Source organism: Lynx rufus, unplaced genomic scaffold (genome assembly GCF_022079265.1).
Source record: "Lynx rufus isolate CCGP_SWC_20201006 ecotype Redwood Valley unplaced genomic scaffold, mLynRuf1.p SCAF_2, whole genome shotgun sequence".
NCBI classification, from domain to species: domain Eukaryota; kingdom Metazoa; phylum Chordata; class Mammalia; order Carnivora; family Felidae; genus Lynx; species Lynx rufus.
The window spans coordinates 147,967,165-148,039,253 of NW_025814834.1; positions in this window are offsets into that span (position 1 = coordinate 147,967,165).

Consider the following 72,089-nt stretch of genomic DNA (forward strand, 5'->3'; position numbering starts at 1 on the left):
TGTAAGGCATAATACAGTTATTTTCATGATGATGATTTTGAATAAATAATGGGTTAAATTATGATCAGTGCATTTGGTTTGATAACACAGATAATTGATATATTTTTCTAAATCCTTTCAAAAAGGCTTAAGTAATAGTAATTTTCATGTATTGAGCATTGATTGGGACAAACATTGATCTAAAGGCTTTTGTAGGCATCATCTCATTAAATCTTCAGAGCAACACTATGAAGAGTTACCATTGTTTTTCCCATCTTACAGATGAGGAAACTGAGGCAAAAGACATTAACTTGCTGAAGCTAAAGGCAGAAGTAGACTCAGCCTCAGCCCCCATGTTTAACCATTATACCATACCTCCCTAATTAAAATAAATAACCATTGCCACTTAAAGTCAAAATCTTAGTTGTCTGGGAATTTTTCTTACATGGATTCCTGATGACGCACTATAAAAGAGACATTCATGCATATGTCTAAATAGCTTTCATTACAATGAGGTTTCAATTTTCTTCATAAAGTCTTTTCTGAGACTTTAAGTGATAGATAAGAATGTTTTTACAGTTAAAGCTTTGAGTATTTTCTGTAGGTGGAGGTTTACATACAGTGTGAAGGGAGCTTCAAGGTTGACAACTTGCTGTCCAGATACTTAGGAGAATGTTGATTCTGTCCCAGAATTTTAGATTTACAAAATCATTAAGCCTTGTTTATGTTATTCTTTTGCTTCGCAAAAATATTTTTTTAACAGACAGTACAAAGGTAAACTTTAGCTTTGCTCCTGTCAGAATTATCTAATTTCTAATTAGGGGAGCCTGATTTAGTAAGATTTTCCTAAGTAGTTTGGATAAGCCTTGGATGACTGACTTTAAGTAAGTGATGTAGCTTTTTTTTTTTTTAACTAGTTAATCATTTGTTGCTTTCATAATTGATCAGTCCAGCATTTCTCATACAGCTGGGTAATTAGGCATTTGTTACAGATACTGTGGGACTGAGATGAGGGATGAGAAAGGAGAGCCCAGAAGAAGAGAGGCAAGCCCTGTAGTTCCCCAGTGAAGGGTTGTGAAGGGGCAGGGCGGTTCCAGTCAGCACACCTGGAGGCCTGCCCATGACAATGTTCATCACCAGACCCAGGGTCTTGCTCACTACCTCTGCTAAATATTGGAGCTTGTCCACACATTTGCACCAGTGGTTTGGTGAAGTCAGTGCTATACTAGCAGCCAGTGCAATTGCATTTCTCCACAGCCTTTTAAAAAATGTTTTTAAATGTATACAGGACCATTGGAAATCACTGAAAAGTAGGGAGGAGACAGCCATCTGAAAATGTATGGGACACCATATTATTTTGAGATGATGAAGGGCACCATAGAGTAGAATATTCTGGAGGTCTCTAACAGTTTATCAGTTAAGTTCAATGACATGCTTGGAAGTTATCCAAGAACAGGCAAACAAAATGACAATCTTAGCTACCAAGTAGTTGGTTTAACCTGAGTTATTTTAACCGAGATATCTGTTAGTCATTTTCATGAATTTAAATAAAAAATATTTCCAGAAAGTGAGTATGCTCTGGGTTTTCCAACTGTCTCCACATCCGTGGAGTATACCAAATTCAAAAGGCAATGATTTTATGGAGAGCCTGGTGTGGCAGCTTGGAGAATTTATTTTGAACAGACAAAAGGCGGCCTAGCCCTCACACGTATAAACATGTGCTCCCATAACCCATTTCTTTTAAAAAGTAATGAATTACCTCCCCTGTTTTCCTGAACTTCAGCCTTTTTCCAAAGGGCTTTGCAGAAAAGTGCATTGATGTGGAACAACCAGGTAAGAGGAGACAGGCTGTTCAACCCATGTTATTAAAGAAATTGGTTCACCTTTTTGATTCTGTGTCATTGTAGTTTCAACCATTCATTTGTTCAATAAGCAGTTTGGTATGTTCTGGGAAATAATGAATATTGATCATAAAATCGATCACTTATTAAGAAACAGACTAAGGGAAATTGTTTATCCAATCAATTGTAATTTTTGATTTGTTATTTATATTTTCCAATTTCGTCCACCCCTCCCCGAGGCTCTCCCGCTCTCAGGAACACCAAGGGAAAGGCATATAGACACTGGCTAGAACTTTGGAAAGAGTACAGAACCCAATACATTCACCGTAGATCACGTTGGCTGAAATAGCCCATAATAAAAGAGAATGTGATTGAGAACTGCAGACACACTGCCTCTTGCACCTGTGGCTATTGGGATGAAACTTTATATAGTAATCCGACTTGCTAAAAAGGGTGTGTGCTTGCTGCTCATGATGTGTAAGCTCGCTGGGTCGTGCTTTGGGAGACAAAACAGTTGCACACAATTAAGATGTTTGCACAAGCTAACAAAGATTTTGAGCGAGCCTGGAAAAAGAGGTCGATTACTTAGGATATATACAGTTTTTGTTTTACTGGAAGCATTCCTTTTTTTTTTTTTTAATGTTTTTGGTACAATAGAAATGAAATGCATCACTCTAGAATTTTCTGAAGATTTAACACTGAAAATGTGTCCGTTTGAGGCAGGTTTGAAGTCACAAAATGATGTGATGTATAGACAGATCTTCCAGGGATATAGGGAGAGGAAGAAGGCACATGTTTCCTTCGAGATCCTGGGAAAAGGGACCACTGTCTTCTTGTGCAAAATATTGACACGTACTTGGCTGAATCCTTGGGGAGAGATTGAGTGAGTCCTGCAATGAAACAGCCAACCTGATCACCATTCTCGATGTCCTTGTTAAAACAAGGAGTGAATCTGGTTACTACCTCAGAGTATATGTTTCTAGATTCATTTTTCACTTACGTGGAAAACCAGAATATGAAACCAGTGTATAAGCAAATCTCATTCCTGGTGGAAGTGATTCCAACTTTTTGCCCTTTTCCCCACAGTGCATCTAAGGTAGAGAAAATGAACTGCATCCCCAAGTGGCTAATTAACTTTCTCTGGGATTTGTGAGCACCAGGCAAATACTCTGCTCATGCTCATACTTCATCTGAAATGTGATTTTGAATATCCCTTTAGCTGGCTGCAGACACTGATGAAAATTGCCTCTCTTTATCTCTCTCTTTTTTCCACCCTGTTTTCCAACCCCTTCAAGATCAGAGACCTTCATTCATTCATAGCATGTGGTAGTGGGTCCAAATTCCAGCTGAAGTTTCAAGAGGAAATGTTTACTGCTTATCTTAATGACTACAAAACCTGGGAGTCCTTTGTTAAAGACCAAAAGAATGGTCAATTTTACTAGTTGGGCATCCTTCTTGCATTTGTTTTTAGACTTGACTCATCTTTTGTCTTCGCCTGCTTTTACCTATTATCTTCAAAGTTTTCCTGTGTGAAGTAGTTTTCAATTTAGTTTGTTCAAATGCCTTTTCATTGTGAACCTACATTCACTATAGGAGCAAGGACTACTACTAATGCAATGTGATAATAATCTTATGAACATTGTATCACAGTGAGTTCTTGTGACCATCTCTTCAAAATGATTTCTTTTATTAAACTGTATTATGTCTTTTTATTTCCTTCTTTTTGTTTTCCTACCTCAAGGTCTATACTCCAGCCTTCCCTTGCATGCATCCAGGCTCGTGTTTTCAGCCGTAACCTCTCCCTTGGGCTCTGGCACTGTGTTTCTAACTCTTTATTTTCAGATTTTTGTTAAAGCCACAGCCCTCCTCCTGGGCATCCTAGTTGCACTAGTACTTCTGTAACTATATAAAGAAAATTTCCTTCCCCAGGACTTTGCTTGGGGATGGCCCAGTTGATCCATGTTTATAAGAAGTGCTTGGAAAAGTATGTTGAGATGGGTGGTGAGTACCTCACAGGGCTGCATGGGTAGCGATATGGCAGCTGAGCTCCTTTCTGAGGTGGACAGTCTCTGTTGGGATCTGAGCTCTGAGCTTTTCTAAGCATGGCCTAGGGGTGCTGGGCTATGCAACATCTGGAGTAGCAGCCAGGTCAGAACTGTGTTGCTTTGTGTAATAAAGGGCTGATACATTTTAAATTCTCAAGGGAAAAATTTGGAAGTGGGAGATAGGTGCTAACAAGGCTAGATGCTATGTGGGAGCTTGAAGACAGAGAGGCAAAAAACTTTTTTTTTTTTTGTTATAAATCTTGCGGCAGGCATGGGTGAAAAAGCTTGGGGGGGAAGGTATGTATCTGTTTGGGGATTTTGAAGCAAACAGCTACCTTGCTGTGAAATGTAAGGAAAGTCTCCACCGCTGTTCTCTTCATAAAATTGTCAGTGAAGGCTCCATTATGTACTAGTAGGTTGTTTTTGTTTTTTGTTTTTTGTTTTGCGACTGAATTCTTTGGAGACTTTCCATGGATGCTGAGTCCTGTGGTTGGGTTGCAGAGGGTTTAAAAATGAGGCACTGCTGGGGGGGTGAAGTGAGTGGGGATAGAGGAGCAGCTACTCATACTTACTACAGTCTTCTCTCCCCTGTGACTGCACACGGTTACCCGGCCTTGGTAGTGTCATACCACAATTATTTCCTCTCACCTGGAAATATGTGCTGAGGTTGTATCAACTGGGCTTCTTCTCTACCAGTATAAATTTCATGAAACTGTAGTTATCTTAAAACACAATCCGATCACGTTAGAAAACGGGTGGAGTTTCATCGGTTTCATCATGAAAAACCTGTGGCTCCACTTTGAGTGCAGTTCTGATTGGCCTCAGCCAGACAGCACATTTTTCCTTCATTTTGAAGCCACTTTTTTGAAGTGTGTTTGTTTATTGAGAAAGAGGGGAAGAGAGAATCTCAAGCAAGGTCCGTACTGTCAGCACGGAGCCCAACACAGGGCTCAAATTCACGAACCATGAAATCATGACCCGAGCTGAAACCAAGAGTCAGACACCTAACTGACTGAGCCACCCAGGTGCCCCTGGAAGTTTTTATGTATGTCATATTTGCTATAATTTCCCCAACTCCCTGTTATCTGACATCCAGCCTGCATCACACTTAATTGGTTATATGCTTCTGAAGCCAATGGAGTCTACACTCCTAGAAATTAAGACCAGAAGGATTGAAGTTAGATGTGAATTTGAATCCAGTTCAACTACTTGCTCTGTGATCTTGGGCAAGCTCTGGGAGCATCCTGAACCTTTAGTTCTCTCATAGGTAAAATGGGAATAAGATTATTTTACTGTGAGGTTGTGGTGATTGTATGAAATTCTATTAGCACAGAGTAAGCCCTTAAAATGATAGTAATTAATTTTTATGTCATTCCTCTACACTGAAACCTTCACAATTTCTTATTGTTTTCTAAGTAAAGAAACCAAACTTATCCTAGCCTCTGGACCCTAATGCTTTGACCCTGCTGTGTCTTTTCTAGTCTCACTTCTCATTATACTCCTGTGCACACTGTATCCATCGACTTACTCGCTGTTCTTCGAATAGGCTCCATTTATTCCTGTTTCTGTGGCTTTGGTCTTGCCTTCCCCATCTATTTATATTGTTTCTTTTCAGATCTTCACCTGTCATAAACCTACTTACTTTTCAACACTCAGTTGAAATATTCCTTCATGAAGACTTCCTTCTTCCCTATGGATGGAAGTCTCCCTGCCCATTGCCAAAACCCAGTGATTATCTCAAGACAAAGGTCACACCTGCCTTACACCTTGAGAATTTAGTTTCTGGATTGTCAGCTCTTTGAAGCATGGACCATATTTGCTTCATCCTTGTAGTCATCATGACACCAGGAAGTCTGCAGTTCTCCGTCTCATTCCCCAAAAAAGGTTCCTGAGTGCCTGATCTGTGTGGGACTCCAGATGTATACCTGGTGCTCAGCACAAATATATTGAATGTAGGAATACATCAGTGAAGAAATGTGTTAGTAAATGGATGGTAAGCCAGTGAAATTTGTGATATCCTAACTCTCTTGATGCATTTTAGCAATGGAATCAGACCAGTCATCTAAACACTTAAGGTATTCTATTTCTTAAAAACTGCAAAAGGAGTTCTTTGGAAGTTTATGTTCTTTTAACCCACCTTGGCCTCTAATCTTAGTCTATTATCATTTTTGCTCCTAGTTGCTATTTTTAGTTTACCTCTCTTGCAAGGTCCCAAAGAATAGAACTTTTATGAGTCAGATTCTTTCTGTTTATTACTTTCATTCCAAATCTTTCTCTTTCTTCTTTTCTGACTGGCTCTCACCCTGGCTTAGTGTTGGTAAATTTCTCTCCACTGTCTGTTTTTAGGTGGTAATCTTAATTTATTAGTTTACTAAATAAGAGGAAAATTATAACTCTCTAAAGAGATGCATTTGTATGTATTATTCAAAGTATGTAGAGTTGTGTATATAACTTTTCAAAGGGTATTATATGCACTCACTTTTCTTTTGCTTATCCCTTTAAGTTTTAATTTCCCAGTAGATACTCCAGCACCGTTGATCTGTGTCAGGCTTTCTGGGAAATAAAGAAAGAGGACAACCCCAGTGTCCTTGGGTGTTGCATGGGCATAAGAATAGGCACTCACTCTAGTGGTTGAGCATTGGAGACCTGAGTCACAGAGACCTGAAACATCCTTTGGGAAACTGTCCCAGCAGGTTACAAGCAACTCTAGCAGTGTGCCATTCTTGTGTAGCACTTTCAAGTACTCTTTGCTGCTCCCTCCCTCTGCTTCCACTTTCCTTTTTTCCCACTACATTTATGAATGGCTTTTCTCCCTACTCTCATTCTGTTATCTTGTGGCATCTACATCCCTATGACTTCTGATATTTCATAGCTTCAGTTTACTGCCCTTGTGTCTTTCAGAGTGTGTGACACATTAATTCCTCTCTATAGGTCTTTCCACATGACACCTTCAAATCTCCCATGGTGAAGATATGATTGACTAGTGTTCAGTATATAATGACCCCATTGGTTAGAATTCTGCACAGAGTCACTGAATGGATTTCCTTTAAATCTGTTCCTCAAGTGACTGGCTTTGGAACAGGTGCCTGGTAAAAACATTTAGAATATTCCTGGTACAAACATTTAGAATGAAGTTTTCAGGAATGGAGGCCTCAAAAGCAGAGTAACCCATGAATGAGTAACTAGATATGGCTTCTTTATTCAGAAGATCATGAGTCTATAGGTTTTCATTCTTTACCAATTTTTTTTAATCTAGAAAATATTTTAAATTATTTGTTTATGGATAAACATAAGACAAGGTATATTGGAGATTTTGATTCTCCTATGAAGTTTCTCGCTATAGGTAATACTGTCTGATGATGTCTGGATATCAAAGAATCGTAGTGCTGAAAGGGGTCTCAAACCATCTAGTCCAGCAGTTCTCAAATCTGTTGATAGGAGAGCTACTTAACAATCTTAAAAATTATTGGGGCTCCTGGGTGGCTCAGTTGGTTAAGCGTCTGACTTCGGCTCAGGTCATGATCTCAGTGTTCCTGAGTTCAAGCCCCGTGTCGGACTCTGTGTGCTGACAGCCCAGAGTCTGGAGCCTGCTTTGGATTCTGTGTCTCCCTCTCTCTCTCTGCCCCTCCCCAGCTTGTGCTCACGCTGTCTCTCTCTCTCTCTCAGAAATAATAAATGAATATACTTCAAAAAAATTAGTGAGGGTCCCAAAGAGCTTTGTTTATGTGAGTTGTATCTATCATTTATTGTATTAAATATTAAAGTAAAATGCTCATTACTACATTAAGAATACATTATAAATAAAGATTTTTGTGAGAAACAATACATTTTTATTAGTAAAAAGGGTGGCATTGTTTTACTTATATTTGTGACTCTCTTTAAGATCTGGTTTAATGGAAGATAGATTCTCATGCCTGCTTCTTCATTTAATCTGTTATATTACATGTATTAAAAGATAAACTGAGGCACATTAAAATTTTCAGGAGTTTATTTGAGCAAAAATCAATTCACATTGGCCAGCACCAAACTGAAAGTGATTAGGAGCACTCCATTGACAAGAGCTAGGGGCAAGATTTTTAATAGGGAAGATGCAGAAACAAAGAAATTACTTGACTGGCTATAGCTTCAGGAATGGCCTTATTTGGGAAAGCCAAGTTGGCTCTTTGTGATTAGTTGTTCTTGTTTCCTTTTCTTAGATTCAGATGCCTGGACTATGGCTTTGGTTTTGATCTGCTTATGTAGGTTATCAAGGCATGAGCACCACCTCAGTCTCATGACCGCCTCATGTGCTTTTGGAAAACCACACTGAACACTTATGAGCAAATGAGAGTAAAATAGGCAGATTACATCTTAGTATTATTATGAAAAGTTTTTTTTTTTTTTTTTTTTTTTTTTTTTTTTTTTTTTTATCTCACAAACACTCTGAAAGGATTTCCGAGCCCTCTTGGGTCCTGGGACATTTTGAAAACAATGAAAGAAACTCATAGAGGAGAAAACAAGGGTTCAGATACTGGAACTGACTTGTCCAGGGCTGCACAGTAAGTCAATAGCAGAGCTGGGGTTAGAACTCAGCTATCCTCTTTCTTCATTCTATCCAGATTCAAGTCCCAAAGAACCAACTTTGCCCAAATTGTGATCCAACGAGTTGATATAATGCCAGGTCTCCACCTATTTCCTACTGTGGAATCTTGGCTTCAGATAGTTAGCTAGGCTCTAGGAGATGAAGAGGGGTGGTTACATACCACCAGAAGGGGCACAAGCATTAGAACACAGGATCCAGGAGAAACCCATCCTCTCATTAGCCTGTGCGTGCTACAGTTTCATTCAGAAGCCTTACCTACCAAAGGTTTATTATAGAAAAGTAAACAAATCAGGACTTAAGACATGACTGGTTCACACTTGTTCCTTCTCAGCATTTCTCAGGTTAGATCAGACGCGGCAATTCCAGAAGCACCATTCTCCATTATTGCCTTTAATTTCCCCATGGCTCACGACTAACATTGTCCGTTCCTTTGTTGTGCTCTTGGCAGAAAGCCATTCCCTCATGGTTAGACTTAATTGGAATCCACACCAAAGGGGGATGGGACAGGCTGCCAAGTTGTGCCACTTCCCTGAGCCAGTTCTTTGGGGAATATCTGTGTTTAGTTGATATAATGATGTAATACAAGGTTTATTGCATGGTACATGGTATTAAAGGAAGAATAAAATTAAAAAAAATTTTAAGATTAATTTTAAGGAAGCAAAAAAGATGTGTTTTTTACTCAAATTTTCACTTGAATATATATGTATATAATGTATGTATGTATGTGACTGTGTATATATGTGCATTATATGTATATGTACACATATATACACACGTGTGTATTTCAATCTCAAGTTAATGGTCTTTAGGTAATTATAGTAGTAAACACTCTCAGAGCAGGTGCATGTCCTTTTAGAGAAACATCTGAAAAAGATTGAAATTGTTCAGTTTTAAACTTAGAATTTAAATCATGAGCTTACTATTGACAACCTGTAAGTATATGCATTTTAACCCATAGGAACCTTCTGATTATCTGAATAAATGATTAATTTTTAGAAGTTTTCAGATTTAAGAATAAAATGCTATCTGTGTTTCAAGCGGGTTGTTTCCCTTTTGAATGAAGAATTTCCATGTTTTGCAATCTTTATGCCTCCTGTCTTGGAATGTAAGTGTCCAGGTACATTTTCATCTCTAACTATTCATATTGTTGAGATTGAAGCTAATTAATCCCTGTGCCATGAGGTGGGATTACACTCTCTCCCAAGGGGAGTTGGAGGAAATGACTGGCCAGCATTCTGTTATTCCATTTTCTCTGTTCTCTGATTTTGCAGAGTATTCTAATCTTCTCCAGATGAGTGCAATCGCAGTCCTTTTTGCTTGACAGCCAAAGACAAAACACCAAGCTGTCCAGAAGATCGAGTGCCATTTTATTCCTCTGTCGACATTCCTGATGAGACAGGCAACACATCAGGAAATTCTCCCAAGAAGACTTTCTGAGCTTTCATAATATTAGAACTGACATTTTTTAACTGAACTAATACCATAAACTTTTTCTTTCCATGAAAATCTTAATAAGCTGTCCTTACCAAAACAATTATATAGGAACAATGTTTTGCCCACTACCCATCAACCAAACTCAGAATATTTTCTGACCTTTGGGATTTATTTTTCAAAGTTTTTAGAGGATTTTGGAAGTTCTTTATGTAACTCTTCAAATCTCATTCTCTCAGCCTTGTTTCCTCCAGGTAATAATAACCTGCATTTTTAGTTAACCATTCCTTTGTTTTTTCTATTTGACATTTTTTAATGTTATGAAAATGGGCTTATTCTCTATGCATTTTTCTGCAGTTTAGTCCTTTCTTGATGTGTTAGGAGATTGAGATTCAGCCATTATTTGAGACTCATTCATTACTGTAACTACTTAATTTTTTTAAACCAAAGAGAATTAGAACTATCTAAGTTAAGTGGTCATTTCTCTGTCACCTTTTTTTTTTTAGAAGATCTTATCAAGTTTTTAGCCGCTTGGTCACTTATTCCTGTCAAGTTGTACATGCTGTGGTTTATTTTTATTTTATAAAAGCCAACACTACTTACCCATGATTAGTTGAGAGGCTTTCAGAGGCCGTCGCTATCAACCACAAGCAAAAAAATCTCTAAAATGCCATGTGTACTTATGATTCAAGTATGTTTTCTGTGACAGGTTAGTTTAAAAATTGGGTAAGTGTCTTCTAAAGTATTTACAAAAAGGGAAGAATGTGAAAGAACAAACAATAGCGTTTATAGTCTTATATATACTAGCAAGAGAAAAGATATTTTTATACATTGGAGGCCTAAAATGTCCCAGTTCCAATGAATCGGCCCTTGACAGTTATGAATGGTGGACTAGTTGCATTAAAGCAATGAGGGAGCTAATAGCGGGGTTGAAAACTGGGTTTGAATAAATCATCAACCGAATGCATAACGGCACTAGGAGAACAGGCCAGACCCGGTGCAGCCATGTACTCCCTTGCTGCCTGGAGACCATGAATCTTGGGTGTTGTATAAATATTGGAAATGTGTTTTGGGGTACCTAAAATTTTCTAAATTCTTTAAAATATAATATATTTAAAAATTAAATTTAAAGTTCAATATATATTTTTCTTAAACTAACTCTGTCACCATTATACATAAAGTGTTCATGATTATATGTAAGGTGTTTGGCAGCTTTAAAATTAGGGTGTATATTTGAAGTCTTAAATGGAATTGACCTTTATATCACTCTTGAATAGGTATAACAGGACTACTGTGCTACCTCCTAGAATCTTTTCGGTGATTATATAATTCCTCCAATATGGTATCATTAAACTTGTAGGAGGTGGAAACCATTATAAAAAGTCCATTCAAATTTGGTTAAAACTCTTATGAAAATGATTTATTTAATTTATACATATAAATAATATAACCAAAATGCAGGAAAAGAGTTACTAAAACATAATTCTGTATTAAATTGAGTGTTTTCATTTTGCCTCTCTTATTATGAAAGTTGAATAGTATATGCTATATGAAATGTCTGGTAAAGAGCAAAGATCAAGAAATGAGTGTTTTGAACAGTTATATGTTAAAAATCTATAAATAGCTTAATAAATATATTACGTGCAGAAAGCAGAAAATTGCAGGCTACAAAGTAGATTATCTAAATGGTGCTGTTTTGAAAGCACCTTTGGAACAGTACACATTGTCTTATCCAGTTTTATAGCTCCTGCATATAAAACTTGTTTTTAAAAAATGGGTCCTTTTGAAATATATATTTTTTCTTTTATGTTTCATTTCATTCCTGAAATTATTTGAAGTGACTTACATCTTAATGGGTTTAGGAGGGCAGAAGTTGTACTTGAGGTAATCAGTAGAGAGAAAATCTGAGTAAGCAAATGAGAGGCAATGACCAGGAATTCACAGATTGTGTGTCCACAGCCCTATATATTTGCTAGTGTGTTTGCTATCAAACCACGAATATGTCTCCGAATTTCTTAGCAACCATGGCAAGGAGGGACAGGCTCTTGTTGTTGTTTTTTTTAATGTTTATTTATTTTAAGAGAGCATGTGAACAGGGGAGAGACAGAGAGGGAGAGAGAGAATTACAAGCATCCTCCATGCACCAGCATGGAGCCTGATGTGGGGCCTGATCCCACAACCCAAAGATCATGACCTGAGCCAAAATCAAGAGTTTGATGCTCAGTCGACTTCCCAGGCACCCCTCGTGGTTTTGTGATATATATAAAAACAAGTTTTTTTAAATGTAATATGTACATATTTATCTGTATATAAAGCAACCTAGATTTTTCTGTTGCTGAGAGCTGGGGAAAATTTCTTTTAAACTTGTATAGCTAGCCTAACTTCTGATCTCTCACCATTAAGTTACCCTTAAAGTTATCCCTAAAGTCTACCCTATTTCTTAGCGGGTATTTTATGCTTTCTTAATAAGTAAATACTATAGAGACAATGGGGCTCTCCTCAGCCTTAGGATAAGGCTGACTCCTTTTAAAGACATAGGAGTCCCAAACAAACACAACACAATATTTGTGTGCACAAAGAACTAAGTGTAAGTCAGTGGCCTCAAACAAATTTCATTTTCCTCTGCTACAGCAATCCAAAGTAAACATTCCAGGTCAGCAGGTGGCTGTGCCACACATTCAGGGATCCAGGTTTTCCCTCCCATTGCTCTCCCATCACTGTGGTTCTTATCATCATCTTCATGGTTGACACAATGTTGCTGTGGGTTTTAAGCAGCAGCAAGGGGGAAGAGCACAGAGAAGGCACACCCAGTCTTCAGGACTAGGTCTGGAGATGGCACATTTTACTTCTCTTCCTCGTCCTTTGGTGAGAACTATCCTGTAGCCACCCCAAGATTCAGAAGAGGCTGGGAAATATAGATTAGCCATGTTCTTAGGTAATAGAGAATGACAGATTTTGGCAGAAAACTCAGTCTTTTAGAAAGGAATATTTTCAGGGAAACACTCTGAGTTCTTGTCCATCTGTTGAATACCTAATAAATAGAGTATTGTGTTCAATTTTAGTGCCCTTACTGGCAGAAATGTAGAGAAACTAAAAGTAAACTCATTTCTTCTGATTCCCATTTCCATATATGCTCTTCATTTCTTCCTTATGTACATTCATTTAATGTTATTTCCTAATTTTGTGTGTTCTGTATTCCGTAATCAGGTTGGTTTCTCTCAATTGTTAAAAAATGTTTATTATTTTTGAGAGAGAGAGAGAGAGAGAATGAATGTGTGGGGGAGGGGCAGAGAGAGAGGGAGACACAGCAACTGAAGCAGGCTCTGAGCTGTCAGCATAGAGCCCAGTGCAGGGCTCGAACTCATGAACTGCGAGATCATGACCTGAGCCAAAGCTGGACGCTTAACTGACTAAGCCACCCAGGCGCCGCTCTCTTCCTTTCTTAAACTCCTATATCCAGTTAATCAGAATCTCTGATAACACTACCCCTATAGTATCTCCCAAGCCTGTTATACTTGGCCATTTCCAACACCATTGACTTAGGCACTTACGACCTCTTGTCTGGATCACTGCCCCCTAAGCAGCCTTTCTGGATCCAGGCTCCTCCCCACTCATCCCATTCTAAACCAGTGCTCTATATTACCTCCATGGTTGACAGCATATCTGTCATTTTCAGGAAACTGTGCTGGGGGAACAGAGGTGAAACATACAGGAAAACTGCCCTCTGGAAGCTTGTTTTAGAGGAAGATAAAGCATGCACTCAAACTGCACTATTATGTAAAAACTTAGTAATGCAATTAGAGATATTGCAGTGGAAAATCACAAGGTTCATGATGGATCACCCACCAGAGGAACTTTATGATATCAGAGTCTTATGTTGTGAATTTCCCAGGAAATAGAGGAAAATAAGTTTGGGGCCTGAGTCCTACACACTTTAGGGAAAAAAATAGTAAGTGGAGAAAATGGCCACATGAGCTTTCTTCTAGTAATGCTCCAAGAAGCCCCCTGAGGCAGGGAGAAGCAACACTCCGGGATGCAGGGTTGTGGTGGATATTTTACTGTCTCCTTTCTAGCCCTTGAGGATTTGACCTATGTTCCATGACAAGGCAAGTGGTAAATATTAAAAAATTAACTTTTGGGCAAGAAGGGGATTATTTACTCACTCTAAAGTTAGAGTATCTAAAATTTTCTGAAATGATTTTCATACAAGGAGAGGAAAATCTCTTGAAAGGCCAACAATGATAGAGCCAAACATGGGAACTGTAGCAGGTGCAGCAGTTACCGTGTACAGGGAAGGAAGCCCACAGACACTTTCTGTCTTTCCTTCAGACCTTTTTAGGGCAGAAGTAGGACTAATTTTTAGGCCAGTGTGCCTAAATTAGGTAATTAGGTAAATTATGAATTTACCTAATTACCTAATTTACCTAGTTAGGTAAATTAGGAATATCAATAAACTTTGTAATTATTTCTTAAATCTTTATTTTCCTGTAGTCAATGGAATAGAATGATTCAGTAGTTCTAGTTTGATAGGGACACAGAATATGAGGCATGAATCCTTCTAAGGGATAAGTCTAATAGTCATGGAAAAATAGAAATAGTTTTTTTATAAGTTAACTTCTATGTTATCAAGCTAAATTTGAGCTTGTAAGGTAGTAACCACATATATAGTCATATAGGATGCTTTCAACTGCTAGTATAAAATAACCCAACCCAAGTGGTTTATCCACATAGGAATTCATTAGGTCACATGACAAGAAGTCCTGAGGTTGGGTGGCCCTAGGATTAGTTAATTCAGTGGTTCAGTGATGCCACCAAAGACCCAACTTCTAATTTTCCTTAATGCCTTTGTCAGCAACTCAGCTTCTTTTATAGTTGAATGAAGTATGATAAGAGGAAGGGATTCCAGACAGTGGAATGGCATGAGTGAAGGCAGAGAGGAGGTCCAGAGAAATCTAGAAAACAAAAATTGTTTCATTTGACTGAAGCATTGTAATTAATGGGAGCTTTTACCAAAAAAAGGCCTTTGGGACCAGGCATTGTGAGGCCATGAATATGAAACTAATGAATTTGGACTTAATTCTATGGACTCTTCAGAAGCATGGGTATATTTTAACTAGGGCAATGATAGGACCAACAAAGTGCTATAGGAAGATGAATCCAACCAGTCAGTAGTGTGGGCTGGAGGATAGAGGGCCTGGAGGTAGCCTAAATCCAGCACAAAGCCTAAAATGGGGAGAAGGCCAAGAAACTCATGAATACAAGAGCTGGTGCAGAAAGAACATTGAAGTAGTTTGTCCACTGGTTGGATGGGAAAGAAGTGAAGTGTCAAAACGAATCTGAGATGTCATTAATGCAAATAGAAAACACAGAAAGGGGTGTGGGAAAAAACATTTGTTGAGCATATCTTGTATACTAGGCACACATATTTTAAAACACCAATTCACTTCCACGATATACCATATTTGGGATTTTATTTTATTTACTTATTGTTTGCTATTTATTTAAAATTCAAGTTAGCATATAGCATAATAGTAATTTCAGGAATAGATTTAGTGATTCATCACTTCTGTACAACACCCAGTGCTCATGCCTGGGTCTCCTCCCTAATGCCCCTCTTCCCTTCAGCACTTCCCCCAACCCAGCACCCCACCAGCAACCCCCAGTTTTTTCTCTGTATTTAAGAGTCTCTTATGGTTTGTTACCCTCTCTGTGTTTATATTTTTGCTTCCCTTCCCTTATGTTCATGTGCTTTGTATATTAAATTCCACATGAGTGAGATCATAGGGTGTTTGTCTTTCTCTGACTTATTTTGCTTAGCATAACATACTCTAATTCCATCCACATTGTTGCAAATGGCAAGATTTCATTCTTTTTGATCGCTGAGTAATATTCCGTGTGTGTGTGTGTGTGTGTGTGTGTGTGTGTGTGTGTGTGTATGTGTTTGTACAGGCACAGATACACTTAAGTTCCATTATATATGTGTGTGCGTGTACGTGTGTATATATATATATATATATATATATACACACACACATGTATGTATATACACACACTCCATCTTTATTCATCTGTCAATGGACATTTGGGCTCTTTCCATACTTTGGCCATCGTCGATAGTGTTGCTATAAACATTGGTGTGTACGTGCCCCTTGAATCAGCACTTTTGTAGTCTTTGGATAAATACCTAGTAGTGCAATTGTTGGGTTGTAGGGTAGTTCTATTTTTAATTTTTTTGAGGAACTTCCATACTGTTTTCCAGAGTGGCTGCACCAGTTTGTATTCCCACCAGCATTGCAAAAGAGTTCCTCTTTCTCCACATCCTCATCAACATATGTTGTTGCCTGAGTTGTTAACTTTACCCATTCTGACAGGTTTGAGGTAGTATATCATTGTGGTTTTGATTTGTATTTCCCTGATGATGAGTGATATTGAGCATTTTTTCATGTGTCTGTTAGCCATCTGGATGTCTTTGGAAAAGTGTCTGTTCATGTCTTTTGCCTATTGTCTTCACTGGATTATTTGTTTTCTGGGTGTTGAGTTTGATAAGTTCTTTATAGATATTTGTATGCTAACCCTTTATCTGATATGTAATTTGAAAATATCCCATTCCATTGGTTGATTTTTAGTTTTCCTGAGTGTTTCCTTTGCTGTGCAGAAGCTTTTTCTTTATGAGGTCCCAATAGTCATTTTTGCTTTTGTTTCTCTTCCTTCAGGAGACGTGTCTAGTAAGAAGTTGCTGTGGCTGAGGTCAAAGAGGTTATTGCCTGTTTTCTCCTCTAGGATTTTGATGGCTTCCTGTCTTACATTTAGGTCTTTAATCCATTTTGAGTTTATTTTTGTGTATGGTGTAAGAAAGTGGTCTAGGTTCATTCTTCCGCATGTTGCTGTCCAGTTTTCCCAACGCCATTTGCTGGAGAGACTGTCTTTTTTCCACTAGATATTCTTTTCTGCTTTGTCAGAGATTAGTTGGCCATACATTTGTGAGTCCATTTCTGGGTTCTCTATTCTGTTCCATTTTCTATGTGTCTGTTTTTGTGCCAGTACCATACTGTCTTGATGAGTATAGCTTTATAATACAGCTTGAAGAATTGTGATGACTCCAGCTTGGTTTTCTTTTTTAGGATTGCTTTGGCTATTCGGGGTCTTTTCTGGTTCCATACAGATTTTAGGATTGTTCTAGCTCTGTGAATAATGCTCGTGTAATTTTGATAGGGATTGCATTGGATATGTAGATTGCTTTGGATAGTATGAACATTTTAAAACTATATGTTCTTCCAATCCAGGAGCATGGAATGTTTTTCCATTTTTTTTGTATGTTTTTCAATTTCTTTCATAAGCTTTCTGTAGTTTTCAGTGTTTTTTTTTTTTGGTTAGGTTTATTCCTAGGTATTTTATGGTTTTTAGTGCAGTTGTAAATGGGGTTGATTCCTTGATTTCTCTTTCTATTGCTTCATTATTGTTGTATAGAAATGCAACCGTTTTCTGTACATTGATTTCATTTCATGAGACTTTGCTGAATTTATGAATCAGTTCTAGCAGTTTTTTGGTGGAGTCTTTTGGGTTTTCCACATAAAGTATCATGTTGTCTGTGAAGAGTGGAAGTTTGACTTCCCCTTGTCAGTTTGGATGCCTTTCATTTCTTTGTGTTGTCTGATTGCTGAGACTAGGACTTCTAATACTATGTTGAATAACAGTGGTGAGAGTGGACGTCCTTGTTGTGTTCTTGACCTTAGGGGGGAAGCTGTCAGTTTTTCTCAGTTCAGGATGATATTAGTGGTGGGTCTTTCATATATGGCCTTTATGATATTGAGGTATGATCCTTCTATCCCTACTTTCTTGAGGGTTTTTATCAAGAAAGGATGCTGTATTTTGTCAAATGCTTTTTCAGTGTCTATTGAGACATCCTTATTTATTTATTTATTTATTTATTTATTTATTTATTTATTTGAGACAGAGTGTGAGGGGGTGAAGGGCAGAGAGAGAGAGACAGACAGACAGACAGACAGACAGAATCTGAAGCAGGCTCCAGGCTCTGAGCTGTCAGTACAGAGCCCGACATAGGGCTCGAACTCACAAAACATAAGATCATGACCTGTGCTGAAGTCAGATGCTTAACTGACTGAGTCACACAGGAGTCCCCTTATCCTTTCTTTTATTAATGTGATGTATCACATTGATTGATTTGCATATATTGAACCAGCCCAGCATCCCAGGAATAAATCCCACTTGATCCTGGTGAGTAATTCTTTTAATGTATTATTGGATCCAGTTTGCTAGTATCTTGTTGAGAATTTTTATATCTATGTTCATCAGAGAAATTGGTCTATAGTTCTCCATTTTAGTGGGGTCTTTGTCTAGTTTTAGAATCAAGGTAATGCTGACTTTATAGAATGGGTTTGGAAGTTTCCCTTCCATTTCTATTTTTTGGAACAGCTTCAAAAGAATAGGTGTTAACTCTTCTTTAAATATTTGGTAAAATTCCTCTAGAAAGCCATCTGGCCCAGGACTCTTGTTTGTTAGGGGATTTTGGGTTATTAATTCAATTTCTTCACTGGTTATGGGTCTGTTCAAATTTTCACTTTTTTCCTGTTTCAGTTTTGGTAGTTTATATGTTTCTAGGAATTTGTCCATTTCTTCCAGATTGCCCAATTTGTTGGCATATAATTGCTCATAATATTTTCTTATTATGTATTATGTATTTCTGTGATGTTGGTTGAGCTCTCTCTTCTTTCATTCGTGATTTTATTTGAGTCTTTTTCTTTTTGAACAATATGGCTAGGGGTTTCTCAATTTTATTAATTCTTTCAAACAACCAGGTCCTAGTTTCATTGATCTATTCTACTTTTTTTTTTTTTAAATCGTTGATCTCCACTCTAATCTTTATTATTTCTTTTCTTCTGCTGGTTTTGGACTTTATTTGCTGTTTTTTTTCCTAGCTCTTCCAGGTGAAAGGTTAGGTTGTGTATTTGAGACCTTTCCACATTCTTTCCAAAGGCCTGAATATATACTTTTCTCTTATGGCCGCCTTTGGTGCATCCCAGTAATTTTGGGCTGTCATGTTTTCATTTTCATTGGCTAATGTGTACTTTTTAATTTCCTCTTTAATTTCTTGGTTAACACATTCATTCTTTAGTAGGATGTTCTTTAATTTCCAAGTATTCATGGTCTTTCTAAATTTTTTTTCTTGTGTTTGATTTTGGGTTTCATAGCAGTGTGGTCTGAAAATATACAAGGTATGATTTCAATGTTTTTGTACTTGTTGAGGGCTGATTTTTGTCCCAGTATGTGATCTATTCTAGAGAATGTTCCATGTGCGCTTGAGAATAATGTGTATTCTGTTGCTTTAGGATGAAATGTTCTGAATATATCTGTTAAGTCCATCTTGTCCAGTGTGTCATTAAAAGCCAATGTTTCTTTGTTGATTTTCTGCTTACATGATCTGTCCATTGCTGTAAGTGGAGTTTTGAAGTCCCCTACTATTATGGTATTATTATTAATGAGATTTCTTTATGTTTGTGATTAATTGATTTAAAATATTTGGGTTCTTTCATGTTGGGGCATAAATATTTACAATGGTTAGATCTTGGTGGATAGACAATTATGATATAGTGTTCTTCGTCTCTTGTTACAGTATTTTAAAATCTAGTTTGTCTGATGTAAGTATGGCTACTCCAGCTTTCTTTTGATGACTGTTAGCATGATAGATGGTTCTTTATCCCCTTACTTTCAATCCGCATGTGTCTTTAGGTCTAAAATGAGTCTCTTGTAAACAGCATATAGATGGGTATTATTTTCTTATCCATTCTGATACCCTGTGTCTTTTGATTGGAGCGTTTAGTCCATCTACATTTAGAGTGAGTACTGAATAATATGAATTTAGCATCATTGTGTTGCTGGTTGAGTTGGTATTTCTGGTGATATTCTCTGGTCCTTTCTAGTCTTTGTTGTTTTTGGTCTTTTTTGTTTTGTTTTGTCTTTTTCTCACTCAAAGGGTCTCCCTTAAAATTTCTTTGAGGGCTGGTTTAATGGTAACAATCTCCTTAGCTTTTATTTGCCTGGGAAACTCTTTATCCTATTTTGAATGATAGCCTTGCTGGATAAAGAATTCTTATCTGCATAAGTTTTTTCTGATTCAGCACGTTGAATATATCCTGCCACTCCTTTCTAACCTGCCAAGTTTCTGTGGATATGTGTGCTGCAAACCTGATCTGTCTTCCTTTGTAGGACTTTTATTCCTTTGGTGCTTTCATAATTCTTCCCTTGTCGGTGTATTTTGTGAATTTGACTATGATATGCCTTGGTGATGGTCTGTTTTTTTTAATCTAATGGGAGTTGTCTGTGCTTCTTGGATTTTAATGTCTGTGTACCCAGATTAGGAAAGTTTTCTGCTATAATTAGCTCACATAAATCTTCTGCCCCTTTTTCTCTCTCTTCATCTTCTGGGACTTCTATGATTTGGATGTTATTTCTTTTAAATAAGTCACTGAATTCTCTAAGTTGTGTACTGTGCTCTTTTGCCCTAGTTTCCCTCGTTTTTCTGCTTCATTCTCCATAATTTAGTCTTCTATATTGCTGATTCACTGCATTGCTTCATCAATCCTTGCTGTCATGGCATCCATTCGAGATTGCATCTCGGTTGCCATTTTTAATTTTATCCTGGCTAGATTTTATTCCTTTTATTTCCAGAGAAAGGGATTCTATGTCTTTTTCAACTCCAGCTAGTATTCTTATTATCATGGTTCTAAATTCTAGTTCAGACATCTTGCTTTTATCTGTGTTAATTAAGCCCCTGGCTTCATTTCTTCCTGTTCTTTATTTTGGGGTGAATTCCTTCATTTTGTCACTTTGGAGGAAGAAAAAAATTAATCAAAAAAAATTAAAAACAAAAAAAGTCAAAGAAAGCTAGATATTAAGTGTGTTTTGGTCTGCTTGTTGAAAGAAACTTAATAGAATAGAGAAAAAAGGGAAAGAAAATAAAAACGAAAAAAGATAAGAAAAAATTTAAAATTAAAAAATCATATAATAAAATAGAATAAAATGAAATAAAATGAAATAGAATAAAAAATTAGGAAAAATAAAAACTAAAAAAAGTAGAAATAAAAATTTTTCTGTATCCTAGAAGAGGGAAGAAAAAGAAAGAAAAAATGAAAACAATTAAGCCAACACAGAAACAAAACAAACAAACAAATGAACTAGTAAACAGAATGAAACCCAAGTGAAGTTACATCCAGTTTCCACTAGAACTGAAATTATGAAGCCTTCTATATTCTGTATATTAAGTAAGTGGAGCGACATGTGCTATTCTTCTATGGGATGTGCTTGGAAGGCACAATTGGATGGGGCTTGGTGTAATGGCTCCATTCTCCGCTAGATGGCGCTGCTTAGCTTACGGAGGTGGGTCAGTTTGGTGCACATTTGCATATGCTGGTGCAGTGGAAATGGCTTCATCCAGCTCCCTAGTCTCTGGCACAGGAACTTGGTGCTCTCACCCACCCAGAATCAAGCACTCCTCCTTTGTCTCAGGCCTCTATCCACTCCCCACCTCTACCTGTCCATGTCCAAGCTGTCCACCTGCCAGGCAGCACCTCCCTCCAGAGTTTTATTTCAGATGGGTTGTGTTTCAAAGCCCCACACTTTTAAAGACCCCTGTGGCTTGGACCCATTGGCCCTCTGTGGGAGGGTCTTGCTGAGCAATGGCCAGGTGCTGGCTTGCCCCAGAAAACATTTGTGCAATTGCACAGCAGTAGAGGTTCAGAGATGCTGGCAAACCACAATCCACAGACAGCACCAAGTTTCATCACACTCTGGCATCTTTGTCCCAATACCATCAAATGTGGCTGCTCTCTGGGGCCTGCTGGGACTTCTGCCTATGGGGAGGCCGTACGGCCTCTACCAAATGTTCTCCAGGCAGAAGAACTGCTTCTCCCTATGTGGCACATGGACCCCTCAAACTCCACTGCCTGCTCTTGGGGATTTGCCATGCTTCTTCACCAGAGCACCACCAGGCACTGAGCTTCGAACTTCAGAATCCTGGTGGTATTGAAATCCACTGTTTATAGAATCCTGGTGGTATTGAAACCCTTTCCTTTCTTCCTGTCAATGGTTTTGGGGAACATATTTCTTGTTCAGTCCCCTGGGAGTGTTTTCACTCTTTCTCTCTTTTTGTCTCTAGCTATGTTTTTCCTGCACTCCCTCAATGCACCACACTCTCCTCCTTTCTCTGTCATCTGTCAGCAAAAACAGCTCCCTACCCTCCACGGCTTTTCTCTCCCCCAGTTCACATTTACACACCACTCACCTGCCCAGTTCTGTGGCTCAAGTTATGCACGTTGTTGTGTTAATCCTCAGATCAATTTCCTAGGTATTCAGAATGGTTTGGTGCTGATGTAGCTGCATTTCAGGGATGGGACAAGCTCAGAGTCTCTATGCTGCTCCACCATCTTAACTCTCCTCCCATATCAGAGGTTTTGTTTTCCTAGTCTACAAAGGAAGAAACTGAGGCTAGGGGAGAAGTTTAAGAAATGTTCTCATTATTAAGCAAATGGAATAGCCAGAGTTTAACCTGGTTCTGTCTAATTTCAAAACTCATGCTTTATGCACTCTCCTTTCTAAGAGGCAAGGAAACTAATTTGTTTTTATTGATTTTGCTGTTCCATTCAAAAGTCCTCAGTGGCTCTACATTGCCCTGGATAATAAATTCCAACCATTGTTGCATGACATGCAAGGGCACCCAACCTTTGACTTCAACTTGCTTTTCCAGCCTTACCTTCCATGCAATCATTTGGTATCTTACTACATTCACCCAATAATGATTATTATTTAGAATTCTTTAAGTACACCCAATGCTCCTTTGTTCCTTGTTACATGGCTTCTTTACCTAGAATGTATTTCCTCCATTCTTCTTGTGGAAATTACATCTGTCCATTTCCTCCATCAATCTTTTTCTGATTATTCATTTTTACTCACTGAACTACTTTATTTGTGCTTTCCTTAGTGACACATTTATACTGTCTTCCTGACAGAGCTGTAAGATCCTTAAGGGCAGGGATTGGTTTTATCAGCCTTCATGTTCCATGCATAATGTCTATCAAGATCATAAACTTATAGAAAGTGAGGGAGATAGGAAGGAAAGAAAGAAGAGACAAATAATATAGAAAAATAAAGTGACTTGGAGATAACCTTCAATTATATTTTCAAGGTATACTGTATACTTATTAAAGCACTACTTATTGAGGAATGGGAAGCCATTATGAAGGTAGACAACTGTAACTGGAATGTTTTACTCCAGGGAAGACTAAACATTGGCTTTATGATTGTCTTTAATTCATAATCTTTTTTCTATAGGAAATTAAAACCAGCTTTTTTTCAATGGTCCAGGAGATTTTAACGATAGGAAATGGATTTAAATTAGAGTATATTCCAGTTTGACTTAAGGGAAATCTAGTCAACATTTTAGAACTGAAAAGATCCTCAGTAGTCTTCTAGAACAACTTTACAGTAAGGAATAAAGCCACAACATGGAACAAAATACAAATATGTCAAATATCCCTAGAGATCTTTGAAAGAGTTGATAATCTATTCTGAGAGAGTCTTTCCTCTCTGTGATTCATACCACATCATGTTCAGCTTATTTGTTTATGTGTCTCTCTCCTGCACTAGAGATGGGAGTGAAAGCAGGGTCTTACTAATCTGTTTTCTCAGAGCTTAGCACAATGCCTGGCACCTCGTAAACATGCGATCAATGTTTGATAAATGAAATTGTATGTACAATGCACCAGGCTAAAGGGATAGCCACTGCTGAGATTCATTTACAAGGAATTAAACTGGTTGGAAGGTTTGGTAAAATTTGCCTTTTGATAGCTGGTGGTTCAAGCAGTACATCAATTAGTATGCTACCAAGTTTTGAGTTTTATTTACTGTTTTATTTAATGAGCATAGAACTTGCTCCTAACATGGAGATACATATTTACAACATGGATCCTACCTTTGAGGAGCTTGTTCTCTCTGGTAAAACCTAGTTTGAGGAAATATGACCAAATTAAAACAAAATAAAACCATACAAAACCATAGTTATCAGGGATATCTTGGAAATATTGCAGGTTCATTTCCAGACCATGGCAATAAAGTGACTATTGCAATAAAGTGAGCCAAATGAAATTTTTGGCTTCCCAGCGCATATTAAAGTTAGCTTTACATTATACTGTAGTTTATTAAGTGTGCAGTAGCATTATGTCTTAAAAAAACCAATGTACATACCTTAATTTAAAAATACTTTAGTACTAAGAAGTGTTAACCATCATCTGAACTTCTGATGAGTCCTGATCTCTTTGCTGGGGGAGGGCCTTTCCTCAGTGTTGTTGGTTGTGACTGATGAGGGTGGTCGTTGATGAAGGTTCGGGTGGCTGTGGCAATTTCTTAAAATAAGACAACAATGAAGTTTGCTACACTGATGGACTCATCCTTTCAGAATTTTTCTGTAGCATTTTATCTGTAGTAGAGCTTCTTTCACAATTGGAGACAATCCTGTCAATCCCTGATGCTGCTTTATCAACTAAGTTTATGTCATATTTTAAATCCTTTGTTGTCATTTCAACAACTTCACAGCATCTTCACTAAGAATAGATTCCATCTCAAGAAACCACTTTCTTTGCTCATCCATAAAAAGCAACCCCTCATGTGTGAAAGTTTTATCGTGAGATTGCAGCCATTCAGTCACATCTTCAAGCTCCACTTCTAAGTCTAGTTCTCTTGCTATTTCCACCACTTCTGCAGTTACTTCCTCTACAATGTCTTGAACCCTGCCAAGTCATCCATGATGGTTGGAATCCACTTCTAAACTCCTATTCCTGTTGATATTTTCACCTCTTTCCATGATTCAAGAATGTGTCTTAATGGCATCTTGATTTTTTTTCTGAAATGTTTTCAATGGATTTTGCCCAGATCCATCAGAGGAATCACAATCTGTGGTAGATACAGCTTCATGAAATGTATTTCTTAAATTAGGGGACTTGCAAGTCGAAATTACTCCTTGATCCATTGGCTGCAAAATAGATGTTTTGTTAGTAGGCATGAAAACAACATTCATTTTATTGTCCATCTCCATCAGAGTGTTGGGTATAATCTGGTGCATTATCACTGAGCAGTAATATTTTGAAAAGAATCTTTTTTTTCTGAGCAGTAGTTCTCAACAGTGAGCTTAAAATATTCAGTAAACTCTGATGTAAACAGATGTGCTATCATTGAGTCTTTGTTGTTCCAACTCTAGAGCACAGATAAAGTAGGTTTAGCATAATTCTTAAAGGCCAAAGGATTTTCACAATGATACATGAACATTGGCTTCAACTTAAGTCCTCAGCTTTGTTAGCCCCTAATAAGAGAGGCAGTCTGTCCTTTGAACTTTGAAGCCAGGCATTGACTTCTCCTCTCTTGTGAAGAAAGTCCTAGATAACATCTTCTTCCAATTTAAGGTTGTTGCATCTACATTGAAAATCTATTGTTTAGTGTGTCCACCTTCATGAATTATCTTAGCTGGATCTTCTGGATAACTTGCTGCAGCTTCTACATCAGCATCTGCTGCTTCACCTTGCACTTTTATGTTATGAAGACAGCTTCTTTCCTTAAACCCATGAGCCAGCCTCTGCTAGTTTCCAGTTTTTCTTCTGTAACTTCTTCATTTCTCTCAGCTTTCATGAGATTGAGGAGAGTTAGGGCCTTACTCTGGATTAGGCTTTGGCTTAAGGGAATATTGTGACTGGTTTGACCTTCCATCTAGACTACTAAAACTTTCTCCATATCAGCTACAAGGCTGTTTTACTTTCTTATCGTTTGTGTGTTCACTGGAGTAGCACTTTTAATTTCCTTCAAGAACTTTTACTTTGCATTCACAACTTGGCTACTTGGCACAAGAGGCCTAGCTTTTGGCCTGTGTTGGCTTTCGGCATGCCTCCCTGACTGAGCTTAATCATTTCTAGCTTTAAGAAGGGGAGAGAGATGGAGAAACGCCGGTGGGTGGGACAGTGAGAACACGTACGTACAACATTTATCAATTGAGTTTACCGTCTTTTAAATGTGCAGATCGTGGCTCCCCAAAACATTTACAATAGTAACATCAAAGATCACTGACCAAAGATTACCATAACAAACATAAAAATAATGAAAAAATTTGTAACATTGTGAGAATTATCAAAATGTGACCCAGAGGCATGAAGTGAGCAGATAGAGTTGGGAAAGTGGCACTGATAGACTTGTTTGATGCAGGATTGCCATAAACCCTCAATCTGTGAAAGCCATAATATCTGCAAAGCACGATAAAGTGAAGTACAATAAAACAAAGTATGCCTGTACCTTGATTAAAAACTCTGTGGTAAATGGAGTGTCTTTATAACAAAGTACACATGAAGCAGAAATAGAGGCATTTGTCTTCTGGACAATGTCAAAATGCCTCTGCACGTGTCTTCTCTTTGTAGCCATCCTGCAGAAATCACATAGTATTGTTACATACCCATGTTGACTGTTGTTCTCTGGTGTGAATGAGTCTCACCTTCACAGACAATTGCCTTCTAGCCATTTAAATTTTAAGCTTTAATTAATGAAAAACTTTGCCTTCTATTAAAAGACCTTCATGAACTAGCAAAAATGGTATAGGCATTTACATAAATGCATATCTATTTCTGGGTGGCTGTCTATCATCCAGCTATATTTGGCCTGGCGGATAGTGGGGCCATTAGGATTCCGTCCATGGTCCTTCCTTCAAAACGGCACTCTCTTCTCATATAGGAGGCATGGATCCTCTTGCCGAAGGCCCCATGGATGTTGCTTCTTGGGGAAGAGGAGGCTGTGGGTATTCACCACCAGTTCCATCAGGGGCTTGTCCTCAATGCTGTTTGATCCCAGATATTCTAACCTCCTGGAGCTTTTTTGCATCTTCTGCTTTTCCTTATCTTCCCTCACTAGTCTAAATGAATATCCGATACAATCAGTAACCTCTCCTAATCCTAATCACACGATTCCTTCCCTTTCTCTGCCCTAAAATTCACATTTTATGCCCTCCAGTAATGTTGACATTCTTTCACTTCATCACATTTTTGCACAACAGCCCACCTATTTGACATTTTGGAATGCACATTTGTTTCTAGTATTAATTTCCACCTCAGAAATTTATTAAAGCATATGCAAATATTAACTGAAAAGACATGGCTGCTGCTTTAAGGTGTTGAGTCTGGGAAATGTTTTTGGGAGAGAAGTGTGTTACCAGTTACAAATGCCCTGTATTAATGGCGGAGTTAATCTATAGTGACAGGAGTTCATCGTAGGGTGCACATCATTGTGTTTCTGGGATGCCGGGAAGGAGCACTGAGGGTTAGCAGAATACCTGGAGGCTTCCTGGATCGGTAATCCTTATGCAAAGGCCGTGAGGGTGGGTATGATTGAGCTCTGTTAAATCCTAGTCAGTGTAGCATCATAGGTGCAATTGTTGTTACCAGTATTTTCTAAAAAGTTGCTTCCAGTGTGAAAACAAACTTCAGAATAGGAATTGGTACCATTGGATTCAGCAGGGTTTTGTCACTAGGAAGGTGGGTAGATTGTCTTCCCATCTAAGTATTCAATCAGGCATGAATTCAGAGTGCACTTGAATTACGTCTTAAGTAGATATAATGAATACACCAATTATATTCTTTTTGTAAACTAAATTAATACAGATTTAGTATTCCTTTATTAAAGTGCTTTTTTTTTGTGGTAAGGGGAGTTCAGTCAACTGAGACTTTCTTTTTCAGAAAGCTCTGCTTTGCATAAAGCAGCTACATCACAAGGAAAAAAAAGTAGGGAAGGAAATCACTAGCCAGGGTTTGGGAGAGAAATCGAGTGAGTGAAACTAAGGGCATGTGAAGAACAGTCAATATCCAGCAACAGCGGCAAAACAGTTTCAATTTTCTGGATTATTAATTCAAATTCACACGCACATGCCAGTTAAAATTAAAGGCCTCTTTTTACTGCACTAGTTTAAATTAAAGATTATATTCTGCTCCACAAGTCTGAATTAAATAGCTTATTTTGCACACCAAGCTCTCATTTTAAAGCTAATAAAGAAAAGACATAGCATGTACGCGCAAGCTCGAGACAGGAAGGGTCTAAATTACTACACCTGTTTCACTTGGGAGCTACTTTATTAGTGTTACAAAACTTGGCTTTCAATTTGGCACTCAGAAGCACATTTAGAACAAGCATTTCTTTGTTTTGACAGAGAAGCCGTGGTAAATGAATGACGTTTGAGCTAGGTGTGAAATGTGAAGGTACAAAATTAACTGGTAAGGTAATTACTGTTCTAATTCTGCATAAACAAGCGTTTTGAAAATCATTAATAGTTCAGGGAAATAATGTTAGTGATTAAATAAGGTGGCTTGCATCACTGAGCACAACTAAGCTTCTTTAATTACATTTGAAAGCAAGGGAAAGCAGCTAATTAAAATTAGCACAAGGTTCCTGAATGACCAGCACTGCATTGTTGCTCTAACCTGTATAATTGTGTGTTTATTAATACGTCTTCATTTTCCCTCTTGAGCATTTAACAAAATTATTTAAAATAACTAATAACCTTTAAGGAGTAAATGTGACTGAATCCAGTTATCAAAATGAATCCTACAGGCCTTGCTCAGGCCTGCCGTCAATTCCCTTTCCCAGCGCCCATTAACACTGGTGGGAGCCTCATGGTTGAAACCCAGCAAAGCAACGCTTTGCACTTCGTGCCACTGGAGGATTAGCATCCGTGGCAGTGCTTCATGGGATCCTGGCTTGGCCCGTCATCATCCCTTTAAGGGAAAAAGAAACGTAATTTGGGTTTCAATGTCTCAGTTGTTGACTGTTTTCAGAGTCATTCATTCATTCATGCATTTAATCCATTCATTTGCTGATAAATGTCATTCTTTCAATAAAATGTATCAAGTTTTTGTACTGTTCCTGGGGTTATAGAGATGAAAAATAATATGGTCCCAGGCAGAACCAGCTGTATAATTTGTGGGGCCCAGTGCAAAGTGAAAATACCGGGTCTCTTGTGCAAAAATTATGAAGGGTTTGGTGACAGAGCGTTAAGTCAAGTGTGGGGCCCCTCTAAGGGTGTGTACCTGTGTGTATCTGCACACATTTGCACTGGTGAAACTCAACAAGCTCATTAAGTTGTAAGGGTAACACACATGCAAACAGGGACAAGAAATGGGATTCCTCTGTACACTAGTAAGGTGCAGGCAGAGGAATGATGGCCCAATGCTGGAAAGGTTCTCACCTGTGCTGGACTACACTGATGAGGACACCATTTAGACAATGAGTCTCTGCCTGTTTTCACTGATTTCTCCAACCTCTATCTGCTGGAACCAAAATTCAGCCCTCTAACTGTAAGCTTCCTAAAGACAGTAACCCTGGGGGCGCCTGGGTGGCGCAGTCGGTTAAGCGTCCGACTTCAGCCAGGTCACGATCTCGCGGTCCGTGAGTTCGAGCCCCGCGTCGGGCTCTGTGCTGATGGCTCAGAGCCTGGAGCCTGTTTCCGATTCTGTGTCTCCCTCTCTCTCTGCCCCTCCCCCATTCATGCTCTGTCTCTCTCTGTCCCAAAAATAAATAAACGTTGAAAAAAAAAATTTAAAAAAAAAAAGACAGTAACCCTGGTTTATTCATCTGGAGATAGGAGTTCAATACAAGAATATTAAAATGTGTTCAAAATGTGTTGACTCTTGAATAAATAAAATTTGTTATCTATTATGATATCAGCTTACATTTTTTTGGAATGCTTGTAATGTGCCAGGCACTGTTCTAAGTGCAGTACAGTAATATTTAATGTTCCAGCGACTCTATGAGGTAAGTACAATCATCGTCCACATTTGACAAACGCCAAATTTGGGAAAGAGAATTTTAGTGATTTGCCCAAGAAATTAAGTGACAGAACTGTGTTTCAACTCATATGCTCTGACTCCAGGGCCCGTGTTCTTAATCCCTGTGTGAAAAGAGGACTTTCCTGGCTGGGTCTCCTTACTCCGTATTTCGGTTTGTGAGTATAGACAGTAGACTTGGATCACTTGAGAATCTGAAATGTTTGTTACATGCCAATCAAATAATGTTGGACACCTGAGATACGGGTGTGGAGGTGTGTTAGTTCTTTTTTAGTTTACGGAAAGTAATCAGTGTTCTAGTGTTTGGGAAATTATACATCGGTAGAAATTTTATGTTCGTGTTGTTACCACAAGCCTCCTTGTGAAGTGGCCCAGTGGACTCTGTGGGGAGAGCCAATACTCCTCAGAGTTTTCCTGTGTTAGCAGAGGTCTAACCTCAGGGTACACCACATCGGAAAGGAAGGCTGCAGAGACTGTGGAAGGCCCTTTTGTATGTTTTGAGAATTTTGAATTTGTATAAAATTTACGGTAAAGTAGTGGTGTGATGTGTAAAGATGAGCCCTGTCACTGTAGCCTACAAATTTATTTTTAAATGTTTATGTTTGAGAGAGACAGAGTGTGAGTGGGGGAGGGGCCGAGAGAGTGGGAGACACAGAATCTGAAGCAGGCTCCAGGCTCTGAGCTGTCGGCACAGAGCCTGACACGGGGGTCCAACTCACAGACTGAGATCATGACCTGACCTGAGCTGAAGTTGGATGCTTAAACGACTAATCCACCCACGTGCCCCTAATTTTTTTTTTTTTTTTTTTTGAGGAGGAGGAAGAGGAGGAAGTACAGCTATGGGACTTTGTGTACTCCAAGACCACTAAGGAAGCCTGGGTGGGAATAGTAAATGCTTCTATATAACTGCTCTAAACAAGACTCTTACAAGAAAGCATTTCCTTGCCCTCACCCTTTTTGGGGGTATAAAGGAGGGGGTTTCTGCAGTCTCATTTCCATTTTTGTTTTCTTTTTAAATTTGCTCAGATGTGAGGGGTGGGTCAAATAATACAGCACTTAAAATTTTTGGTTTTGGAATCATTCCTTTGGCAACCACCCATCCTTGGCTTCTTCTCCATGGATCCATGTGACCATGGGTCAGATGTATTGACTTGATTGACCATGCCAGTTTCAATCTAATATGGAATGATGCAACTGGAGTATCAGAGAATGGCCGGGTCTTAACTCCCAGCGCTAAACGAAATTCTGCTACAATAGAAAAAAGGCACCACTGAAGCAGTCTGAGGGATTTCTCTTTGCATTTTGCATTGGCTATGTTAGCCATGCTGATGGTGTCCATTGTGATTTTTTTGGAGGATGGCTTTTCCTTTACATTTACTTATCATAGTTTGTAGTTGTTTGACGACGCAGTTCTCAGTAGACTCTTCGCTGTGTGGATACAGCATGTATGCTCACATCTCTTATTTCCTCCCTTCACCCTCACCCCCAGCATCTAGCACAATGGTTGAAATGGAGAGAGTATTCAATAAATATTTGCTAAATGCATAAATGAGTGAATGAGCATCTTCTATGTCTCCAACTTGTTATTTCTCCTGTACACTGGTCCTAGGTCTTCAGCTGCTCACATGGATGCCTATAGTTTAATGTCCCCTCTTAACTCAGTATATCTGAATACCAACTGCCATTATCTCCCAAATCATATCTATATCCAGCTTCCCAGTTTGTCAGCTTCCCAGTCTCCCAGCTATGGAGATTCTAAATTATGGAGTTAGTCCTGACCCCTTTCTATTACCCAGTATACATTTGTTTTCTAAGCATTTCTATTTGCCTTATGTGCATTATCTCATTTGGTTCCCATAAAGTATCTATTGGATATACTTTATATGATGCTATGTATGTTATATATTTATTATATACTGTATCATATATGTATAATGTTATATATATATATGTGTGTGTGTATATATATATATATATATATATATATATATTCTCTTTCCCTTAAAGTTTTTTGTTAATGTTTATTTATCTTTGAGAGAGAGACAGAGCATGAGTGGAGGAGGGACAAAGAGAGAGGGAGACACAGAAACTGAAGCAGGCTCCAGGCTCTGAGCTGTCAGCATGGGCTTGAACTTGTGAACTGTGAGATCCTGACCTGAGCCGAAGTCGGATGCTTTACTGACTGAGCCACCCAGGTGCCCCTCCCTTTCCAGTCTAGAATGAAAACCCCTCTGAGGCATTGACATGACTACTGAGTTGTAGAGCTGGATTTTAAGCCATATGTATATATCAGAGTTTAGAGCTTGGACTCAAAAACCACTTTTCATTTTTATTTGTTATGTGGAAGTTCTTCCTTTCCATTGCCATCACATAATCCATTTCCTCATCCTTTGAGCCTGTGCTGTTGTAGATTTCTCAGAAAGTTTATTTTTATTTCTTTCCCTCTCCTAGCTTTTTACAATGGCCTCAAAATACTATACTCTCTAACTTTCCATGACTTACCAATGTCTTTGAAGTAAGATCCATCTCCTAAACTTTATTTTATGGTCCTCTCCAATCCAATCTCCAGCTAAATATCTCATCCAGCTCCAATTAGTCATAAATATATGCTGCTTTCTGGCCAAATGGACTTACCTACTTCCCTCATCATCCACTTTGTTTTGCCATTGCTGTCTTACATATACAATCCATTTGCTCCTTTTTAAGTATTAATCTTATTCAAGGTCCCAAGTCACATGTTAGCTTCTCCATGAAGCCTTTCCCAATTGCTTCAATGGATACTAATCTCACCTTATTAAGTTTTTGAAATACTTATCTATAATATTTATGTGATATCTGTTTAGTAGAATGCCTTGCACATTATGCCTAACAAATCCTTGTCAAATGAATGTGTATGTTATTTTATTTGTATGTTTTCCCAGTGACTAATGTTACTAAAGTTAGGGGTCGTGTCTTATGCAAGCCTGTAAATCTTATCTCTGATTATGATTCAGTCAAAAGCCTCTGAATACCTAGGTATTTTATTCTACTTGTCTTAAAATTGCTCTGTTTTATATGGAATAAGAGCACAGCTTTCTTTCCTCTAATTAAACTTAACAAATAATTATTGAGCACTTATTGTATGTTAATCCCTGGGAACACAAAGATAAATAAGAGAAGATTTCACAAAGCCTGAATGTCCCTTAGGGGAAAATGAAGAGATTCAATTGACTATAACACAATTAGAGGAGTGCTCATGGCATGATAGTATTTTGGAAGGACAAAGAGGAAGGATATTATTTCTCTCTGGTATGGTGGTGGTCAGAGGTGTTCACAGAGAAGGAAACATTTGACTTGAGCATTGAAGAAGAATACGATTTCATGAAGTAAAGAATAGAAGCAAGAACATTCTCAACAGAGAAAAACATCATGAGCAAAGGCTTGGGGGTTTGATGGAGTGTACCTGTTGAGGGATTAGCAAGTAGCACAGGATGGCCAGAGCTTGAAGGAGAGTGCAAGGAACTAAGACTGGAGCTGGATTATGTAACATCCTGAATGCCACAGATGGCCTCTGAATGTTATCTGGGAGACAGAAGCCATCAAGTATTTGGGAACTGGAAATGGCATAACTTGAACTATGCCTTTGAAAGAAAATTCTGTTAGAAATGTGGTAAATGATTTCTTTCATGTGTAGCAGGCTTGGAGCAGGAAGCCTAGTTTGGGGTCAGTTTTAAACTCTGGCAGTAAATGTTGAGGTTTAATGCTAGGGTGTATTCGAAACATGTTACAGAGCAACTACTTAGATTCCACAGATAATGCATCAGTTGCAGAATATTGTCAATTATCCACCCCACCCCCTGCATTGTAGTGATGGATTTGTAGGGTTATGCTCATCCCCCATCATCTACTTTTGTCCAAGAGCACCCAGTTATTTGTAAGGCTAAGGTTAAGGGAAGGAGACACATTACAAGGTTTTAGGACAGAGAAACAGATGCAATTCAGTGGGCCAAAAAAGGACAGGTGAGACTGTTTTCTCTTTAGCTCTATATTTTAATCAATTCTCCACTTGAACAAAAAGAACCACTAGAACAAATTATGGTATATCTCTCCCTGGAATCTCTCATTGTGTTTCAGAGACTTCTGTGTCTCAGATTTTGTAGGTGGGTCATATTTCACCAAGTGAATTTCTCTGATAATTCATGGTCAATCGTGTAGACATAATTTTCACTTGTGTGACAACTGTGGAAGGTTCACATTCCCGTAACCTGGGGAGGGGGTTGGTAGAGAAGGTGTGGGAGTGGGGAGCTGGGAACAGAGTTTGATTTGGTGTTGTAACCATCCTGACACTTTCCACCTCTGGGTACTTACTTTATTTTAAATCTCAATGTCTCATTCCATTAGTGTTTTGATTTTTTTAAAAAGGTGCAGCTTCTTTAACCTGTCCTCCATTTCAACGATGTTCTCTTTGAGAACACAGAGCCAGCAAATTACTTAAAACAGCAAAGTGTCATGATTCAATAGTCGTAACTTTTCTTCCTATTAATAATGGTTTCCCCCCTGAATCATATCTATGTGTCAATCACATCAATAGATGAGACAAATGATGTTTGGCAGTGTTACAAGACACAGACAGCTTGGAACCTGGTTATTTTCTATTTTTTAACCTTTAATACTGAGCTAAGATCAATAATAAATCTGAAAAATAATCAATATGGATATATTACATTCTGCTGAAAATTTAGTGTAAATCTTTCAGTCTTTACAAATTTTGGCCTTATGGAGGTATAGACAGGTGAATTGTAAATTAGGTGTTTTTAAAACACATATGTTTTTAATTAATGCATGATATAATACAACAATAAATACAACCAAGAATAAAATGCTAATTTATATTTTATATTTAGATATAATCAAGTCAGGTTAAAACAGACACTTGATGTTTCCCACATTGATTCAGCATTTATATCTCAGATGCAAAAGGATCCAATGAATAATAATTTACATATATATACATTTTAAACAGTAAAAATAGATGGAATCATATATAGGTTTGCATGGCAAGATAGTGGAATACTAGAAAGCAGTTCAATTGTGAGATGTTAAAAACTTAGGAAATTGATATGCAATTTAAGAAAGATGTAAATTATAGCTCCAATTAAATTATGCAGTATTTGAGAGTCTCTATTAGTGTATTCCATGTGTTCTGTGTTCTTTAGCAGTAACCTTCATATTTTTAAAAATTCGTTGGGACTTAAAATATCCATTCTGGCTTGAGAGCTTTTTATCTCTGTTACTGTTAGGGTAGGTCTGGAATGGGGTTGTTGACCCTGCAAAGGTAGCCCCAGTGAGTCAGGCTCCAATAGAGGCAGTGTCCCAGGAGGGTGTTTATTGCACAAGTTTTCTTCTTTCTGCTGGTGACCTGTTTTCCAGGTATGAACTGTTCTGATTGAGAAACTCACACAGCATGGCACAGATGGGCGATTATGAATATAAACTCTGATCATTACACTGACTGTGAGGCCTTGGACAAGTAATTTAACCTTCTTTGCCTTGGCTTTCCCATCTGTAAAATAGAAATCAAACCATTAGTGTTGAAAGACCTAATCCAGGTAAAGACAAAATAGCATTGTGCATGGTGCATAGGGACTCTCAGCAAATGTCAGTTATTGCTGTGTCATTATGAGCCTGGATTCCACCTCCTTTTTCACTCTGACTTTATCTTGGGTTTCTTCCTGATTTTGAGAACCTAAAACTGAGTTTGCTGTCTATTGGCTGAATCTGTTTCATCTCTTTTTTGCCTTTTTAATTCCAACTTGGTGAGTTTACATTGCTGTCTGGGTATCCCCTCTAAATCCAATATTTATCTTGGACTTCTTACCTTCTCTCTCTTCCCACATCAATTCATCTTGAAGTTCAGACAATTCTTTATTACATCTTTTATATCTGTCACTTCCTTTCTGACACATTGCTGCCATTTAGTTCCAGGTTCACACCATTCCACAGGTGCACACCCTCCTGTTCCTTCTCCTCCTGCTCACAGATGTTATGTTATATTAATCTTCCCCAAATGTGACTCTTCACTTAATCACGTTCACACCCACTACCCCTTCAAAAACCCCTGCCTGCTCAAGTATAGTGACACTTTCCCTGACATTTAAGGCTTCTACACTTCACTTTTCATCACTACCCTATGTTAGTTCATTCATCAAATATTTATTTTAGGCTAGATTTCATAACAGGCAGTGTAGATAAAATAACTTTAAAAATTAGTCAAAGTCTTTGCCCTCAGGAAGCTTACAATCTAGTGAAAAGATTTTTTTTTTTTTATAAAATCTTCTTCTAGATCTCATGTATGTTCTTATTTCTGTTCTGAAAGGACTCTCCTCTCTTCTTCATTGACTCTAGTACTAGCTTTCCTCCAGGTCCTCCTGAAAGTTCTTTGTAGAAACCTCCTCAGGAGGACTGGTGCTCTGCAAGCCTAATTCACTGCTGGTTTCAGGAAACACTGCTACTGATTGCATTCACCTTTGTTTGTAACTCACTGCTCTGCCCTGCCCCAAATGCCAGACACAGGCGCTGAGCATCTGTCTTTGCCTCTAAGATCCTCAAATCATCACTTTTACAGAATCTAATGGGGGAGAAAAGGAAGACTATAAAAAGCTTGATTTTTGAATGTCTTTTCTGCTTGATTTCCTTGGACTTACTTTTGTTTATTTTAGGCCCTGAAAACATGGGTAAAATCTCCTATGATTCTTTGAGATTCAGCTCAAGTTTCCTATATAATTCAAAACAAACTCCATGTTTAAACAGTTATTGGAGACTGGAACATTTACTGAACATATACATAAGACTTCTACTGGTTTTATGGGGGAATGCTGATGTGAGCAAGAGGAGTGTCTAGCTTCTGTCCCTCTAGAGTTAAGTAAGGCAGGGGATACATATTAATGTTATGGAGGACGGAGATATGAAAACAACCAGCACCATTGTGAATTCTCCCAAATACTTAAAAAATGTTTATTGGGGGGCGGGGAGAGAGAGAGAATATATGAATGAATGAATGAATATCAAGCAGGCTCTGCACCGTCAGCACAGAGCCTGATGCAGGAAAGGCTTGATCTCACCAACTGTGAAATCATGACCTGAGTTAAAATCAAGAGTTGGTTGCTTAACTGAAAGAGCCACCCAGGTGCCCCCCCAATACTTCTTAATAACTATCCACATAACATCTACTCACAATTCATATCTATCACTACTGATTATACTATGGTTCACTTTTTGTTCCTAATTAGTCTCAGCTTCAGACTCCCACATGCTCTCCTACCCTTATCAGTTATAAATAAAGTTGTATCATATCTGTTGTGCCATGATCCTCTTTCAAAATGTTTTTATGACTAGCCATCATTCTTAGGGTAATACTCAAACTCCTTACCCTGGCTTGCTAATAGTCTTTCAGAATTTGCTTCCTTGTAACATCAAGTTTTTATTTGTTTGTTCTGTAAATACTTACCAACACCTAAAAGGCATCAGGAAGTATTCTAAGTGCTACATATATGGTGGGCCCCTAAATTTGAGGTCCTTGCTTTCAAGAGGAGTTGATATAATAAATAAGCAAAGGATTAAGATAATGACAGAAACAGTTGTTTCTGTAAAAAAATAATTCGAAAACTTTGAAAAGAATAACAGTTGCTCAAAGTTAGTTGTCAAGTTAGGTTTAGATAAGACAGACAAAAAATTGGGGGTGGGGAACACTGTAAAAATACTATCTGCATTTAAGATTACTTCAAAATTGTTTTTCGATTTTGTCTCTGTCCCAAGCAAATCTAAACGGGAAATTGTTCATGATGTATTACAGGTATGGTTTATGCAACAGAGAGAAAACAAACCTCCAATGAGAGGACTCATTCCCTACATCACATGACTGATAAGTGAACATATATTTATGGTGTGAGTTAAAAATAAACTGTTTAGAGTTTTTGATATCATGTCTTATGTTTGTTAAATACCATTTTTAATCAGCTGATTCAGTATAGGTTCCAAATACTATAGGATAACGAGCTTCTACTATCCTGACAAGAGCTGTGAAAACAATGAGATAATATAATATCGTGGAGCACAACACGGTGGTGACTCATGGGGTAGCATTAGCTTGAGTGTTGTCAGTAAAGGCCTTTTTTGGCACTGCCCTTGAGAACTTGCATTGCTCTTTCAGGTGCTTTAACATTCAGGGTTCCCTCTCCTGTTCCTTATCTTCACACACGCTCTTCTTTTGCCTAGATTATTTGAATTGATTTCCAGTCGTCTCTCTTTTTCTTAGCTGGTTCCAGTAGGTCAAACTGAGATATCTCACTCTCCCAGGAGCTGGCTTCCCTAAATCTGGATTAGGTGTCCCTCCTATGTGGTTTGTCTGCTCTTTGCCACACAGCGTCATAATTGCCTGTTTACTCATCTGCATTCCCTGGCACACTGAGCTTTGAGAGGACCAGGATCTTTGTTTCTTTTATTTCCTTCTGTATCTCCAGTACTTAGTATAATGCTTGGCATATAATGCTTGTCAAAGACACATTTATTGAAAAAATACATGTGTCATAATAAATGAGTAAGTTCAGATGAAAGAAGGGGAGGACATACCTAGTTAAGTAAACAGCATAAGGCAAACATTGAAGATTTCTGGAGACCTGTGGGTAACATGGCTGAAGAACCATGGAATGCTTTTGAAGGAACTACTTAGTGCCACAGTGCAACCTTATAGGGAAGGAGCTATACTAAGTATGCCACCTATACATAATTGGGATTCTTTTTCTGGAATGAGGTCAATAAGAGTCAAAGGGATGTTAGCGAAGACAAGGCAGAGCATCAGATCTTAATTATTACAAAGAGAAAATCTTTCATCCTGGTTACTTATACTCATTGTTACAAAAAAAAAAAAAGCTTGGTGCCATGGTTACTACTTTATTTTATTATTTTTTTAATTTTTTAAAATGTAATGTGTATTTATTTTTGACAGAGAGAGAGACTGAGCATGAGCCGGGGGAGGGGCAGAGAGAGAGGGAGACACAGAATCCGAAGCAGGGTCCAGGCTCTGAGCTGTCAGCACAGAGCCCGACACGGGGCTCAAACTCATGGACCGAGCGATCATGACCTGAGCCGACGTCAGACACTCAACCAACTGAGCCACCCAGCCGCCCCAGTTACTACTTTATTTTTAAAAAGGAAGAATTTATATGCATCAACAAACATTTTTGGGCAAAGCAGGCCATTTAGTCATTCTCAAGTGCAGGTTATGGAGTGTCAGAATTCGGGGTTTTAATTTTTTAACTTGGATATTATTAGCTCTGATCAGCTAATCTACTTTCTAAAGTGAAATAATGCCCAACACTCACTATTGATTATGATTAGCTGAGAAGGGAGATTAAAAGAGTAGGTATATAAATGTGCTCATATGGAATAAAACAAACAATAACAAAATTGGAAGAAAATATTTTTTAAACTACCCTGTGAAACTATTCATTATATATTGGAATTAAAATGGAGCCACTAGAAACTTCTGAGGGGATTCATTTACTGAAGTATTTATGCCAACTCAGAAGAAGCCATCTCATCTCTAAGAGTGCCTCTCAGCATGGGTCCTCAGGGGAAGCATTAGATCAAGACTCCAATGTGTTCTCTCCAATTCATTTACATGCCCATCTCGTTCTACCCTAGGATCATCTGTATTGCATATGTGAAAGACAGTCTTATCCTTCATCTGCTAGCACCACATAAAACCAGGCATTGCTAACCCAGCAAGATACCCTGTGATGTTACACATGTATGCTAAAAGTGGATGTTTTCTTGCTGTGATGTTCTCGATTTGGTTTACAGACATTTTATAAAGCTTTTTGTTAGTGGACATGGCCAAAACAGACTTTTTTTCAGGTTTCTGGAGTACTTTGGCTAAAAAAAAATGCAGGCACATATTTCTTATTATTTGGAGCTATAATTTGGCAGGATTGAAGATACATGAGTTTATACCCCCTCTCCCCACCCCCCGCCCCCCACCAAGCTTGAGAAGAAAGGACTTGAAGAAAGAACTCTCAGGTAGTATTAGGCGAGATACAGGATAGATCAGGTACCTTTTTAATGTGTCTCTTTTCCCACTAAAGCCCTGATGTTAGAAGACATTGACTAGTGACAAACAGTGCAATTTTCTTTGTATGTGAACTAGAGCATTTCGGCTAAAAGCTTAAAGGAGCTTACAGGTAAGATGTCGCGGCAAGAGTTTCTCCCCTGAAAGAATACAACTTAATAAATGTGCAGTAGCTCTGTTTGGACCCCCTACCTGTCTAGAAATACAAAATCACAGTCTGTCTGCTGCCTTAAACTCATGCCTCGTGCACGCATGAGCTGTCCCCCTCTGAGGTTTACTGGAGTGTATTTCATTAGAACCTCTTCGTGGCATCATGAACCTGATTGTAATGAATGGGTTGAACTCTGAAAGCACTGGGCACTGACCTCCCATCTGCTGATATCCTAAATCAGGCCATTAGAGGATTCCACAAGAAAGAGCATGCTGTTTATAGGTTAATTTATCTCTCATTTGGTTCAACTAGATGTGTGCTTATAAAGGTCTTCTAATTGAATCTTATAGATGCCACAGAGATCTTTCCATTTTAAAGAAGTCTTTGGGAATAAATACAGTCAGTTCTCAATTATCTATGGTAATGGAGACCTGGCCAATACAGATGAGCATAATACAGAGGTGGTTTTTTTATCCTCATTTATGTGATTAATTTAAAACCTCTATCCCCATCAAATATTGAACCAGAACTACTACAATGGCTAATCTTGGTCACTTTCCCATTTATTTTATTTGATAACCTTCCAATCAAAATGCTATAAACAACAAAGGAGGCCCAATGTCTGATGACCGTGTGTATCTCCATAAGACTTGAAGGAACGTAGGCACTGATAGAGACAGATGTATGAACTCCCCTGATTAATGACACTGTGCCATTAGAAAAGCAAGCCATTCCTAGTCTATAGCATATGGACATCGCACTGGCCTGAGACCCAATAATGGTAATGACAGTGTCTATTCATTGAGCACCCACTGTATGCTAAGTTCTGGACTAAACATTGTCATTTGTTTCATCTTCACAGCAAATCTGTGAAGCTGGCACCATTGTTATCTCTGTGTTGTAGATGAGGGAACTGAGGCTTGACAGAGATTAAATACTCACCCTGCATGCATTGTTAGTGGTAACCTGGTGGGGACTGAAGGCTAGGTGTATTCAACTCCCCAGCTCTTCTCCTCTGCCTCCAGAGCTGGCACCCCCACTTCACCCTTCCTCAGCATGTGAGGCTTTTGGAAATCACCCACCCTCATGCCCATGACGCCTGCATGCTGGCCATCCTCTAGGCACTTATTCCCTTCATTCTCCACATCTTGATTCAGCATCTTTCAGAGACTGGTTGACCCCTCTTCTACAAGTTCCTGATAGTGATATACCATGAAATGACCCCTTTTTGCTAACTTATGATCATGTATACTCTAGCACCTGGGAAATCCTATCTGCTTTGTTTTGATGCTTTTTGAATTCTCTCCATGTTTGCCCCCTTTGCTGGAGCCAACATATAAACATATGCTTCATTTTTTTTTGGTGTATGTGTTTAAAAAAATTTTTTTAACGTTTCAACCATAAGGAGCCCTCATGTCAATGTCTTACTAAAGTATCCTTATGAGTAAAGTGTTTACAAATCACGTAGAATGCCTACTCATTGATACGACACTGTCCATGTACACTTTGCAACAGTCAGTTTCTAAATATTTGAAGGTTTGTGCTTCTAGTACTTAGTTAATTCATTTATCACCTACCTTTGAGGGATAATTGTGGGTGCATAATTTTAGTAACATCATTATGCCTGTTGATATAATCTAGAGCCGCCACGGTGGTGCAGCCCCTGATTATATGTTCAATTAACTGCCGCATGTTGTCAGCACCTCTCATCCACCAGGTTTCCTTATGTTGGATACTTGTAATAATTTATAGCAAAAATAGTCCTGCCAGGAATTATTGCAGCAATCCTATGGCCTTAGAAACCCATATGTACAAGTGACATATAGCTTTGTTTTCCAGTCTACATTTTTGGTGAAGAAAGCACAGGGATAGGCTGCCTGATTTCTGGTGTGAGTTTCATGTGACTTTGGGCAAGTCACTAACTTTGCCCAGAAACTACTTAGTTTGGGTATGAAATGAACATGGAAGTGTTTAGCTTGTCTAACCTCACAAAGTTATTGTGAAGTTAAATTGGAATAATATATTTAAATGCACTCTTAAACCTGTAAAGCAGGGGCAGAATGTGATGTGATTACTCTTAGTCTTGACACATATTTTCCTGATGTTATATTCATACACACTAAGAAGCATTTTTACTTTCCAGCTTACGATTGTGCAGTTGAACATTTTTAATCCATATTTTCTATGACAGAGAAAGGCTATATTCACATTTTTGTACTCCATGTGAATTCCCTACAGGCGGAGACAGAATCTCCTGCTTCTTTGTTTCCTTGATGAAACCTATATATAGAGAGTATCTTAGCTTGGAGTGCCTGAACTTGGTTACTTGGAGATTGTATGGCTTGAGGAACATACATCATTGGCACTAACTATGCCCTTTCTTTGGTCTTTATGAAATTAGAGGGGTTTTTTTTATGGTGTTTTGTCATGGAGGGGATGGTTACAATACTGACTTCTAGTTTACATGGAGGCTTTTTAGGACAAATTATAACCTTGCATCCCAGACCACAAAGGCCTCCATTTTGATCATATCATCTCCATTCCTAGAATAGCTCTGCCCCACTTTTCCATTTTGCTGTATAGTCATTTGGTTTGGATATATATATATATATTTTTTAGTGGAAACATTAGTGCTTAATACGAAACTAATATCCATGTATTCTTCTGTGCAAGGGGAAGAGGAAGACAAAAGAACAGGAGTGCAACTGGTTTGTAAGGTGACTTGTGGCAGTTAAAAAAAAATTCACTGTGGGTAAACAAATTAGGAAAAGATGCCACTTCTGTGAGGTATCAGCCCCTGCCAGGGCCTTGAACTTGGAGAGTAGAGTTTGGGCTTGTTTCAGCTGCCACTTACTGCCTTGGTGGTGCCTTTGTGCAGGGTACAAACTGCATGGGGGCGCACAGCAACCCTGAATATAAGAGTCTGGGCGCTCATTTGCCATTGAGTAGAGGGTGGATCATAAACCAGTCTCATCCTGCTATATAGACAAGTAGAGTGATCAGCCTAAAGTGAGCAGGCTTTCAGAGAAGGGGAGAAGAAAAAAAGAGGTGATGTCCTTGTCAAAGGATGGGGCATCACTGAGAGAGAGGAAGGGGGCACCTTCTCCTAATGCGAAACAAAACCACCCAGCTCCCATAAACATATACACGGCACCCAAACCCCAGCATCAGGTGGGCCTATGGAGTGTCACTGCCATGTGCTTTCTTCTCCACCTGTCCCCTACCCCACCGCGGATTCTCTGTTGCCCTTTTATGGCATTTTTCTTTATTTTATTTTATTTTTTACCCCCAATCTGGCATTATCATCTTCGTCAGGTTTTATCTGTGCAGGACTATGGGTAAGAAAAAGAGGAGGCTGTCCTCAGGCCCATCAATCTCTAGGCCTTTAGACATGGCTCTGGGTATAAGAAGCCAAGTACTTCTGGAAATGGAACGATAGGCATGAATCTATTCCATAAATATTTATCGTGTATCTACAGTACGCCAGGTCTTGGCAACACATCAGTGATCAATTATACAAGCTATTTTCTCTGTCTGAATATTTCCCCACGAAGTATTCAACTCTTCCTTATCATTCAGGTCTTTGTTGAAATGCCCCGTCTTCACCCTCCCAACCAAATTCCTGTACGTTTTTGGGGTATTCTAATACCTCTGTCTTTTATAACATTCTCCACTTTTGTGATTCCTAGTGCAATGGCCTTCTTCCCTGCTAGACTGTTTCGGGAGGTTAGGGCCATGGCTGCCGTAGCTCTGGGCCTAGCTGAGTGCCAGGCACATACTAGGCCCTCAGTAAGTGCTGGTTATGCATGAATGAATGATTGACTGCCAAGCATGAGACCCACTAATTTATCTTTCCGGAAACCTTTGTGAAAACGCTATTATGCATTTGAATGGGAGGTATTTATCCACCCTTGAAATCGAGTGAGCTTTTACAAAAACCACCAAAGTTTCCTGCTTAGAGTTTTTCCTATAACCTCTGCCTAAGAGATCTTTTTAATAGGAGTATATTATATCAGAATACCAAAAAATGTCTTTTCATAAGTTTTAACAATAATACAGCCATCTTACATGACAAAAGGGGAATCTCAGAATTTAGTTCCCCCGGTGATTTATATGATTAATTGTGGCCTGCTGCAGTTAGGCAATGGTGATAAATAACAATGCCTTTGCGATATTTTAATTGTAAAATGGCCATTTCTCTGGTCTTTGATTGATCATGGTTACTGTGATCATGACTGAAACCTTTCATTAACCTTTTTATATTTAATTTCTGTTTTTGAGCTGGCACCATTGTTAATCCTATTTCCATGAACAACACAACATGCGCCCTTTCAAGATGCACCTAAACTTGCTGGCACTGTATGGCAGCTGAACCGAAAGCAGAGACTAACCTTTTCCCAAGCAGATCTGAGAAAGAAAGGGCTACAAAAAGCCTTTGCTGTCTTCCCTCCTAGGGAGGTCTCATCAGGATGGGGGGGGGGGGGACACCCAGTGAGTATAATGTTCTAAAGACCCATAAAACATTATTTGACAAGAAAATTTTGCCTCGCCTACGAGCTGCCTCTAATGAATTACATGTGATGCAAGAAGCAGCATGGCTGAAATATTTTTATTAATACTAATAATATTTTTTGCTTATGCAGCAACTTTCATTGGAGGAAACTCCAATGAGTTAGGAAGGAAGCTTTAAAGACATACTTGGGGTAAAATTACTGGCTCATAACTTTTTAGACTCACTGCTGCCTCTCCGCCATGCTGGAGGCTGGGGGCCGGCTACAAAGCTAATGGTGTTAACCTCAGAGAATTTCAGTATCCAGAGATTCCTGGGCTTACAGAAGCCACAGAAAACAAAGTGAAATTGTTTTGTATGTCTGTTGGAAGGCGCAGCATATAAGGATTTTCTTAAGGGGTGAAGTTCAAACAAATCCACTTGAGAAAAAGTGGTAGTGAGAGCTGATTTTGTTATGCTGTTGTTGGTTGCCAGTGGCGGGTCACTCTATTGTGTACCTGGGATTGTTTCAAGTGCTTATGTGCACACATTTTATTTTCACAACATCCCTGTGAAATTGGTGTTACTGTGCTTATTTTATAGATGGGGTGACTGAAGCACAGAGAGGGTAAGCAACTATCCCTGCTTGCCCACACCCTGCTAAGAACTGTTCCCACCTGTGACCCTTGGGTTCCAGCCTGCATAAAATAGGAAAACTTGGACGACTGTTGGTGCGTTCTTAGGAGAGTATGTCCTGTCTTTTGGCGCTTAATGTAAATTCGCTTGCATTTTATTCCTTTGGTTCCCCAACTAGATTGCAGGCTCCATGAGGAAGAGGATTTGAAATTAGGCTTATAAAATTTAGCTTAGGTTTTTGTAACTAAAAACCAGGACATATGTTTTGATCAGGGCAGAGGCTGTTTTCTCAAGGCGATAGTTATAGAGGATTTTGAAATTAGGGACATTCTGGCAAGCCCAGGACATATATCATCATAACTATTGTGCTTTATTTTATAGAAAAGACCAAGAGGAGGGGCTCCTTGGTAGCTCAGTTGATTGAGCATTCAACTCTTGGTTTCGGCTCAGGTCATGATCTCATGGTTTCTTGGGTTCGAGCCCCGTGTTGGACTCTGTGCTGGCAGCACAGAGCCTGCTTAGGATTTTCTCTCTCCTTCTCTCTTTGCTCCATCCCCTCTTGTGCTGTCTCTGTCTCTCTCAAAATAAATAAATAAACTTAAAAAAAAAAAGATCAAGAGGAGAGTAGAGAGTAGCCCACTGTCATTTTTAGGCTAAGTTTATAAGGTGTGTCCCTTTTGGTAGAGAATAGGGCCTAACGCTCTGTATTACATATTCAAAATGTTAGTATTATTACTATTTATGGGACAGTCATGCTCCAGGGAATTTGTTTAATACAAAAGCCAAAATGTAGAATTTATTGCCACTGGAAAATACACTTTTAAGGTTGTATCTCTATGACATTTTATGTCTGAGTTAGGACATCTAAAAAAACAAGCAATCCAAGAAGCTTGGAGATCATGGAATGAGGTGTCCACCACAGCTATTGTTGAAGCCACAGAATTATTCCTAGTCTTTTAACCTATAGAAAATATCTTCCTGGTGGCTTGCATTCTTGGACCCAATGTACAAAGTGTAGCTCTCCATTGGACACCTGTAGAGAGGTATAAACTCTTTATTACCCATCCTCCCCCCTTTTTGTGTTGTTATCCGAGACTTCTAAAGAAATCTTGGTCATCTCACCAACAATCCATCTCTTACTTTCTATTCCTTAAATGTGGCCTGATAAAATTTAGAATGCATATTAATCTCATTAGCAGCATGCCACAAATCGTGTTTTAAGTGGATTAATTCCTGGACAGGGACCCACAAATGACAAGTCACTGCCATTTACATTGATTCTGTTACCTTCAAGTTCAAAAGTTAATATTCCAGGAGGGTCAGAAAGTGTGGTGCCATAGCAGGAAGAAATAGGGTCTGGAATCCAGTAAATGGTCAGCCCACTTATTCTCTTTGAACCCCAATTTCCTTATAATAATAATAATGACTATGTGATAAAATAAGGAAATGAATGTGAAAGTGCCTGAAAATGAATGAGAAAGTGCCTGATAATATATACAAGGTAATTTGATACTTTGGTTTACACCAGTTTGGGAACCATAGTATGTAGGACACTTTCAACTGCAAGTGATAGCCCAACATAAACTAATATGTGATAATGTAGGGATTAAGTAAAGCCAGTTCTGCTATAACCTGACATATGCATTTCTAAAAGCAAGTCTATATGGTGAAGATTATGTTTATACTAATTGTCTAAACCAGCACTAATGAAAATAGAATACTTACCAAAATTGGCTATATATGTAATTTAAAATTTTCTATAGAGATATTAAAAAAACAATAGTGACGGGGCGCCTGGGTGGCGCAGTCGGTTAAGCGTCCGACTTCAGCCAGGTCACGATCTCACGGTCCGTGAGTTCGAGCCCCGCGTCAGGCTCTGGGCTGATGGCTCGGAGCCTGGAGCCTGTTTCCGATTCTGTGTCTCCCTCTCTCTCTGCCCTTCCCCCGTTCATGCTCTGTCTCTCTCTGTCCCAAAAATAAATTAAAAAAAAAAAAAAACGTTGAAAAAAAAAACAATAGTGAAATTAATTTGAAGATAAGTTTTATTCCACCATATATCTTAAACATTATTTTTAACATATAGTCAATATAAAACTTATAGCTATTTTACATTTTTTCTTTTTATAAAAAAAGAATGTAAAAGATTGTATTTTACATTTATAGCATATCTTAACTTAAACCAGCCACATTTCAAGTAGCCATAGGTAGCTAGTGGCAATTGTACTGGACAATGATGGTCTAACACCTGGATCACATCCTTAGAGCAGGAGTTGGATCTCAGTCCCCAGACTTCTTGAATTGAGAGTGGGGAATAAGTGAATAGAAATTGAGGTCAATTTCTTAGAAAAGAGAGAATGGAATTTGTAGAGACAAAATCATCCTCACTGTCGTCGTTGTCGTCGTCGTCATCATCATCATCATCATCATCCCCACAAAATCTTTTTCTTTTCAAAGAATTAAAATTCCTAATCTCCAGGCCATTTTAAGCCAAATTCTATTAAAATGAATTCTGTAGTTCAGTGAAAACATAGCAAATGCACAGAGTACTAGATTGGGATTTAGGACTTGGGTCTGATTGAGCTGGACAAAAGTTCCTTGATGTTCATTCTTAATCTATAACATAAGAGGGTTCAAATAGGTGTTTTTTGAAGTGTTTTTCAACTCTAGTATTGGTAAAAAGGATGTTATTGAAGTATAATTTATATACAATAAAATGTACTCATTTCAATGTGTATTTCAAAGAGTTTTGACAAATTTAACACCCTTGTAACTACTGTCACACTCATTATGGAAAACATTTCCATCTTCTTAAAACATCACCTGTACTCCTTCCCAGGCAATGGTTTGTTGATAGATACACAGATGTTTTCTAGTTTCTGGATCAAGTAACTTGCAGGCATGGCTAAGGTCAGCACTGAAATGGGTTTGGATGAACTTTCTGGGTCCTATAGCCAGTATATTTTTAACCTAAGAAGCTGTCAAACTGTTTTCCAACAATTTGCACCACTTAATAAAACAGCAACATATGAGAACTCCAGTTGCTTCATATCCTTGCCAAGACTTGTTATTGTCAATCTTTTTAATTTTAACAATTCTAATATGTATGTGTAGTGGTATCTCATTGGGGTTTTAATTTGCATTTCCCTGATGACTTAATGATGAAAAACCTCTTTCCATGTCCTCATTAGCAATTTGCACATCACTTTTTGTGAAATGTTTGTTCAAATCTTTTGCCCATTTTTAAAAACGGTTTGATTTTCTTATTTGTCTGCTATAGGTATAGTGACTTTTAGTCTGTACGTATTTTATTAATGGCATGTTTAGTACTTTTAATTTGAAGTTCAACGTATCAGTCTTTTCTCCTATGATTCAAGTATTTTGTGTCTTAATCTAAGAAATCTTCACCTATGCCAAGGAAGATCTTATCCTTTACTTGTCCAAAAATTGTATAGTTTCGTTTTTTACATTTAGATCTACTGGGGTGCCTGGGTGGCGCAGTCGGTTAAGCGTCCGACTTCAGCCAGGTCACGATCTCGCGGTCCGTGAGTTCGAGCCCCGCGTCAGGCTCTGGGCTGATGGCTCGGAGCCTGGAGCCTGTTTCCGATTCTGTGTCTCCCTCTCTCTCTGCCCCTCCCCTGTTCATGCTCTGTCTCTCTCTGTCCCAAAAATAAATAAAAAACGTTGAAAAAAAATTTACATTTAGATCTACTAACCATTTTGAGTTAATTTTGTGAATGAGGTAAGGATGGAGATTCATTTTATTCCAAATGTATATCCAGTCATTTCATTGTTTTTTCATCTTTTTCCGTTGAATTTTCCATGCAGATCATACATGTAGGATATTGCTATATATAAGCAATAGTGTATATAATACAATAAATATTTATGTATATAATATTTTATTAAATGTTTGTATCATAGATTGTTATTCTTATTTTCATATAATACAATAAATGTTTATATAATATTTTATTAAATGTTTATATCTAGCTTGTTATTCTTATTTTGTGTCTCTTGTTTAAAGCAACTTGGGAATGAGACAGCTGAGCATGGGTTTCTTTTCCGAATGCGATAGTGAGGAATTAGGAGGCTAGTCTTGTGTACGGGGCCTTGACTATGGGCCCATCTTACATCTTTGCTCAGGAGTCAACCACGTGCAGAAGGAATATCCTGAGGGTCTTATCTGAAAGCAACTACCTGTCATAGTTCAAGGATTTGGATTTCTGGTTATTCTTTCTCTCTTTCCCTCTGTATCCTTCCATTTAAAGCCTATTATTCATATGGCCACCATACCAATTTGAAAACACTTTACTCTGTTTCTGTGGATCTGTCCCTAAATATACTTGATACACAAGGAAACTAGATCTCTAAGAGTAGAATTCTCTAAGAGTATTCACGCTAAACTTCTAAGGGAAACAGATTTTTTATCTTTAGTAACCTAGAAAATAATCTGTGCGTAATCAGGATAACGTATACTCCTTGAGTTAGGATGTCTCTGGTTCTGCAGTTACCTTGGCAGATGAAATGTTCACCTGATTCTCTCTGTCACCATTTCCACCATTGTTTTTATTTATCTTGCACTGCGTTGAGCTGGTGTGTTGCCCTAAGCTGTGGCAGATTTGATTTCTTGTAGCGCTGCTTCTGTTTTTGTTATCCTTCTCATTACTTCTTCTTAGCACCCTGTCCTTGACTTCATAATCCTGGAAGGACCCTGCTTGCAAATCTGCTTTTGGCAGAGCAAGATATCTTCAGCTCTGAGGTCACGTTTCAGGCTTTTGTTCAGTCACAAGTTCTGTTTGGATTTATCCTCGGTGTGTCTACTTGAATATTCAAAAAGTCATCAGCTAGTCTAATTTGTTTTTTTTTTAGCCATGTAAAAGACTGATTTGCTTTGACAGGTGGATCAGAAACAGAATTGGAGCTATTTTATCTGGACCTAATTAAACAACCTTCATTACCGGCAGATATATGTTTGTGACTTAAAATTAGCATGATTGGAATTAAAACTCAAAATATAAGGCATTGAATTCAGATATGGCTGGTTTAAAAATAAATTCCATACATTTTAAATGCAGCAAGTCTGGCTTTTAAATATCCTATAGTGACAAATTCCATTTAGGGGTGTGTGTGCGCGTGTGCGTGTGTGTATGTATGTGTGTGTGTGTGCACGCACATGCACGCATGCACCCATGGCCATGGCTGTAGATAATAGTAAAGATACGGCCCGTGTTTTCTGAACAGTTCCAGAGCAGCATTCTGAATTGAAACTTTAGTAAAATATTTTTAAAATCTCATTTCTTCTCCTTTCCTCCAACCCCCAAGTATTGAGTTCAGCTTTGAGGATTTTATGTAGCTTTCTTTGGCCTCAAAGGTTACTATTCTCTAATCAAATTATTTCTATTCATCATTGTCGAGTTTCTAAGATTTTGTGATTGCCTTTTATTATACACATCCTGATTGTGTGCAGACGTATATATATCCAGGCACAGTGGAACCTGCTTAAAATGTTCGTTCGCATGTAACATTTAAAATCATATTAGATTTTTTCTTATAGCATTTTATTTCCTTAACCTTTCGAGAAATATTTTAAAAGATTTTGTGTGTGTATGTACATATATAGGCATGCAAACACATATACCTAAAATATTTCTGTAACTGTGGATGTACATTCTGGATAATAATAAAAACCTAGTAATTATCAAATAATTATAAAATATAGGCTCATATTTTTGTCTTTCTTTAGAATTTTTGAGGGTTATTATGCACTTAGATATATGAGCCTGATTCTACCTTATGAAGAAAAATAAAAGGTTGAATAAAACATATTGACATTTCTGTTCAACATTAAGGCTGCAGGAATTATGGTGGATTCCTTTTCCTAACAAACATTAATATGAGATTCCTGGTGTGATGAGAACTGGATATCAAGAATCTAATCCCTCCCCTTTCCTTTGTGCATCAGTGGCCCTCTCCAAATTATTAAAATTCTGGTCTTTTGTGATATTTCTTGATGCATTGTTGCAATTTTAACCACTTTGAAATGCAAGCAAGAGCACGTCCTTAGTATTTATAGCCTCCTGTGTACCCACCATTTTTTAAAATAAAATATAAAATAAAGCATTTGTGTTTATCCATGTCTTTTAACAATTAGAATTTCCATATGGTCCCTTCTTTTTTATGCTTTTCTGGAATTAAAACAACAGTTCCTGCACATGTTTGCCACCTTTGTTTGGATTTGTTCAGCCCTGCCTTCTTACTGAGGAGGGGTCTGATTCAGCCATTGCTGGTCATCATTGCTCCTGATCTTTGTTCAGTCATTTCCCTTCATGTAAAAGAGTTCCAGACTCAATACGGGCTCAGTGGTAGGCATTGCTTTCATTTGCGTTCCAGCTTTTGAAATTAACTTTTTGGTGTACATCGTCACCATCTTTGAGTTCTTCTTGAATCCCAATTTGTATGTATCTGAACTTTAGGTGGTTAGAGTTTAATTTGGGAGCATTAGAATGAGCTAACTGGTCAAATTTGAAATGTTGAGTTCTTGGATTTATTTTCTCCTTCATTACAGGTGGGTGTGTCACCTTACAAAGAGCATTTATCATTCTTTTCTTCTTTCTCCGTAATGCAGTGGGGATGATAGCAATGTCTTTACCCAAGCTTGTTGATATTGTATGGCAATTCCCTTAGTTCTGGAAGGATCTACAGATAACTGGGTGCATTTGGTGAGATGTTGGACAAGAGATTTCTGGATGGTTGCCTTAAGTGCATCAATGTGTGAAAGGTTGTGTTTGTAAAATTCTGTCAGCCTTGCTTTGTTAAAGGCCATCAAATCTCATAGCATTAAAAACTGTGATGATTTTTTGTGATTTTTTTTTTGAGATAGGCAAATGGAAATTGAAATACTAGCTTCTCTATAGGCTTTGTGACCTTGGGCAAATTGCTTAATATCTCTAAGTTTCACTTTCCTCATGTATAAACCCAGGAGCACAATCCCTCACTCAAGGAAAAGTGAAGATTAAATAAAGGGAGTGGAGTGTGGTGGTTGGGATCACAGAGACTGGGTCTGGATGGCCTACATTCAAGTGCATGTCTCTACTACTTGCCATGTGATTGTGGACAGTTCATTTAACCTTTCAAGGCTTTGGTTTACACATTTGAGAATGTGGATTATAGTAGCTTTGGTTTCCTCATTTGAAAATGTGGATTATAGTAGCATCTACTCACAGGTTTGTGAGAATTAAAGCACTTACAACCATAGTTGGTGCATGGGAAAGGGTCTAATAGGGTCATTCGCCCAACAAATATTTATGAGGTGCCTACTATGTGGGAAATACTGTTTTAGGTGCTAGAGACACAGATGTGAACAAAAGTTTAATATATTTTATATTTTTATATCATAGTTTAAAATTTATTGATTGGTTAATTGATTGTAAGGGCTAAGTAGGAAAATGAAGCAGAGAATGATGATAAGGAGGGTCCCAGGCAGGGTAGGCTTACTTGGAAAATGGTATTTGAGCAAAGACCTGAAAGTGGGAATGATCAAGCCATGTGGTCAAGGAAAGAGTAAATACAAAACCCCTATGGCAGTAAACTTAGAGTAAGCAGAATATGGCAACAGTAAGAGATGAGGCCAGAGAGAAGATAAGGACCAACTCAGAGGGTCTGGCCAGGTACTGTTAGGAGTTTGACTTATACTCTGAGTAAGATGGAGAGCCACTGAAGAGTTTCAGTCAGAAGAATGACATGACCTGACACATTTGTGAGGAACACCTTGGCTGCTAAGTTGAGGATGGATTGTAGGAATCAAGGGTAAAAACGTGGAGAGCACTTAGGAACTGTATTATAAACCAGATGCGGGTGAAGGTGCTTGGGTTCATGATGGTGTTGGCTGGGGAGGGAGAAGTTAGCAGAATGTGGGCATCTTCTGAAAGTGGTGCTGTTAGAATTTGTCATCATCAAGTGAGATGACCCATAATTCCTTTGGAACATTGACTACTACAGAGTAAACGTTTATTAAATGGCAGGCTATTGTTAATAAAAGTAAACTGGTATTAGTCTGAGGTTTTCTTTGTGAATTTGGGAGCAAATTGAGGCTTTCTAAATGCCTCAGGAGGATTTAAGTGTGATGTCAGGACTTCACTTCTTGTGAAGCCTTGGACTAAATATCTAAGGAGATTTAAATCCTACTTTTCTAAATTCTTTTTTAGGAAACTGCTTATGTCAAGTTTTCTTAGTTGAAGAATCTATTAGATCAGGAGTAGGTAAACTATACCCTGGGGGCCAAATTTAGCCCACCTTTTGTTTTTGTAAATAAAGTTTTATTGAAACACAGCCATGTTCATTAACTCATTAAGTATTGCCTATAGCTGCTTCTGAGCTACAACAACATAGTTGCTAATTTGCGAAGTCTAAAGTATTTACTCTCTGGCTCTTAACAGAAACTGCCTTAGATGAACATTTATGTGTGGCTTAGTGTCATAAACACAGAGTTGTTTTCATTTAGGGCATATTTATTTTTTTTTTTAATTTTTTTTTTCCACGTTTATTTATTTTTGGGACAGAGAGAGACAGAGCATGAACGGGGGAGGGACAGAGAGAGAGGGAGACACAGAATCGGAAACAGGCTCCAGGCTCCGAGCCATCAGCCCAGAGCCCGACGCGGGGCTCGAACTCACGGACCGCGAGATCGTGACCTGGCTGAAGTCCGACGCTTAACCGACTGCGCCACCCAGGCGCCCCTAGGGCATATTTATTAAAGTACGTGGCACCTAGCAATGAATGAAGGTATCCAGAGGTACTCATAAATATATTTATTTTACAGGAAGAGTCCAGGCTTTGAACACTTTCTTCAGAAAGTGTCATCATCATAATGGTACTATTTATCTATGCTTTAGTATGTTACAAGTGACTGTCCTAAGCACTTCACATTTGCTAGTTCAGCAAATGTGAGGTTAAGCCTCACAATAACCATTCAAGAGATGATATTATTACTCCTATTTTACAGATGAGAAAAGTGAGGTACAGAGGAGTAAATGAGCTGCTCAGAGTTGCACTGTTGGGAAGTAGAAGAGCCAGGGATGTAAATGTAGGCAGACTGGCTTGAGAGCCCATGCTGTTCACCTCTGTGCTTTTCTTCTATCCAGGCAACTTCTGAATAGTTTCTTTGCTAGATACTGCATGTGACTTCTCCCATTAACAGATTCCTAAATTTGGCTATTGAACCTGATCTTGTGAGATTGTTCAATACATTGATCATCAACATCTCTGTCATTTACACTGCTTCTGCACAGTGATGCCATTCAGCTGCTGAGGGGCAGAAAAAGGAGTGGAAAATTGCCACATCCCTGATTGTGTTCTTTCCTTTTAAGTCAACAGAATAACAGAAAGGCAGTGCCAATTTTGCTGCTTGCCTTCTAAGTGCGAAGTCTCAAAGAATAATGCAAAATAATTTTCATATGTTTATGAGTTTATCCAAGCTGAGGGGTTCTTAACTCTTTAAATTTCAGTGTTGGGCTACTAAAAGTGGATATCATTTTCCTTTAAATAATGGCCCATTTTAGAATAAGAGTGTCTGTCAGAAATGAAAATACTATATTTATGCTTCATTGTAATCTATTCATTGCTTTGAGGGCTCTAGGTTCCCAAGGGAGCATTAAAAATCCAAATGGTGTCCCTGAGTGCTGGGTTTTGCATTTGGATCTCTTATGTAGCTTATATGTAAGAGCATGAGTCATCTGACAATCACCTATTGATAACACACTTGAAAAGAAGCAACCCAACTTCTTCTGGCTACAGTCTACAGTAATTTCGAATCAAAATGTTCCTCCCTTTCTCCATCTCGTGGCCTATTTTAGATGATAACATGCAAATAAGTGTTTTTTCCTGCTAATTTCACTCATTTTTGGGTAACTGCCACTTTGAAGATGCAGCTGCCACAGATCAAAAGTTTCAAGAAAAGAGAGAGTGTTGTGGCTGCTGAAAAAGCTTTCTCATTCCTGGACGAGATACCAGAAGCCCTAGGGCTTGTCCGATGGCAAGAGTCTGATCTAGGGCCCATGGATGTGGCTTCTTCTTGTTTCTCTTTGTTGAAAGTTGTTGCTCTCTTACGCACAATGTCCATTCCCAAGGGAGTGGTTCACTGTTCAAGCCTCCAAAGATTGTGAGACTTTAGTTGGCCTAAGAAAAGAAATGAAAGGGTCCTGATTTACATGTATACATTAAACAAGTTGAAATGAAGGAACTCACCAGTTTCTAATGTTCTTATACATTAAAGGAATAAGCAGAGAAATAACCTCAAATAATTTGCTTATAAAAGAATAGCCATTATACAGAATGGTGATAGGGACCAGACGTGTTGATTTTCCTTTCTCTTTTACTTTCTTCCTTTCTTTCTTTCTTTCTTTCCCTCTTTTTTCCATCCCTTCCTCCTTCCTTCATACCTCTCTTTTTCTTTTCTTCTCTTTTCTTTCTTTCTATATTGAGTGCCTACTATGACAGACTCTGCTAAGCCCTGAAGATACAATTATAAACAAGGCAAATGGAGGTCACAGTCTTTGTAAAATTTACTAGAAGAGACAGAAATACAACAAATAATTAACAATAAATTATGCACATAATTATGTGATTACACTAAGTAAATTCTGTATAGAAAAGCATAGAATGTGACAGGGGTGGGGAGAATAATGGGGACCTTAGACTGATGAGCGGAGAAGTCCCCCAGGGAAAATGCTACATAAACTGACACGTGGGAGATGAATGGGAGGAGGCAGAAGAAGAGGTGGGGGCAAGCACATTCCTTTCCCTTGAAGAAGGATTTCTATAGGGAAGGATGGAAAGAGCAGAGTGAGGAGCACAGGGGTGTGAGATGAGCTTAGAGAGGCAGTCAAGGGCCATAACTACTAGTGCCTGGTAGACCTTACTTACATGTCTGTACTTTATCCTGAGAGAAAGGAGAAAGAGCTAAAATATAGGGACTTTAGTGTGTGTGTATATGTGTTTGTAGATGGTCAAAATTACAAAATTTGATGGATCTTTTCTATGTGTTTGAGAACCTCATAGAAAATTCCTTGGGAATCCACAATCATTCTCATATGAGATTTTATCTGTAAGTACCTAATACCATTCTAGTACATCAAAACTAAACATTTTTTTTGTGTGTCTCTCAGGAGTCGGGTGAATCATCATGAGTAATTTTGGAGACTGAGATAGTTGGAACTGAAATCCGAAGACCCAGTGAGTGGGCAGGGCTTAGCTCACTGATTTTTGGTACATCTGAATTGGGAAAAACTTTGAGGAATTAGAAAAGGAAAGAGCAGAGTCCAAGAATTCTTGGGAACCAGTCCTCTAATTTTTTTGTTTGTTGTTTTGTTTTTCCAATGTATCTGAAAACAGTTAAGTTTTATTATTAATACTGTTTAAGGAGTATTTGCCCTAGACCTTGACTTCCTGTGCACAATATGCTGGACTGCCTGTTGGCAACTTGATACCATTTCCCATCTTGTGTGCACTACCAGTAATGTGGGGATTTTGAAGCATAAGAACAAATTTCTTAGAATCTCTGTCAGTAGAATTCTGTTTTATGTTCCACAAGAGAAAAACACTAGTGTAAGAGATGGAAGATAAAAGAGAATCAGAGCCATTATTGCCTCTGGGCAGGTGTTTGGACTATAGCAGATGGCAAATAAAAGGTTTTGCCAGAGGTTTCTGGGTGTTCTGCAGTTTCTCTGTACCACTCAGGTGCTGGAGATGGCTGAGATCATCAGTGCCTTTATGTACTGAATTTAGACATTTCCTGATTTCCTGAATGCCAGTGGTGGCTTCCCCAACCTTTCTCCCTCAGCCTTTCCAATAGGTCTTAAGTCTGTAATTCTTTCTGTTGGCATGACATACCTAGAATGGTTTCTGTTTTTCTGACTGAATTCTGATTGATACACACCATTATCACTCAGTTCACATTTGTTTAAAACTGAATTAAATTTGTTTAGTGAATTGACAACTGTTTTCCAAGAATACTGTTTAACTAGCTTGGATGATTTTGTTAGTATTTTCTTGAATATTCTGTTCTTATTTATTTAATTATTTGAGAGAAAGAGAGAGTGAGCAAGTGGGGCAGGGCAGAGAGAGAAGGGGACAGAGGATCCAAAGGGGACAAAGGGACAGGCTGACAGCAGCAAGCCCAATGCGGGGCTAGAACTCATGAATCATGAGATCATGAACTTAGCCGAAGTTGGATGCTCAACTGACTGAACCACCCATGCGCCCCTTGAATATTCTGTTCTTAGTCATGACCTCTGTACCCCTCTATCATACCCACCCCCACTATCCTCCATAAAAATCGCTGATAGATCTACATAGCCTGTAAGTTAAAAATCTTCATCTCTCTTTAATTTGGAATATAAGGGTCATCAAGAACTGCTCTCCACCCTATTTTGTCTCCTCATCTCTGATCTTGCCCAAGAATCACTAACATGTTGAGTCTTCTATAATTGATGTTTCTGAATCTTTGCTCATGTGATTGTCTCTGCTTAGATATATACTTCTTCTTAGTCTGTTAAACCCATACATATTCTCAGAGATCCAGTCCAAATATTTCTTCTGCTCTACTCCCCCCCCCCCCCGACCCAGGACTATCTTCCCAACAAATGCAACTAAACTTCAATAGCAACCTAGATGTAAGCCTACTACAAAGTTATTATATTATTCTCTACCTGTTTTGTTTTTGACATTCACAAGTCAAGAAATTCTTTGAGGAATTCTAGTTATTTTTTTTTTTAATCTCAAGAACCTAGAACCCAGTAAATTATCATGGACTGGAAATACTGAGTTGAAATAGTTTGTCACCTCTATGCCATCTGTAGGAAAAAAAACCCAAAGAACAAACAAACAGAAAAGAATACGGCTAGAAGAAGCTCTAGAATCTTTTCCATAAAAGTAAAAAAAACTTCTCAAAAGTGATCTAATGCTTCATAAAGTAGCCGAAGAAAAACTTCAACTTTTCTCTTGCAAAAAGAGGAAAACTACTAAAGAAATTTTCTTGCTTTTCAAAAACTGATGTTTTGAATATGTATTTTTTTCAAGATATAAAAATGTAACTCCTGCTAAAGCCTTTGGGCATATGTACAGTTATAAATATAACATTAAAATACAAGTATACATCATAATTTAATTGTATCATACAATACAAGGAAAGGAAGAGAGTGAGGACTGGCATATTGCTTGCAGTAGAAGCCTCTCGTGGACAGCCAGTGGGGTGGGGTTAGAGATAATAAAACAGTGTGTGGGCAGGCAGGCAGGGATTTTGTGGTGTTAACTAGGATTGCACTGAAACAGCAATGTGAGGGTCTTGGCCTCCCATCTGGTAAAACAGTCATGCATGAATTCTCCCAATCATAGCCATTGATAAACCCAAGAAGCAGTTTTAGTCCGATAACATGGGCGTGAGCACAGAGTATGCTAAATGGCAAACCTTTGTGGTACAGTCTCAATGCCAAGGGGATGAAATTCTTAATTTTCATGTGTTACTGGCTCAGTGTGGAATTTCAAGGAAGTTATTCAATATCTTTGGGCCTCCGGTACCACATCCATTTATGGGGATAGTAATGTGTGACTTCTACTCACTTCACAAGATGGTTTTGTACTTTTCTTCTATACATTTACATATTCACTTTCAAAGCTGACTCCAGGCAAGATTATGAAGTAGAGGAGGTTTTTTCCAGGTACCTTCCCATGTCCAAAGTCATAAAACTCTATCCTCTCTTCTGTTTCCTCATTCTGCTGTGGCTCCTAGTCCTACTGGGCCCTGCTAGATAGCACAGTAACCATTCTTTGAGTTATAGGTAACACTCGCATAGTATTTTATAATGTGTGAGGATTTATTTTACCCTTGCAACAGCTTTGTGAAGAAGTATTTATTATGATTCACATATTACAGGCCAGGAGACTGAGACACAGGTAGTTGTTAAGAATCTTGCTCAGAACCACATACATTATAAGTGGTTGGTCTTGGTCTGGAACCTAAGAATTTTACTCAAAACAAAAACAAACAAACCCTAAACTAAACTAATACTTCTTGAAGTATTTAAGAATTTTGAAGGTTTAAGAATTTTGGAACACAAAAGAATGAACTTTTATAAGAGCTCCTTGGGGGAAAGGTTTGTACTCATCTTTTTCATGGTTGGATTCCCAGCCCATAGTAAAGTGCCTCACATGTAGCAGTCACTATTTCAAAGTAGTGAGTAAATGGATAAAATAATAAATGAATGAATAAATAGAATAGCAGTTATAATATTGATCTATCTACATTTCTATGTATTTATGATCTACCTATAGATATGTGTATCTTATATATACATTTATGTATGCATATGTAAATGAGAGTATATATATGTTGTTCTGTTTTGTACAAATAGATTATCCTTTTATTCTTTATCTTGACAAAAATGCAATTTGTTACATTTTTATTCCTTTTGTTTACATAGTAAAAAAATTCTAGGCTGGTTATTATAGGAATATTTTTGTATTTTTAAAAAAGTTTATTTTGAGAGAGAGAGAGAGAGAGAAAATCCCAAGCATGCCCCATGCTGTCAGTGTAGCCAGACATGGGGTTTGATCTCACAAACTGTGAGATTATGACCTGAGCCAAAATCAACAGTTGGATGCTCAACTGACTGAGCCACCTAGGCGCTCTGGGATATTTTTTTTTTGGATTTTTAAGATAAACTTTTTACTTTGGAATAATTTTCAGTTTGCTGAGAAGTTGCAAAGAGGACACAGAGTTTCTGCATACCCCTCACACAGCTTCCCTTTAAGTTTACATTCTACGTACATTGCCAAAGTTAAGAAACCAACATGGGTATGTTAGTATTAAACTGTAGACTTTATTCAGATTTTACTAGTTTTTCAAGTAATCTCCTTTTTCTGTTCCAGGATCAAATTTAGGATAGCACATTGCATTTGAATACCACACCACATTTAAACATCACATGTTTAGTCTCCTCTTGTCTGTGACAATTTCTCAGTCATTCCTTGTTTTCATGACCTTGACAGTTTTGAAGATGACTAGCCATTTATTTTGTAGAATGTCTTTTCGTTTGGGTTTGTCTGATATTTTCCTCCTGATTATATTGGAATTACACATGTTGGGGAAGATGACCACAGAGGTGAAGTGCCCTTCTTGTCCCATCCTATCAGGGGTTGCATGTTACCAGCGTGCCTTACCACTGGTGATCTTCATCTTGATCACCTGGCCCAGGTAACATTTGGCAAATTTCTCCACTGTTAACTCCAACTCCCCCTTTACATACTCAACTTTTTAGGAACAAGTCACTAAATCCAGCCCAGTTCAAGGGCAGGGAAGATAGATGGGACAGCTGGGGGAGAATAGTAAGAACCACCTTCTGGAGGGGAGAGGATTGCCATAAATTATTCAAAATTCTTCTGTGAGGAAGATTTTTAATCTTTTTCTCATTTATTTAGTCCTTAATTTGTAGTATTATGGACTCATATTTATTTTATACTTTGGGCTATGATCCAATACTGTTATGTATTTTTTTGCTCAAATCATTCCAGTTTTGACAGTCTTTTTTAAGTTTTGCCTTTTTAGAGTATCTCACCTGTGGAAGGAGCTCTGCCATATTAGCCTAGCACCATCAAAAGTGCTTGGCTTGGGACTTACCCTCATGACTTCCGAGGCTCCCATTATATATACTCATGTTGCAGTCAGTCACAGATTTTCTTCTCTGTGTGCTCAGTTCACCAAAGCCAATCCCACCTCTCTTGCTCAAGACCACTAGTGATTTTGGAACCAGGATTCAGGGTTCCCAAGGCTGCTTCTGAAAAGCAGAAACAGTGAATGTTGCAAAGGGCCAAGGCCCTGACATTCCAGTGCTTCAGCATGATCTTGGGAATTCAGGAAGGAATCGGGGAAATACATTCCCATGAGGTTCCATTTACTGTTCTTTTGACTTCTTTAATTTCAGTAGTGATTGGAGGCTTAAGACAGGTGATGAATTTGGTCCAGAATGAGGTTAGTTGAGAAGGAAATGAAAACAGAGGTTTAACAGGAAGATTAGTGGACTTTCTACCTCTGGGCAATAAATGTCTGCTTTGGTCCTCACTAATCAGTTTTCCACATGCCTCATGCCATTTGCTTTACTTAGGATGAGTTCTTAAAGCTCCATTAGGAAGTGTTCAAACTGCTGTTTTGAACAGGCTGATTTTATTTTTTCAATGCCTTCCTTTTAACCCATTTTCTTTCTTCTAAGTGTATGCACAGAGAAGGCTGGTCAAGGGGAAGATTGTGCTATTTAGGAAGCATAGTCCAATTAAAGCCCACATGATGGGGAAATTGCCTGAGAGTCTAAACATATGACTCCAGGATAGAGGGGCCTCTTTAACTCCTACAATAAGACTCTACAGATTTCATAGCTCATAGCTCAGGGCAAAGAGAATGGGCGTCTGATCAATTTGCATATAAAAATGATGGGAGCCAACTAAATAATAATCTGTCTCTAGACATGGAGGGGAAACTATGTGGTTCCTTTAGCCCTGTGATAATGAGAAAGCATTTACTATTTTTAAAAAAAGGCAAAAATAGGAAGATTAGAGTAAGGGCATAAATAGTCCTTAATTATTTCCCTCACACCTGTAATGTCCTGCTTTCTTTCTGTCCCCTCCACTCCCACCCAGACCTTTAACAGTTTTCAAATCCTCCTTCCCTTCAATTTTTAATGAGCATTTACATCATAAGGACAGGACTCAAACAGTGTTGTGAGGCTAAAATTATTTTAGCTTAGGAAGGAGGAGGACAGAGGGTTAGGGGATATAAAGGAGAAATTGCTCACTGTGAAGCACCCCTTGAAATGTTCCTCATACTTTAGTTTTGAGAAAGTTTCATAGTGGTTGACAGATTATGTAATCCACTTGCCTACCCACTGATAGTGTTTTGTCATGGGGAGATTGTACAGGTATTTCGATTTTAGCTAGTCTCTAGTTAATAATCAATAGTTCTGTTGTCTAATGAAGTGATGGCCTTGACACCCTGGCCTTTGTGCAGTGTTAAAATAACATTGATCACTATCATTATCATATGCCCTTGATATACTGAATAAGGACGTGGATATCAATCTTGGAGCAAAGCAACATTTCATAAATCTTCTAGAAAAAACCAGGATTTTCCACACAGGCATATGTTTGACAGCAATGTGACAGAGGAGTCTAAGACACCAATAATTTACAATTTATCTCTAAACTCAGATTGAAGAAAGACTCAAAACTAGGATTTAGTAGAAAAAGTGTATCTTTATATGCCAAAGAGGACAAGAGAGCCTTTTGAGTTTTTTTTTTTTTTTTTTAATAGTAGGTGGCGTTAGGAGGAAGGATCCCGTGGGCACTTATGGGGTAGAAGGAAGGAGCAAGAGTTGATAATTTCTCTTGGCTATCATTTCTTTAAATTTTAACTTATTTTAAATTTGTATTAGTCTTAAATGGCTTGATAATCAGAGTCATGTCATCTGTGGAGAGGGCTTTAAATGGGACTGACCCTCATCCAGCCACACTGAGGAACTTTAAGGAGAAGAATCCCTCTTTCCAACAGAATCTTGTCATCAGCATCTCAGATTTAAAACTTTTTTTTCCTCAAAGTTAATATTTTAACCTCTTCACAACTAGCTTTTTTTTAAATTTATAAATGTCCATTATTTATATGACTATTCTTGTATCAAGGGATTGAGTTATTCCCTATTGCTCGATAGTGGATGATACAAAATCGGGAGCACTGGATCAAAATTTCAAGATAAAATTCTTTCTCACTTGTTGTACCATTGCTCCTCTAAGATAAGGCCTTCATGGATCATAGTCTCTGGTAGACACCCTTGCCACAAATATGGAAACATTTGTTTAGAGAAGTAGGCTACACTCAATGACTTTCCATCCTAGAACAGTTACTGAAAGTTGTGTGAAGATTTCAGGATGTGGATAATTCACAGCAATTACTTTTGTGCTACAGAATTATCCCTGCACTGTCCAAAGAATTCCAGAATGGGTAAACAAGATGAAAGAGTACAAGAATTCCTTGAAATTTCCAGAATTCTCAGATGGGGAAGTCCATTTAAAGGTGGCAAAAGAGAGTAGGAACCTTAACCAGGATGCTGGCAGATCAAATACCAGGGTGTTTTTATTGTCATTAATTTAAGAATGTAAATGGTGTCTCCTGTTGTATTTTATCATTTTCATTTAATTTTATTTTGGTTCATTTCACTTTAGTTCAACATATTTTGATTTTTTATTTCTACCTTGTTTACCTACATGTATTTATTGTCCTTAATTTATGAATGTAAAGATGGTCTTCTACTTAATAAACACCAGCTTTGTTTCTTAAGGTACAAAGAGGTCTTGCTCATGAAAAGCCAGACGACTGAGTATATATCACATACGTGATATACGTTGTGTGTGTGTTGTATGTGGGGGTGTGTGCCTGTGTGTGGTTCTGCTCTGTGTATGTGCATAGCTCTTATTAGTGCTACTGAAGATATACCCACCAGACAAAAAAATATACCTCTTTGTAAGCTAAATGTGGAATAGAGGTTTTAAAAAAATAAATTTTAATTGTTACATACTAAAACCTACTTGGATATGTGCCATATCTACAGATACTTAATCTGGTTGGTAGTAATTTAAATTCTACTAAAAATATTCAGGTCTATAGCAAAAAATATTCAAGTCTATAACAATTCTTTTTTCTTCTTTGGCTTCCTCTTAAAAAATTATTTTACAGTTTTTCTTACAAGATATTTTTTGTTGTTACATTTAAAAAATGGAGTAGAAAGAGTAAAAGGAGCACCAGCTGTGTCTGAGGGCTTATTCTCAGAAACACTGAGATGGAGAGGGAGAGGGATGTGCGTATCTGTGTGCCCTTGTACAAGTATTCAGCTCTTTGTAGCCTTGTTGGGTCCCCATGCTTAGTCAAAGACACTCATGAAGAAAAACAACTGATATTTGGGCCTAGAAGTTAGGGATGGTATGTGGGGGTGGGGGTGGGGGAGTGTCATTCAATGACTAAAGCCTGAAGCTTTTTTTAATCAATCATTTCCTCCCCTTAAACACAGGAGGATAGCTTCCGGCTGTGTAAAACCTTTACTCACTAATCTGCCAAAAGTGTAAATATTTTTATAAATATATTATTTACTAGGCAGGAAGCTTTTGGGGAGGCAGTGGGGTGGTAGAGGAGCACAGATAAATGTGCTAGCGGTAAGAGCTTTATGGCCACTCCAGACCCAACTGTCATTCCTTCGGTACTTCCTGTCAGTCTGACTAAATCCTGTCATCCCTCAACCCGGTTTAAATTAACAGGTAATTTGTAAATGTCACTTCAGGTTAGGCCGCTCATTTTGTTTCTACTCTACCAATGCAAAGTCTAGGACTAATTTTTCTTGTCTTCTTTTAATAGGATTTTCATTTATAAATAGAATTATGTTCTGAAAATAAATTACAGTAAGTGATGCACAGAACGGGTAGCAGCGGCACTTTCATAGAATTTCAAGCACCTACATCAGAAGAGATTAATAAAAACACTTCAAAGGCTAAATTCTATTTAAGCAGAAGACAGCTTTTGGTTAATATTTAATCTGAGTAACTGAGATCTTGGTGGAAAATATAATTTTTTAATATCTAAATTAATTTTCAAAACAAAACCATTAATTTTGTTTGGAGAGTTTGTGCAGTGAGAAAGTTTTTAGTAATATATTTGTAGAGGGAAAAGTTAATTAATTTTGTGGTGAAAAAATTAGCTTTTAATATTGTATTTGTTCTAAATGAATTCTTAGTATTTGATCAGGTGTAGGGCTTTAGGATTCGTCTCCCTGAGTATTTTCCATAGGCAAAGAGGCAGGCTCTGGGGGAGGAATCTTTATTCCAGTTACTCCTCCATGGCTGCCATGCACTTCACCTGGTTCTTTATGCCGAAGATCTCAAGCTCAAACCCTGTACTCCCTTACCCCTAAAGACTGCAAGGCTGGTTAATGGGGTTCATCACATGGAAAGCTTTTGGTATTGCCACTGTAGCAGGTTCATTGCCATTGTGGAATTTTTTCATGGAGAGGAAATTATGGTTGGGAGATGCAGTGGAGAATCACATTAGGTTGAAGGAGAAAAGGAGAGAACTTGCCAAGCCACCAGACAAATATTCAGCAATGTTAACTGATTGCTTGAGACAAACAATGTTTGTATGTGGCTTGGATAAAGAAATTTGTGGAGCAGTCAAGTCGATCACTTGTGCCATCTTACCAGGTGTATCATTTACTAGTTTTGTGGCCTCAGAGTTTAATATCCATGTCTGGTTTGATCCAGTGGGGGTTTCTGCAGCGGAAATATGTTGCCTATGCTTATAATCCTATTTTGCGATAGTTACAGGCTTTACTGCTCTCCTAACCAGGATTGGTGTAGCTGGACTGAGAAAGCTTTTGTCTTTCTTCTACCTTGTAGCCGAGACAGTGCCATTTTACCAGGAAGATAAAGCAAATCTGTGGTAGTTAGGATCTGAAATTCGTTTAACAGAAGCTCCAGGTCCAGACCTACTAACCATCCTGGTGCTGTGTTTTCCTACCTTCTCCCTTCATCCCATTCTGCCAACACTCTTCTTGGACTATTATCTCTTTGTTGAGTGGGAGATACAGAAACAAAGAAAGTCAAATTGTGTTTGGTCCAAGCCAAATTTCCTCTCCACCGCTTGGCTGCTGTGGTTCAATGAACAAATGCACTGTGGACTTTTTAATTCCCCAAGATGGTCATCTTCCTACTTGACATACATGTTTAATCCTAATCGTTGAACTCATATGATCACATTACCGAAATTTGGGAGATGGAAAGAAATTACTCATGCCCCTACCATCCTGACACACTCTTGTCATATTTCCTTCGAGTATTTTTCTTATATATCAGCCTTTTAATTCTACTGTAACTTTAACGAGTACACATATGATTTATAGCATTTTTCTCTTAATGTGTCATTTTCTTTTCCCATATTTCACATAGCTTTTATAGTTATCATATTTCCAAAAGAAAAGACTATTAAAGGAAGCACCGTCACAATTCTTTTAAGAAGTATCCATATTACATTCATTTTGCAATAGTAATTTGGAAGAGTTTATGTCTGCTGCCTTTTGCTGTTATCAATGAATTTTTACCTGTGACAAAGAACTAACACTTTATCTCAGAAACAGTGCCCCAGTGGGCATGCCCCTTTGTGCTCCGGCCTTTCTGCAGGGCACCCCCCTGCCAGAGATGTGGCTCTGCATTCCCTAGCAAGCGCCTCCTCACCTTGTGTTTGAGCTTGTTCATGTCCATCCGTCCTTCTCTTTGGATATGTGTCATAAAATATATGGTTACGAAGTACATTTAGAGCAGGGAGAGCAAGTGAGAGAGCATCCTTTTCCCTAGTTGCCTTACGTCGTTAGAGAAAAGAATAAAGAATGCTCTTACAATGGACTGTTAGGTACATAAACGGGTGCCCCTTTTACCCAGATTTTTTTTCATGAGTTAAATAGCATTTTTACTTAAGGTCTTTCCCCTTAAGCCTTGTTTTTTGGGGAAAAAAATGAAGTAGAATGTTAGGGTGGAGGACCAGGGAAGGTGTATTTTAAATCTCTGATTCATCATGTTATCTTATAACAAATTACTACCAAGGAACCGTAAATGAATTTTTATTGATATAGAAAAAAATAGAGATTTCTCCCCCCCACACACACACTTCTTAATTGAATAATTTAATTCCCAAATTCTCATTAGGATTAGAAGCTTTATTGGAGGTGCTAGGTGACCCTACACTTTTGAATACTGTATCTTTTTTAAAATAATAAATTTTCTTCAGGGTTTCACTGAAACCATAAGCTAAAACTAAACCCCCAAAGAGAAATTTAATGTTGGTGAGAGCCAATCCCAACATTGCCATTACAGTACCATGTTCACTTGTGGCAAATCATATCCTTTTTTCCCTTCCCCTGCAGTGTTCTTCCTTGTAGTTAGAGGAAATAATTGGTAAGGTAGAAATGTACCATCACCAGTCAGACTTCATGAAACTGACTTTAAAAATCTTTGTAAAATATGAAGCATATGTTTAAGAATAATATTAATTAGGTCTCAGGCAGTTTGCATATGCTTTATAAAAAAAAACATGCAATAATAATAATAAAAAAGAGACCTGCTTCTTATTTACACAGCCCGGTACTTTGAAATTTCTCGTGGCAGAAAGCAGTCCTTCATGTACATAACCTATGAATTATCCTTGAAATAAAATGTTTAATTACAGTTGACATTTCTGAACCCATTGCAGGTGGTGCCCATGTGAAGAGTGACATTGTTTACTACACTACCAGGCTCTAGGCCTAGTGTCAGAGATTATAAACCAATTTCCATCCCTGCTTTAATGCTGGTTTAATATCAGAAGAAGAACTTTACTGTGTAAATATTAAACATTTTGTTTAAATATTAAGTACCAAAGGTCTTTTCCTTTTGATTATTAAAACAGGAAGAGCCCCAACTTTGAAAGAGGTGCCTTGTTGAATTAAGAACACGACTGGTTCTTTACCTTTGGGTTAATTATCACTGGCCAGAGATGTGTGCTCAGGCAAAATGTCAGTTGTCTACTTGTGCCATTGTGAATTTCGGTCATTGAACGGTGACCAAGAGTCTGCCTTACTAATAATGAGTTTATTAGGGAATTGTGCATTTTCTCTTCTTTGCCTAGGAAGCAGTATGATGATAGTTGACCAAAAAATGCTGTCTCCTTTCTGGATGCAGGCAGAGCAGGATGGGGAGTCTCCTCCACAAGGAAGTGACCCATGACTGCTCCAACTTTAGTAGCATTCACGGAATCTTCCCACCATCAAACTGGAAAGGACCTAATCATCTGAAAGGTTGGCAAGAAGGGCCCTGTTGTGAAATACATGCTTGTGTGCCCACCTGAGATTGACATTAAACCAGGGAGGTAGAAATCTATGAATACCTGGCTTGTAGACAAGTACTCAAGATGAATGCATCTTCCACGTAATTGGAATAGGAGCTACTATGTGAATATTCACAGCTCCTCTCAATTGTGGAAAAACGAGCTGTGTCTTTTATTCCGTGGTATATAGGATTTGTATCACTTTTTCTTATGCATTGTCTTAAAATTCTTGAGGAGAAAACTCTGTGTCTATTAGGCACATATACCTAGGGATCCGGATGTCATTCTTACGTTGGAAACTATTGGGTCTGATTTACTGAAGTGCTTATAAAAGGGCAGATAAGCTCTGTGTTTAGGCTTTTGGTGTTCAACATCTCTAAATATGGAAGCATGTTTAGAATTCTAAGAATGATGATGACACCAGGCAGATCTCATTAGGGGAATGTTTTAGAGCACCGTAGTTTTGATGGGAAAGGGCAGTTGAACTGTTGAACCTATTAATATTTACATATAGAAGATTAGATGGTAACATTGCAAAGCAGCTTATAGGACATGCATCAATTTACCAGTACTTCACCAGCACTTTTTTAAAATCTCTTCAATTATTAATCAATTAACATATACATATATTGAGCATCCATTTTGTGCCTGGCATTGTGGTGCGCCTTCAGACAATTAAGATACATCTGGAAAGTCAAGATTAATATATTTGCTCCAAGAGAAAACTGTTTTACATATTAAACTGGTCAATGGAAGGAAAACAAAGTTGGCTAGTTAGGGTGTGATCAGATTTTACCAGACTTCAGTGACCAGGGAAAGGAATTTGAGAGCAGTACTATCCCTGAGCTGCATGATTTGGGGAGACTTACATTACAGTATTAAGAGGTACCTTTGGTAAGGGGAGAGACTGGGATTGGAGAGCCCCACTGGAGGCTATGGCAGTAATCTGATAAATTAAAAAACTTTTTTTTTCTGTTAGTGCAAGACAGTGGGATTAGACTGGAAATGTGGTTTCTAGAAGCTTTTAAATTTGGTGGTCACTAGTAGCTTTTTAAAAATTATGTTTCTCATTATTTTTCCTCATATGAGGAGTATCGAAAATGTAACCCCATGGCCAACAAATTAGTCAGAGATTTGGAAGGCGTACATTGTTTTCATGGTCAGATTGCTGATACTCTATGCGACTTGGTATTTCCTGTATCTTCTGGCTTCCCTGTCCCTAGATTCAACATGACCACAGCAGATGATCTAACTACCAGATAAGACTTTAAACATGTTTTAAGCTTCCTGTGTGAAAGATTCTGGAATTAAAGGAATTCTTTTTAATATCCATGACTAAATTTTTTTTCATGCCAGCCTTCCAAAGGAAGGAGGGCAGCTTACATTTGGAATCAAAACTCATACATTGTTGACCTTTTAAACATTGGTTTGCCTTTTCTTCATTTGTGTGTCATTTGTTAGTATCCTTCAAAGATTTCCTCTCTGAGAGATTTAGAGCACTGCTTATTGAATTTGGTAACTTGATATGATTCAATTTTAAATGTCTACTTTAGTGAAATCTTTGAGACCCTTCCTTAGTTGAGATTTCCTTAGTCTTACAGTGTTGTTTTCCAAGTGTAAACATACCTTAAAAGGTGAGAAGCTTTTTATGGTGAAGAGTCTTCATGGTGACTATAGTTAATGATACTGTATTTTATATTTGAAACTTGCTAAGAAAGTAGATCTCAAAGAGAAAAAGTTTGTAACTGTGTGTGGTGATAGATGTTAACTAGGTTTATCATGGTGATCACTTTGCAGTATACACAAATGTCGAATCATTACATTGTACACTTAAGCTAACATAATTTTATGTGTCAATTGTATCTCAACAAAAGTCTTTATACTTTCTACTAATGTTATATCTTTCCACTTTTCACTCAAAAAACAGTTATTGACTTACAGAAAAACTTTTCTGCCATACACCAAAGATGTCCGAAGTGGAAGATGCCTTCTATTCTTTTTTTTTTTTTTTTTAAATTATTGAGAGAGAGAGACACAGAGCACAAGCAGGGAAGGCACACAGAGACAGACACGCACACAGAATCTGAAGCAGGCTCTAGGCTCTGAGCTGTCAGCACAGAGCCTGATGCGGGGCTCAAACCTACAAACCATGAGATCATGACCTGAGCTGAAGTTGGATGCCTAACAGACTGAGCCACCCAGGTTCCCCGAGATGCCTTCTATTGTTATAGGAACTTGCAATCCAGTTGGAAAGATCCAGCATTTAAACACAATGGTATATGAGTAGCAAAATAACCAGTGATATGCATTTATTCAGAAATATATCCTTTACATAGGAAGCACATGCCAAGTGTATAATGTGTCAGGAGATAAAAGGTGAACTCCAGCTGAAGAGGTCTTTGAATTAGGCCCAGGAGGAAGGTAGGGCTATGATCTGGAGGGAGAGCATTCTCAGCTCAGGCACCCCCTTTGCAAAGATGAGGTGTGGCCAGGGGAGACTACTCTGAAGTTTGTGCTTGGTCTGTGCTCCATACACACAGCACACAAATAAAAATGTTTCAGAGTGCTGTAAAATGCAAAGAAAATATGGGAATACCAGTAAATATCAAGAAGGAGAGGAAAGGAGTCTGATCAAGGTACATTACCATTACCTTTTGAAAAAAACATAATTCTTCAAAAATACACAATGTGGGTTTCCATTCATGTCACAAGAGAAGATGGCTTTAGCACTGTGTCCTTGTATCCCTTGTTCCTTGGTCAGAGGTCACGTCCTCCAACTCCTCAGAAGCAGATAGAACAATCGCCTTACCCTCCTGCTGATTTCTATATCAAGGAGCTGGGGAGACATACTCCATTTTTAAAAATATCCTTGGTAGAAGTGCTTCTACTTCACTCCTGGGCTCTTTACAGACCGTGCTATTCTTGGAAATGTCGACCTACTAAAACCCACGCAATGTGAAGGTTCAGGGATGAGTTCTCTGGAGATTCTTGAAACAACAGTCCCTTTACCAGAGGTAGGACATCCTGGCCTTTTAGGTAATATTACCCTGTAAATATAAATCACCACAACTATAAATGGATACTCCTTTTAGAGAATGAAAAGGATTGTTTCTCTAAGTTCTTAAAAGAAAAAAAAGTCTTCGGGGCTCCTCGGTGGCTCAGTTGGGTAAGTGTTGAACTTCAGCTCAGGTCACGATCTCATGGCCCATGAGTTCAGGCCTTGCATTGGGTTATGTGCTGACAGCACGAAGCCTAGAGCCTGCTTATTCTGTGTCTCCCTCTCGCTCTCTGCCCCTCCCCCACTCACGCTCCGTCTCTGTTTCTCAAAAGATGAATATATGTTACAAAAAAATATTTAAAAAAAAAAAAGCCTTCATAAATCCACTTGCAGCCCAGGAAAAAACACTCAAAAATCCAATGTTATTATGAAGCAATTTCTCCAGATGAGGACAAGCACATTAAAGAAAAAAATTATTCTCTACCCAAAGTTGGCTTTGTATTTATTATGTTACTTTCTGGAGACCCCTTGATGATAGGCACTGCTTCTGAATTTCTCCGGAAACATGTGAAATGTGCCATTTTCAAGATATTTTGACCTAGCTTCTGATTATCAGGATGCATTAGTAAAATCACTTCCGGTTTTTGAATGGAGGAAATACCTGAAATGCCTGTCTTCACCTATATTTGGGGATTGAGATCTGGAAGGCTATATGTTTCACAATGGAAATATATTGTGCAGAAATTTAAAAAAAATGACAGTTATAAAATGATAAACATCTCCCCTCCATTAAGCACATCAGCAAAACAGCACATGCTATAGTCTATTAATATATTTTATTGCAATTCATCCCACTTTTTGGTTTTACTGAAAACAAACTTACAGAAAATATTCTATCTTTGAACTGAACATGTTATTATTTTAGGATACCAAGTTTTAAAAGTCTAGGACTGACCCTCTGTCAAAAGGACTATATAATATCAAAATTTTTTCTTGGCTCTTTCATTGTTTTTTTAATTCACTTT